Raw genomic sequence first — 69110 nt, 5'->3', positions numbered from 1 at the left:
AGCAGTTTGGATCAACTGTATTAACTATTGCAGGTTTCAACTATCGAGGGCTAATGTCCTCCTTCACCACACACTCACAACACAGAAGCAAAATGTTTGTCGGCTTCCGTCTCGCTCCTTTTACTGACCGTACTCGTGGTACTATCTGGAGTGAAGATCATTGCTGTTTCAAGAGAACATCTGAACGCAACTGTTTGTGTCGGTGTGCTGCATAAATTACAGACGTCATGAATATTCAACCTTTGTAAAGAGAAACAAAACTGAGAATCCACTCCAGCGACACCTGTTTTGCTTTAACGTCGGCTCCATCAAACCTGCGTGAATTTTAATGCCGCATGACCATTAAATCTTAAACGCGATACCTCCACTCCCACACGCCGTCTCCTCCCAGCACCTCTGGTCTGGAGGAAAGAGAAGGACCGGCTGTAAAAGTGAGGTCCACAGAAGTCCAGCAAACCATCAGACGGGCTCCTTATTTTCTCCTGCTTTACAGGAGAACGAGTGTTTTCAGATGGAGTTGGGGGTTTCTTTCCACTTCAAAGACTTCTTTGCACCAGAGTTTGACTTTGTCTGCACATGAAAGAGACTTGGTTTTAGGGATCAGTGGTGTTCGTGTGGCCCAGAACTCTCATGATTTAGAATTAAAGAGCAGTAACAAAGGCGCTGTGCTGTTGAGGCTTCTTTGATTGTCTCTTTGAGGAAGTGCTTCAACAGAATAATAACACTGGAACTGCTGCTGCTCGTCCTGAGGATGGTTCAGATCTCTGAGCTCACATTTGCTGATGTGGTTTCTTGAGCTCCTAGCTTCACCCTTCCTCTCTTGGGGTCGGTTCATCATCATAACAAGACGATAACGCTGCCCTCCCAGCACCTCTGTCTGGGCCCTGACACTAATCTGGTTTGGCCCTGGTTCTGGTTCTGGCTTGGAGCCTTTCTTATCGTGTCACACCTTGCCTGGCTTCGAGCACTTTGACTGAGTTTGATACTGCTCTGCTATTCTGCTCTCTATACCTCATAAAAATATAGTCTGGCTCAGGTAGTTCTCCTCCTCGGAATAGCCAACCTGACCTCGCTCATTTTTTGGCATGTCTTGCTTGGGATGCCGAAGTATGCTGAAAATGATGCCGATAGACCGATACGCCGCTCATGGGGATGAAGATGGAGTGCGACGGCAGCCAGGGCGCAATCTCATGACGTCACCATCCTGGTCCCTGACTGCCAAAATGAGTACCGAACTCGGTGGAGACCCCCTTAATCCTGCAGGACATGTCTTATTTGCTTCACCAGGACAGTCGTTCTTCTAAGTCTACCCCATTTTCTGAGACACTTTTGTTGTAGACAAGAAGAACTCTTTTCTATTTCTCTAGAGAGATAACAGTAGGACAAAGTGGGTTGTTTTTTTGGAGTCAAAGGAATGTCAGGAGTAGGGCGCGCCCTGCTGCCCCTCCTCGAATTGCTACCTGGGTGGCAGGGTTTCAGCATCTCAGCGTCGGAAGCCATTGCTTCTTGATCTTATTGCTGTTTGAGCACGAGGCTTGTCTGAAAACTCCCAGTCAATTCAAACATCAAACCGGGTCAGTCGACGTTGGGGTAACCAAGGACTGCCAACAGGACACCAAGGTAAATTCTGAAGTTGACCAGCGAGGATGAGCAAAATGTAAGGGGCTGATCATGTTGAACACTGCAGCACTTCCACAAGAAACATAGCTATGCTCATTCTGCCTTGTGAAATGTCACCATCTAACTGACAGAGTGGAAGCACATCTCTCTTGAAATGACAATAAACTAAAGGTTCTAATCGGATCTGTAGATTTTCCAGTCGCAGGATTCAAAGACGTTCAGCTCTTCTTCTGTTGTCAGCAGCTGCTCAGGTTTGTCAGTCCGAGACCCAAAGTTCTGAGCTCCCAGACAGGCTTTTGTGCAGCGATACTTGAAGTCCAGATTCATACAGAAAGCCGTAAACTACTGTGACCAGATAAAACGCGCTCTTCACCAGAAGATCCGCTTTCAAGATCAGAACAGTTATTTACGAGGACGTCGTCCCAGCATGTCTGCAGTATCATCTGGCTACAATCGTCAACGTTTGGACGTCTATAAAACATCCAGAGGAGTTATGGGCCGGAGGCGGGGGAAGAAGGGGGGATCCTGGGGCCAAACGTGGTTGTTTTGAAGATCCAGTCCAGCAGCAGGTGCTCGGAACCAGCGTTGTCTGTCATGGACGCAGCTGGTCCGCACTCTTCACATATCAAGAGACTGACTCCACAATATGGAGCTTGACATCCCAACATGGCTCCCTTCAAGCCGTCCTTTGAGGTTGGTCCAACAGGTGGGAGTCCATGAGGAAGGGCCAGCGACTAGAGAGTCACATGACTGTTTTATAAAAGGCCCATTTATGCTCTCTTTACGTCTGGAAATGGAGCCGTCCTTTTCACACCATCACTGATCACATGCTTCCATGTCTATTTTACGTTGCTGTACACCAATATATCCACCAGAGGGAGCAGCCGGAGTCAAAAGTTTATGACAACAACAAACTCCTAAACCAACATGGCGACTGTGGAGTCAGTATTGATCATATCGATCGATCGTAGCTCTTGCACAGAATAGGGAACAGAGGCAGCGTTGAAGTAGGTGGTGGTCAGTGAGGACGTTAAATATATCGCCACTTTAGGACGCAGAGTTTCCTTCGTTGATATGTCTTCTTCGTGTCTCATTAGTGCTGCGTATCGGGTAGTAACAGCAACACTGCCCCCCATGGTTTCCGATGGTACTGCTCGGTTTGACCCTGAAAATTAGAGGAAATGAAGGCAGAGCATCCGTCTGTAACACTGGGCATAGATGGGCCTTTAGTCTATTTCTGACCAAGTGAGACTCACTATCCAAGCGCACCTTCTTTGGTGATCCTCAAGGCTCCTCTCTTCTTCATTGTTTTCCATTCTTGCGTCTGATTAAGATGAAAGGCGAGACCTGGTTCACACGCTTCCTCCTCAGGTGTTTTCGAGGGAGCACTTTCTAAAAGCTGCTTTACAGTAAAGTGCTGGGTTAGTGTGTTTTGGAGAGGCGCGCTGCGAAGGAAAAGTGGTCTCATACATCAAAAGAGGTCAAAGCCTCTTCAGCAGAGCGAGCGTGTGGACCTCGCGCCGCTGCTATTGACAAAGGAGCAGCAGAGTGGGTCAGTCGACTGAGGGAAAAAAAAAGAAAAAGCCCGGTTCCTGCTCAGGCCTGGTTACTCTCAATCCTCTGGAGAGAGCTCCAGATAGATTTCATGTGAGAGATGGTTTCCTCCAGAGTGGAGTGAGACGTTGGCACCAGTCCAAAGCAAATATTCCCTGATGAGGTGTGAGATAGGCTTCTGCGCTGGTGTGGAGCTGCTGTTCCCTCCACAGCTCCGGGTCCATACCAGACGGATTACAACTCGGCAGTTGAGGATTCTATAGGTGTGATTGGAAGAGGAACTGAGGGAGCCTCCCAGGACTTCTAAAGAGCCTCATTACTCATAAGACAGCGGGAAAGTGCTCTGTACTGTACTGTACTTCAAACTGCATTTTAGTTTGAATATATTTGAAAGACTGGATGCATTTTCTTCGTTATTTCAGTCCACAGTTGAGTTTGCTCTGCAGCTTAAAGTGGACTTATGACACAAAATGTGTACATGTTTGCATTGAACATTGAAAAAACAAGACTATAATAAAGAGCCCTGACCATACACCTTAAATAGAGAGGAAGTGCTGACCAGGAGAACAGGATCACAGACACAGGAAACCAAAACAGTCTTGCCTGTCTGCTTGATCAGAGCTTGACCCAGCAGAGGTTTTTTGATGTTTTTTTGGGGGGCAATCATTTTTTAAAAGTCCAACAGGCCAATACTGATTTCTCTTGATTGTTTGTCATTTTTTTTCCTCAACTGAATCACACACAAAGGTCACAAGAACCACCTAAATAACAATAATACTGAACAACACTGTATAGCAAATAAGCAAACAATGAAAAGGCAAAGTGCTAAATATAAAATAAATACGTTTTATTCCCTTTTTCATGAACAATGAGCAGATCATGGCCACAATCTAAAGTTCGCTCACCACTTGTTGAGTATTATTATCATGAGCTGTGTGGCAGAGGTATGTCCTGCAACAGTACTTTTCCAGTCACTATGACTCACCTTTGAAAGCAACACAGACTGTAGTGATCCAGTTTCTGGTGGAGCTCATCTTCACACTGCTGCCTACAGTGCACTTCACGTTGCCCTGCAGACCCTGACCTCCCTCTGGAATATATCAAGCGGATGGAGCTGCTCTCTGAGGAGCTGCTCTGGAGTCTTCACCAACGTCTCCTCGCTGTTTGAAACTCCTCTCGAGCTGCCTGATAGAGTTCACACCTCTTTCTTTCACAACACTCACAACTCATTACATCTCCTGCTGAGTCACTCGAACAAAATACTAGAACTTGTCAATGTGAGACCAGGAGATATACAAGTTCCTGCTGAGGACCCGCAGATCCAGAGGTGCAGGTCCTCCTCCCTACTGCCTCCCTGGTTTTGAAGATCAGAAAAGAAGAGAAACACGACCCTCGAAAATGAGTCCTGATGAACACCTCACTCACTTGGCTGCGACTGAACCTTCAACCAACGTCTATAGCCATCGACTTTTAAATTCCATTTATTACAGCCACACTATTATACATAACCCTCTCAGGTCATATCTTCAGTCAGGCTGATCAATACGCTAATCACATCGTCCTATTAGGGAATTGGTTTCTTCCTCTTCACTAGAAACGCTTGCTCCCACAGAAACTATGTGTAGGATGTGTCACTTGTTTAAAGCTCGATTTCAGTTGGTTTTTATGACAATACTGATCAGTGTTCCCTCAGCTAGAGCCCCATTATATTTGCTTTTTTGGTATTTGTGCTTTTGGTTCCAAACATGAACATAACTGTGACTTTTTGGTGGCCAAGGGTGAAGCTCTGGATGACTGAAGCTGGACAGCTGGGTGAGCCGCTGTGCCTCAGCTGTCGCTGAAGGTGACTCCAAGGTCAGGCGGCGGCGGCTGATCTTCGACATGTTTACATAAGCTTCACTTAAACACCATCTCTCTTGCTTTTGTCGATTCCCGTGGAGCTTTAAAGGCCGGCTCTTATTTGCATCTCCACGCTGAAGATTCGCCGAGACTGTAGCCGCCGGTGCAAACGAGTGGGTGAGAGCAAAACAGCTGGAGGATGTTGAAACTGTTGCAAGGTTGTTTGGAAGAGAATTCCGGCCCGCCACAAGTGGCGCACTTGATTGTTGTGGGCGGCAAACAGATTTATGGCTGGCTGTTTGTATTGAGAGGCGGAACAGAGTGAGAGCTGGACACCAGCAGAGCCGGGGACCTCTGGACACAAGCAGAGCTGATACAGACAAGATGGATCGCATGATCTGAAATCACGCAAACTGACCGCAGCAGACCAAAACGGTTGAGGTTGAGTGAGGGCCGTAACATTATGACCACCTCGCTGATGTAAGGAACACTTTTGGATTAGAACTTGCTTGGACATAGAAGGTTTGTATTTCTGCATTTTATTTTATTTTATTCCAAAGCACTTTCCTTGTTGGTGGGATCCCCACTGACCATGGCAATAAAGCTGTTCACCCAGTTATTTGGAAGTTTTAAACCCACAAATTTAGGCTTAACCAACCAGCAGAATTGTCCCAACTAACCCAAATGGCAAGAAGGTGTTTTTTCCCAAACTGGTCCACACATGAACAGATAAACCAATCGCACACACTTGTTAGGAGAGGTCAAAGCATGTTTTCAGTCATGGAATGGCTGTTTTCATTGTAGATATCTCCCCAATCATATGGTCCAGTCGGCTCCTACTGACCCTCCTATAGTTGCTACAGCAGGCTGTGATCAAACTTTGTCTGAAGACGGAGATGTTTAAATATGAAAGATGCTTATCACTGAGTTAGCTGTTTAAACAGACTTTTGGATGTGGAGAAAACAAACAGAGCTTCCAGCACTGACTTACGGCGGGGCACCGTAGAGTGTCCAACTGGTCCGTATGAATGGGTGATACACACCATGAAAACAGCCATTCAGTTGGCTGGTTTGTTGGTCGGTGACTTTGGGATGTCTGCTGGGATCCAGTCACGTCTCCTGAATAGAGTGAAACAAAATCCAGGACTAAAGTTTTACGCTGACAGTTTTACGAACTCCTGATGTTTTACTACGACGAGCTTAACAAGCTGGGTTTATTGTGGCAAGAGCAACACTACGACTTTCTCCGCTCGCACCTTGCCTTTTCTTCTCACTGATGTCCTTTCAATGCTTTTATTTAATATCACATGACTGGAAAGATTGAAATAACTGTCCTTGCGGTGGCAACCTTTTCTGATGACGGACCAAAAGCCAGCCCATAAATGAATGACGCTGATTCTTACAGGTCTTTTTTTTCATAAGAAGAATCTCAAAGCAGGATATCACTCATTTCCAGCCTAAAATGTGCAGCTTTCATGGAGCAAAATGGGCCTCAACCTTGAGAGAGTGATGTTTATGTAACTGCTCACGAAGGTTTCATGTTGATGTATTTGAGCTGCACGTCTGTCGGTTGACAAGCATCCAAAAATGACAGAAATAAAAATGTATTCTCTATGGTTTGTGCATGGATCTGAATGCTGAAGCAATACGTTGTAATCAGGCTGATTTCACTGTCAACGTGGAGATATGTGTAGTGGACTGCGTCAGTCTTAGTCCTATTCATCTTCAATTCGTGACTGAAGCTGTGTGTTTAGTCATGAAACTGAAAGATTTTCCTTCACATCCACCATGTTTTTCATGCGTCTCCTTCCCCTCCTCCTGTTTGGAACCAACAAGGCTGTTTTGTCTTCACACTAATCTCCAGAGACTTCTGTGTTTACGCTCATGACCTCATCCATTCTCTCCAGCGCCGTCAGCCGTCGACCAACTTTCATTAAATTAAGTGCCGTATAAAATGTCAGCGTGATGTCACCAAATCTGACTCACAAGTCGCTGGACTTTATATCGTTACAGCAGAAGGGTTTGTCCCGTTCTCACGTAGGTGTTTTGATAAGGAACGCTTGGCTTTTTATCTCCGGAGACAAAGCACGATTACGGACGGGGAAGATGGAGCTGTGGTGTGTTGAATCGTAAACATCTGAAGAACTGAACTCACCAAGCCTCAGCACGACAGAACAAAACGTCACCGCGTTGGTGATATGAAGATGAACTGATCCCCACTCTGAGTGATAAGACGGAGCAGCTACTTGTGGATGCCAATGAAAGACAGATGGGTAATACACCAACAGGCTTAGAGAGGCCGGAATTTCCATGAGAGACAACTGTCAGCAGCAAAGCAGCAGGCGACGACGCAAGAGGAGCTTCGTGTGTTTATGTCGAACGTATATCTCACCATGAGCTCAGAGAAATGCCTCAGGACTTGGCTCCCGTAGCAGATCTGCTTTATGAGTCCAGTGTTCGGGAGCTAGTTAGCACTTTATTTAAGAGCATTTACATGTGGCCTCAGAGCCAAATGGGCTGAAACAGACTCATGGACCTCGGTTTGCTCAGGGCCCAGCTAACTTTTACACATGCTCTTTGTCTTGAAAAAGTCATTCTTAGGCTCTCAGAGAGACTATTAGAGGTTAATTTTGTTTAATGAATTACAGACAAAAATGATTCCAAATCACAGGCATAATCGTGTGAAAACTTTCTTTTACAACAGGGACATTTTTCAGTCACCAGTTCCACTTTAAACAATGTGAAGACATCACCTATAAATCCAAACTGAAGGAGAGCGAATGAGATTGTGATGATGGATGGAAAATTAAGGTTTAAAAACGTCAGGATTGAAGTGTAAAAAATGTTGTTCTGGGCACTTTTTGCAGCCAAGATTTGACTCTGCAGCACATCCTCCCTGATGTTTAAACTTGTGTCTAAAGATTCAGCTGAAATTGCATCAGTCTGGCGTCAAATACAAGGAGATTGATCACGATTAATTACTTATAAAAAAGACACATGCCCTCTCCCAGCCCTGACGGCAGCATCCAGAGGAGCTTGGAAAGTGGATGTTGAGTGTCCAACCAACAACAGCAGCATGTCCAAACAACCCAATAGTCTTTAAGAAGAGGCAGTAAATCTTCTGAACATGTCTGGGAGACAGTCGGTCTGGAGACACATGTTTCAGCTGTACGTGTTCTCGGAGCGCTCAGCAGTGGTCAGGGGTCAACAGTGGTGCACTGGCTGCTGTGTGGCTTCACAGTCCCACATGTCTGAAACCATCACCTGGACCAGCGTTGACTTTTTTCAGCTCTTTAAATATAGTTATTTGAAGGGTGAATTTAAAGACAGCTTCATTCCTCACGTCCCGTAAAAATTCTTTCTTGTTGATTCAAGAATTTCCCTCCAAGTGTGGAGGCGTATGAGGAATAGACACTTTTCTACTGTGAGGAATGACAGTATGATAAATATCAGGACGAATGTTTGAGCTCAACTAGAGATGGAAAGCACAACAACTCTCTCTGTCAAGAGATTTTTAAAGGCATGCATGGATATGATATATAGATGACTTGAATTTTAAATTGCACCTTATTTTTCTCAAGTTATTTTACTAGCCGTTTTATTGTTTACTACAGAGCCCTGGAAGTGACATGCGTGTGTTTAATTTTTTGGATGTGACATGCATGACTTTATTTTATTTTTATTTTTATCTCGAGATTATCTTTATCTCAAGATACAATCGTAAAAGTCAGCGCCTGCCTAACTGCCTCTCTGGCAAAGCATTTTGTATACGTCCTCCTGGAACCACCATGTCTCGCATGGCTTCGTAACTGTTTCGTCAACGTTGTCAGTCACTGTCTGCAAGTCTGTGCGCTTTTAACACCCTGATCAAGTGGCTTCTACTCAAAATAATACCATACGTGCCTAAGCTATACGTATTACGCCTCCCTGGAAGCGACATGAGTGACTTTATTATTTATATGCCGAGATAAAAAATAAAAGTCACGCATGCCAAATGTGGTATTATTTTGAGTAGAAGCCACTTGATCAGAGTGTTAAAAGTGCACAAACTTGCAGACAGCGAATGACAACGTTGACCAACAGTTACGAACATGGTGGTTACAGGAAGTCATCGTTTCTCGAGATAAAAATGATCTCGAGATACCAATTATCACGAGATAACAGTTATCTCAGGCTAAAAAAAATTAAAGTCATGCATGTCACGTCCGAAAAAATAAACACACGCATGTCACTTCCAGGGCTCCGTAGTTTTCTCTCGCAGAACGTAGGTTCTGCTCAGAAATTGTTCCCACTGCCCCTAGTGGCCAACATTGGAACAGTCACTAAATTGTGCACAGAAATGTCCTCGTTTCTTGAAAAGTGCATGTTGGAGGTGACACAAGTGACACGCGGTCCCCGGGTCTCGGTGTTTACCGCACATTAGTGGAGGTTATTGAGGCAAAGGTGAGCAGCTTCCAGTGCACCTCACGCTCGGAGCCCGCCAGACTCGCTCTAATTGGACCCCCCTCCCCTGCGGTCCGGTCCGGCTTCCCTCCCTCCCTCCCGCCCTCCTCCGCCTCTCTCCTCCTCAGACTCTCCTCCGAGCTGCCGGCGGAACTTCTCCTCAGTTTGTTTTGGGCTGGATACGGCGAGCAGCGACATGACTCCCCCGCACCGCGCGTCTCTTCTGCCGCTTCTCCTCCAGGTGTTCCTGTTCGCGAGCGGTGAGTCAAAGCCGCTCCATGTTCCTCTCCTCTCGCTGAGCAAAAGAAACTTTACTAGCGCCACAACTCCACTTCGAGTGAAACGGCACCTTGAGAACGCATCCTCAGCCACTCATGTAAAGCTGGTGTGGCTGAGTTTGAACTTTAAAAGTGGCGAGGTTAATTGACGCTGCCAGTCAACGATTAGCACGTTGCTACCGCAGTGTTGAGCACGAAAATGGCACCTGCTTTATTTGTTATATGACTCAAACATGGGTAAATTGTTTGACATTTCGGCTGCAGTGTGAATGTAAACGATATACTGGTGTATTGTGATGCAGAACACCATGTTAAACATTGAAACTATGTGGCGGTTTTGCTCCTCTTATGATGGATGATGGGTATTAAAAATGTTTTTTAAATATCCTGTTACTTTATAAAGTATTATGAACCGTGCCTTGGTCTAATAGCTGAAGTGGTGCGTTGTGACTGCAATATAGACGTAAAGGAGTGCAAAAGCCTGCTGGAACTGAACAACACTGGGTGATGGACGGATCATTTTTGTGGTTGAGAGAATGACTCACTGCTCTCCAGTGGCCAAGATGAGCATAGGAGCTTCAGCTGACCTTATCTAGGAATGTTCCAGTACAATTGCCGCTGAAAGAAAACATCAACCACCGACATTGTTTTTAGTGACAACATACTTCACAAGTTGACCCGAAGATGGCTTGGTTACGCTGCAATTGGGGGGCAACTAAAAAAGAAGTGGGGAAAGATGTCGATGCTGAAGTGTAGCTGAAATAACCACTGACATTTTGTGTTAATGCTGGATGTGTTTTTTGTTTCAATAAGACTGCTTGAAGTGACAGCTCCCAAGGCACCGTTTGTTAACCATATGCAACATCGACACCATTGTCACCATGGCGACCTTGTGATTTTTTTTTTTTTTGTTTTTTTACGTCATGTTATTTAGCAGCTTGTGGAGGTTCAAATTAGGAGCAACAAGAGGTCAACACTTGACCTGTTATAAACTGTTCTTGTAGGTGTATAGACAAATAGTTTTGCACATTAGTAGCATCCTTGGCAACAATATCCACCTGGGAATCTGAGGTGTTAGTTTGGGAGGTTGAATATTTGAATTGATCAGAGTCTCTGCTCTCTTTTTAACTTTTGGAAAAATGTCTTGAATTGTCGGCTGCATTTCAATCATGGATCATGTACATTTCCTCAGTCAAACTCTTCCCCAGCAAAGTGTACTTAATGCCAGCTGGGTTTACCATGTCTTAATCGTCTGTCTTCTCCACGGAACATCTCACAACAGGACAACACTCACTCCACCCTGACCTTATCCTTCTTTTCCCTGTAAATCCCTGTTTTTTTACTCTATCAGCCTTGTCTTAATTGGGTTACGGCTATTTAATCCTCATCTCCCCGCTACCTCCTCGGGAGACAGAGTAAAGCTGTCTGTTTTTGGATTAGGTCATTGACCACCAATAGAGACCCCGGCCCCATAACAAGCCTCTAAAGCAGCTTCAGTTCAAACTGGCCTCCTCCCTAATGCATCCTGAAGACCACTTACTCAAGTACGACCTTTCTGGCGTGGACCCAAGCCCATCCTGATCAGCACCACCACCCCAAACATCAGTCTGGATTTGATGTGATGCACGCCACAGTTATCGATTTCAAGGACCAGTATTCATCAGTATGATGGTCGTGGCGTGTTACAGGAACAGCCAAGTGGCCCAAGCAGTAAATCTGCTGCAGAGCTTTTGCGGTGACATTTACACAGTGTGGACACAAAGGACAGGCTTACTTGGTCCACAGCTTTATGAAAAATTATATTTCCAAAGCTGAGTTAAATCCTTGAAGTCTCTCATGCAAAGTGTCACTATACAATTAAAATGTGTCCAGCAGATTAAGTCTGATTTTTTTTTTTTTTGTCTTTTGAAAGCCAAAAAACTGACGGTTAATTGTTGAGCTGGAAAAGTTTGACTCTTAAAGTAAAAGAGGGTTTTACAGTTTCTTTGGTGAGTTGTCGAGCTTTGTAAAAGACACGCATATGTTGGAAATAAGTCTTGACGACTGGTGTTCGTTGTGAGCTTAAGGAAAACACTTCAAATGAATTGCGGTCCAAAGAAACGCGGGGCTGTCACTTATTCCATTATCTTTCGGAGGCGTGGAATAAAGCTGCTGCTGCTGCTTCCCTGCGCAGCTTGTTAAGAAGACTTCACCTGCTCTGCTCTGAGGTATCCAGCTGTCTGTAGAGCGTCCAGGTGTTCATGGACACTAAAAATACCTGTGAGATGATACATGATGCTGAAGGTTATTTCCATTTGACCTCTTGACTGGCTGATCAGGTGTGTCACTCTTAGTTTCAAGTTTTGTTGTGTAGCTGTGTTATATGCGACACATTTGTGGATTAGTTGGAAGTACCTGTCCTTAATTTTTGGAAGAGTTCTCCTCATGTCTTATGCATTATCAGTTAACCAAGCAAGTGATTCACTGTGTCAGGACGGGGGACTTCTTTCCTTAAATATCTCTCTCTCTGCAGTGTTCACTTCTCACATCCTTTCTGCCAAAACAAACTTTGAATTGTCTCAGAATGAGGCGCAATGCTCAGCAGAATAGCAAATGTAATGTCTGCAGCCAAGGATGAATGAGTGGATTAGCCCTGCTTCTTTTTGGATTATTTAATTTTTCTGTAATCTCCAAAGGAATTTATTTTTGGAAAGACTTAAATCGCTCTCAATCAGTCATCATTAGCCCGATGAGTCTAATATTTGTTGTAACCATCTGAAAATCTGTCAGACCCTCGGAGCCTCTGCGTGTAGAATTTGGCCAGTCGTCGTGGCTTCATGCGTCTGGATGCCTGGAAGGGTCTTCGTGCCGCCGCTGGGTTTGTCTGCCGGCAGCAGGAAGCGTGCAGCTGTTGGCTGCAGTTGCTGGTGTGGGATTAGTGCACTTGCCTGAGTGATCGCCGGCTCTGACAGCCATGTAATCTAATGTATTGGCTCATTGTTTTCATTAAAGAGAGTGCGGCGTTTGATCCCTCCGGTACTGTAACGCTGTCTTTCTTTAGCATGAGGTATATCTAAGCTAATTTAACCTCCGTGGTCACGTCAGCTCTTTATATCTACTATACATTCATTACACCCACAGAATATTTAAGTTGTTTGGCTCACATTTTGCTAATGAGAGCAGCAGAGCAGTGTCTGCCGGACGTCCACAACTGTTGATTTACAAAACAGCTGCTGGGGGAGTCATAAAAAAGGGTTATGGTCAATGAAAAATGGTGGTTTGGGTCAGAAAGTCTTGGAGTGTCTTTTAATGTAGTGTAACACTTGTCGTGCGAGGCGTCAGCGGTCAAACGTTTCACCTAAAAATAACTGTTGGGAAATGATTTTTAATGGTGCAAAACATGCACAATAGAGTCCAAGTTTTTCTCCAAAAAAATCATGATGGTGCCTGCTAGAGAAGTATTTCACAGTTTCGTGCTCTCAATGGAAACTGAATGACTGATTTGTAAAGCATACATTGGAATTCCCTAAAACATAAATTAGAAATTAATCTCTTATCAGGAGCTCGGGCCACAACTTACGAATATACTTCATGTGTGCGCTGCTCTCTAATGGGCTTCGCGATATAATACCCATAGTGAAACCCATCTCACACAGTCATTGAATCTGGGATACATCCTGTAACCGTGGGTCTATTTTGATAGTCACTAAGTTACAGACTACCTTAACAATTAGTCAAGTAGACGTACGCGTCAATATGGCTTATCGTAGTGTAAAGTATGAATTAAAATGTTTTTAAAAAGTTGTAAAGACTTGTTTTGTGTAATGATATATTGAAACTTGGGATTTGAATTTTAATTGGTCAAATTGTGTAATGAAAGGAATGTGTCCTTTGATGTGTCCTTTGATGAGTCCTTGGTGAAATGATCCCACACTTTCAATGTTTTGGGTCGCGGTGGTCCCAGAGCCTCTGGCATTTCTCCTCTCACGGCAGATGACTAGATAGCTGGTGAAGTGACTAATGTAATGGTCGATCACGCTCGACTATGTTGACTAGTTATTGCAGCACTATGAGAAACCTTTGATTCTTGATTCAAATGAATGATACAATGCTCCATGTATTGACTACATGTGGGTTGCATAACAATGTAGCACCAATGTGGACTGTTTCTGACCCCATTTGAGTGATGAAAAAAGTGCTAGCTTTGCTACAAAAACCATTGTAATTGTCGGACATAACTCAATTTTATTTCGGAAATGATTGTCATTAAAAGCTGAAGCTGTCTTTGGTTTTTACTAGGAAGGGAAAGTAGAGCTACAGGTTTCTGAAAGAGAGCTGTTGTAATGGGAGCAAGTGCCGGGGCTATTTTGGGGTGAGAAACATGACAAGCGTACAGGTTGCATCAGACAGAACAATATATTCTATTTGGAAAATAAACAGCGAATGACTTCAGTATTATAGCTTTGGCTAAAGAGGCTTGTTTTATTCAGAGTTAACTGGTTATTATAAATGTGTTTCATGATCTTGATCTGTAGTCACAGGAAGCTGGTGAAGGTGCTCAGATGTGGTTGTTTTTCTTCAGTTGAACAACCAAGTTTGCTTTTGTTGTCTTCCTCCAGAAACATGAGTGACAGGACCTAAAGCAAATACTGAATTATTCTATTTGATGTTGTGTTGCTGTCAAATGTGCAGATACAAGTCTACAACAAAAATCCAGTTTGTTTGCATTTTCATGTTTCTCTGTGTCTTTTGTTGTGTGGTTTAAAGCCCGAACATTCTGAGGATCCAAGGCATGTTTTTTGGAAAATCAAAGCTGGTGAGCTGGCAGCAGATGAGCTGACACGCTGCCTTAAGCCTAAACTGAAGTGTTTTCAAGGGTCTTGCATGTGTGCAGTCATGGGCTTGATGTTTGAACTGGATGTTAGATCCAGCAGCTGCTTCTGTAGTCTGATCCCTGCTCTCCTGGGAGGGAATTTCTCCTGTGGCTTCTGTATCGACCGCGTTTTCATTTTTTCTTGTTGTCCGTGCTGCGTTGACTTTTCAGTTCACACAAAGGACGCGATTCTAAGTACATCTTTACAGAGACGCATCAACAGCAGAGTGGATGGGACTTGCTGGCGGAGTCAGAGAACAGGGAAATGCAATCAAGGAAAGGAATGTAGGAAATAACCCTGAAGAGTTCTTATCAGAAGCTCTTGCTGAAAATCAGGTACACTATCCTCTGTTCCACGATGGGGCTTGTTTTGGTTCTTCAAAAAGTGCTGCAGGGTTTAATTTTCTTCTGACAAATTTTGAGGGAAAGAGGTCTTTGACTCTCCATTAGCTCTTAGGTAAAGCAGCAAAACAGTTTGAGTCTGCAGTCGTGTCATCCCATGCCACAGGAGAGTGTTGACACCAGGCAAATGTTTTTGTTGAACACTACTAAACTGGCTACAGTTGCGCACCTTTGAAGGCCAACAATGAACATCTACTGCAGTTAATCCCTACAGTGACAAAGGAAATTCAGAATTCTAGTAAAAATGACTTAAAATGACTTTTAATCCAAAGCTTAGTCATATTAAATAAAGCAGGGTTCAATGTTTTAAGGTGGAATGTGGGTTTGAGCACAACGATGACCCCTGCTGTATCATTTTGTTGGGCATATTTCCAGTCAGGATTTTGTTTCCAGAGAAGCTCTGTGTCCTCAAGGTTTCTGGGTTTTCTTAAATATAGTGGGATTTATTTTGTTCTGCTACTCTGTCTGTTTTAGAGTGGTTAGGTTGACTAAATGACACCAATCACTATTCCAAACACTGGTAGTAATTTAGAGAGTAGTTTGGTGTCTTAGTTTGGTCTCCATTTCTCGCCACCAGCATGTTGAAGCATGGACCGGCACATCTGGAGCGGTAGACGCACATGAAGCGAACGCCCTCATATTTATTTTCTTAAGCTCCGTCAGCGCTGCAAGTGCAACATGATAAATACTCACTGGGGTCTGCACAGAAGGTAGAATAAATCAGTGTCACATCAGCTGGTCTGGACCATGCAGATGCACTGTAACCACTTAGATGCGATGGGAGCAAATGAATTGCCTTTTGTTTTTGTTTTTGTTTTTGTGTCCTTTGCACATTGATTGAGCAATGCTGGAAAGTTTCAGAATGCTTGTCTCCAACTCTTGAGCCGCCGGTCCTTTGTTTGGCATGCAGAACTTTAAATAGAAAACCCATCTCCAGCGTCTGCGTTCCTCCCCACCCTATACATCAATGAAAGATATGTTAATATGTCAATTCTTGGGCAGGGGGTGTGTGAAGGGGCGTTGATGTGTCTGTGTGAAGCAGTTGTTTGCTGACGTCCCCCACACAGATAAAAATGAGGAGCGACACATGATCTCAGTGCAGCTAGAGGGCTCTTTTGAGGTCAGAGACGGAGGAGCGCCTGAAGAAGACATCAGTGGTCCTTGGTGGTCCATAGCTGTTTCACCTGTCTGTACCGGCTCAGAGCTCTTAACACATCTTAACTTATGTCAGTCAGATGTCCAAATGTAATGTAGATGGATAATGACACTGATACTTATGGGTCTGTTCAAAGGCACCAGGGTCTCTCCGGTTGTATGGAATTGAACCAGTTACAGAGGTTAAGTCTTCAGTCACATTCCGTTTCATTAGTGTTGAGTTAAGCATCTTAGATGCTGTGAGATGGTCCTAAGCAGCAGAAGGTGTTGTGCACTGCCGTCTCTGCTGGCTCCAGAGTTTGCTCGTACAAATTTGCATGCAATTATTCTTGAACACTAAAACCGCTGCTGTTTCTGCAGCAGCTAAAATAGGATTTGTATTTAGCGTATTAATACAATGTCAGCTATGTACCCTGGTCATCACTAAATCTACCACTCCCTCTTGCTCCATCTGTTGCCCCTTGCTAATGTGTTTCAGCAGAGGAAGCATTCCTGAGACGTATTCCGTGAAGCCCATCACTACATGTCAAAAATATGGCTCAGAATATGTCCATATGGGAGCGGCTCAATCAATACTTGTGCTGTGTTTTTAAGGACACCTGATGGTGATGGATTTCAGCTGCACTATTTTTAATTTAGTTTAACCTCTTTTATCAGATGTGAGCAACAAAATTGTCTCGTAATTTGGGACCAGTACTTGGTAATGGTCTAAGTATGCTTTGGGCTGTTCCACCAAGTGTGGAACTAAGTGTATTTCACTCATATCTTTGTTTGAAGGAAGCATGGTGTCATGGGAATATGGGCTATCTAGTCACCATAAGGTCATTGTGTGAACCCCAGGCTCTTCCAGAGACTGTCAACTTGTCCTTGAGCAAGTCATTTGACCCCAAGTCGCTCCCACACCCCCGCATGGAATCTGGCGCCACTGAATTTATAATTCAGGTCAAATGTACATCACGATCCTACTCAAGCTCTATTTTGAGAAATCTGTTTGCGACATGCATAGATTTAATCATCTCATGTATTATATCTTTTATTCATCAGTAGACAATTTTTCTATCTAAACAGGCTAAATCTGCCATCTGCACATGACGTCCCTTCATAATTTGAGGGTCCATCTGTGGGACACATGGTACTCTCTTGGGCCAGTATCCAGGACTTGGCATCAGTCCCATCCCTGCCAGTGTGAGAGACAAAACCCCCTTGAGTACCCCCAACGTTGAGACGCCTTCACTTCCCTCTTCTCCTGCTTCCATACACCGTCAGTCTGCAAACAGAGATTAACCAGCAGCTGCGCACATCTGACGTTCAATCCATCGCGCTGGACACGTTGTAGTGGTGAAGGGGAATAATCGGGGGCTTTTCGAGTGCACGGATCACATTACAGGGAAACCGAATACCACCTTCGCGCCTTTTCCCCCCAGCCTCTGTCGTCGCGTACACCTCTCTCATGCCCCCTATACAGATTTCTGAGTCAACAGAGCCTGGGAATATTTACTCACCACAGACAAAAGACTGCAGAATTGGATCAGGGCTGGAATTAACTCAATGAAGCTCTGGTATGCTACATATTTGCCAACTTTTAAACCCAAAATTAGGGTTCATCCAATTTATACAATCAAGTTTTTGGCACATTCCAATAATCCTTGAGCTAAAATCAAGACCCCAGTCCAAGTGTTTGGAGACAGAATGTTCCTTCTCATCACTAACTGGTTTATGACTCTAACAGTTGTAACAACTTCCCCAGTAGTGAGAGGCAGTGACTCGAATCTGAGTCAGTGATGACTCGCCTCCCCATGATCTTGATGTTTTGCAACCCAGGATTCTTTGTTCGCTACAGAGATTGGAATTTAAATATTAATGTTAATGCCTCCATTGTAAATAAATAAACAGCATAATATTTTTGTCACATTGTTTTTAACTCTTTTTAATAGTTTGACTAAAAATCAAAGTATTGTAGACTTGATTTTGAAAAACATGGACTAGTATTTTTGTTGTTGTTATCAGGCCCCATGCTATTTAGCGGCCATAAGCGAGAGGTTTGGGTAGTCTAGCTAAGATGACACCTGCTGATAGATGACTGGAGGACTGGGCTTCAGCGATCCTGATTCTGCTCTGTCATGTCAAATCAGGTCACGTCACTGAAAAATAATATTTTTTAAAAACACCTGCAGTCCATGGAGATCTGGCAGTAGGAATGACAGGAATGTGTTGTGCTTGGTTATTTGCATGGTTCCATATGTCAGAACTCGAACCCTCGGGTCAGAACTGGGACAAGTATTAACTCCTTTAATATCTGTCTGTTCTCAGGAAGAATGTAGAGCGCTGTGTAGACGCAGAGGACATTCGCATACACAAGTAAAATGTAGTTGTTGCAGAAATACAGTTATACATGAAGAGAACTGAAACCAAGTGACCTCTGGTAACAACAGGAATGAGGGCTCGAGCCATCCTGTTCAGCTGTTAACTTTGAGTGTCAGCGCAGGGCAAACACTTCTTCTTTTACAACTGTAGTTGTGTTTTAACATCACCGTCAATAATGTGTGTTCATCAGGCTATCTGAGCCTGACTTCACCTACATTTCTTGTTGTTTCCTTCACCCCAAGCCTGGAAGCTCCATGAGCATAATTAACGGCCATTAATCAAGGGCACAGTTGAGTTATTGCTTGTTATAACAGGCTGAATGGTGATCCTCTTTCTGCTGTTGGGTGAAAACACCAGATTTTTCTTCCAATCCTGAGGGGATTTCTCAGTGTGTGAAACGTGAGTGCTGGACTCTGTCACTGGTTCTGTCTTGCAGACGTGTCTCTGGTAATTGATATGAGATCCGTTTCATCTGGCAACAATGGAGATGCCACCGACTTGTCTTTTGTTGTTTGCTTAAGGCATCGCCTCAGACCCCGTCATTGTCCTAAGGAATGCCAAATCCCCCGATATCTTTTGTTGTGTCAAACTGTCAGGCCCAGCGGTGTGTCCGTTTCACCTGCAGAAGGTCAAGAAGCTGCCAAAAATACTTGGTCCCATTCACTGAGATTAGGTTGCAGGGTGATATCATGGCAAGTAACAAACAGGAAGTTTCGCTGGAGTCTTCGGGAAAGAAGGATTTTGTAACGTGAAATTCTTTATAAAGAATCCATAGTTTTCCAAGAAGTCTGAAGCATAAGCCATCATTGCATTTTGGCCTATGCTAACTTTTCTGAAAACCGATGGCGTCTGGCTCTACGCCCACCAATATCCTGTCACTCCTGTAGACGGTGGCATCTGTTGTCGAATGAAAATGAAGCAGCTTCAACTTGGCCGACTTTGATGGCGAAAAGACAAGCGTGTGTACAGGAGCTACATGTGCGCATGAATATTCATGACGACCCCGAGGCTAACCAAAGCATCTTTCATGCTGTTTGTCGGTGGTGCTAATGGGCTGTGCCATGCTGAGGATGTGCCGTACATCTGGGTGTGTTGTTGTGTTTCCCTCTATTTAATCCTATTCAACCAGGAACTGAGCAGCCAGCTGTAGTTGGTCTCTTAATTAGCTGGTTTATTACGGCCTTTATTAAGTAAGTCCACATACCCAATGTCATCATCCTTCAGAAGAAATGTGATGTAGAATTTTACGCCTGTAAGTTTCACATAAATGCCCGCGGGGGGTTTTACAAATGTAGAGTCTTGTGTCAGTGTTGGGGCTAAGTGTTGTTCTAACCTCCCCAGGGTGGACCATCAGGGCCGGATCTTCAGATATCATCTCTCCCCTTCAGCTGATGCATTGTTCATGGCCCTAATTATTTTTATCTGCTTGTCAGAGTCACTTAGTGGTTGCAGGGCATTTGTTTGGCTGCGTCCCCAGAGAGAGATCATCTCTTTGTTTAAGTGTCTCTAAGGAGCCGTACAAGAGGCAGAAAAGGAGCCGCTGGAGGAATTCCAGCCGCAACTGTTGATCGGACACTTGAATTGGTTCGCATTACTTCCAGTCTGGCTGTTCTTCTGCGTCGTCCCAGCGGCTGGGGACAGTGACTTTAATACGTTTCATGCTGCTTTTCTCCACCGTCCAGGAAATTGCTTGTTTCCCTGCCACATTGACAGGTACTTGACTGGTCTAGAGAAAGACAAGGACGCGGCAAAAACGACGCCCCCAGTCTGATTAACATCTATTATTTATCTTGAAAGAAGAGCACACACGAGGTAAACACACATTAACACAAAGAAAAGTTGACATGACTAGAGATGCTGGACCTTGACACTTGAATGTCTGTTCAAGAATCATGCGTGTTTCCTCAAGCAATTTGTTCTGTTCATGTCTTAATGCAGGCCATGCTGCGTGACACAATGGTGGAGGATATGACTCTGTACCTGAAGGAGATGTTGGGATGCTCCAAATTGGCTCATAGACACATCCTTGGCTTTGTCGGGAAATGTCACATCTCCTGACGTGGAACCCGATAGCTGGCTTTGTTCCCCGATAAGGATCTGAGTCTGAGACGGGATTTATGTCGGAGCAACAGCGCCTAGTTGACCCATTGGTGCAATTTAGTGGCCGCTAGACACAACCAGTGTCTTTTGAAGACTGAGTGTGATGAAAGATGCAACACGAGACAGCGCTGCAGCTCAAGTTAAGACTCTGGAATCTGCCCTGCAGCCAACATAATTTCAGAATAAAAACAAGTCAAAGCTTCAAACTAAAACCTTCAACTTAGACAGATGTAGGTTTATTAGGCTGAGGATTATGTTGACAAAGGCCTGTCTTATTGGTTATACAAATGATGGAACCAGTTTTATTATGGGCTCTTTTAGGCATTTTATCTATATACATGTGATTAAAAAAAAAGTGTTCAGTGACAATGCTAAACTTTAGTAGGTGTCTGGCCCTTGTTTGAATCAAGTGTTTTGCCATTTATAATGTGTGCGGCTCAAAACTGCATCATCGAGAGCAGACATGAAGTCCATATATTCATTTCATGTCGTCATAGCCGATGTGTTTACAGCAGCAGAGTAAATAGGGCTTATTTTGTTTGCTGAAAGAGTGAGGGATTACGTTAAACCTGTTAAGGTAATGGTCCTTTTGAAAGTGTAGTGTTGTCGAGGTTTTGAGCTGGTAGTGCTCTAGTGATGCAGGAAATGAAGATTCAGGTCAGGAATGACCTCATTTCGCCTGTGCAGGTTCTCCTGGGTGACTCTTAAAGCCAAAGGATATTACTTTCTCTATCTAGGAATGTGATTTTCTTTCTGCTCCACAATCGCCAGCTAGGTGGAAGGACCAAACACAACTGTGTTTAATCTCCAGAACTGATGGTGAGTCTTGCGTTTAAGTCAGATACCTGGACAGATGTTCGGAAGTTCCTGCCAAAAATCGCTTTATGAAGCAGTAATGGCTCATACGTTAACGATTAGCAACCCTAGCTATTTAGATGTAGAACCTGTATCTGCCTTGTGGTCTCGGCCCGGAGCAGTCTGGAGGCTCTTGAGATGTTCCTCAGAGATTCCCAAAGTGACCTCACTTGGCTCAGTTGAAGGTAGAGAAGCACGACTCGCTCGAGTCTTTGACAAATTACAGCGCACCTCTCATTTTCTCTAATGGGGGAATGCTCTTGGAAAACAACAAGAAACCCATACTGGCTCTGTTTCCACCTCCCCGCTTGTTAGCAGCCTAGTTTCCTTCGAGATGCTGGACTATTTTAATCTCTACACTGTATGCACTCCTCACTGACGTCCCTCGCACTACTTTGTGGATTCTTTTAATCCATAGTTCTCAACGCTGTCTTGAATGAAGATATGAATGTTTATTTCAGGTTTGAAAATCCAGCAGTGAGTTACTGTCTGATTGGTGAGAGGTGAAGGAGACGTTGCTGTACATGAATAACATTATTTAGGATTAACATTGGTTCACATAGATGGATCACCTCAGCCTGACCGTGTATATGCAAGTGCTGCATATTTCATTAGTTTGACACTCAGGCACCAGTGGAGGTGGATAAGCTCTGTTTCTGCCGCAGCATATGTCATATGTCGAAATGTGGTCATATTGACTGAACAGACCTCATGCAGAGCCACGTTTTATGAATCGCTGTTACAGTCATCAGTGGTTTAAAAGTTCTCACACAAATGAACATGGTCAGTTTTTACACAGACGCCTAGCAAAGCTTACAGTGAGCAAACCTGTGATTATGCAAAACCCCCTGAAGCTGCGTAGAAGTCATGGCACCGTGGGCTTCCTCCACCTCCAGCCAGGTTGGCATCTGCTGCTCAGTGGAGAGCAGGAACACTGATATCGACAAACCTAAAAACACACTGTTGCTTGTTAAGGAAATGGTGGGCTGGGAGGAAATGTGTTTTTGTTGACAAAAGCATTAGGACGTCATTGTGACTGGCTGATTAAAATGACAAAACTATGCAGGTTATTTATTAGCCGTTGTTTATATACTAGTGGCAATGCCATGACTTATTTATTATGTATTTTGCCAGGTTGAATTCAGTAAATATTGGCCATTTGGAGTCTCAAGAAAAAAAAAGAATAATGCTCTGTTGCCTGTATTTACACAGATTGTTAATGTCCATACAGAGCGCTGATCTTTGAATCAAACATTTTCAAAGCGACATAGTAGAATCTAGAATTGAAATACAATTATTACACATTACACATGTTTAAAGTGAAATTCATCATTTAAGTGGTCACTTCTACTACACTGAGCTTGTGTCTCCAGAGCCAGGTTTTCCATCACTTGCTGTGAGTCAGAGCTTAACAAAAGCAAGGAATGTTGGAAGACGCTGATGACTAATGAAAAGGACTTGGGTTTCACATGATAACGTCCTGCCACTAACATCCCTCTTTTTGATAGTTGCAACCATATAGGCTCAAATTCCTCACTAATCTCAGCCGGGTGTTTTTCTTCGTCACACTTCTGAAATCCTATCACTGATACTGCGAGGTTAGTCAAATACTGATCGCTATTAGGGGATCCCAGGAGACCCAAAAATCAAGCTCAGCCAGCCCCGATGTCTTTTTTGGCAACCGCCTCCCAAGATTCCAATCTTGAAGTTTTGATAATAGCAGAAGTGCTTACAGGGCAACAGAGACAAAAATCTCAGACAGAGACTGAGGTCAGTGGTGAAGGGCAGGGGTGAACTTGCTCTGTCTGCATTAGTTTATGATCAGTTTTATTTTAGCTCTCAGTCAGTGTTTGTCTTGTTGAAACAACACTTAGTTATTTACTGCGTGTGTTGCTGTGTAGAACGTCTTCTCTGAAATTGCTTGCTTTCAATTGTCTCTGCTTATTCAAATTCAAACTGGGGTTTCTACTGCGTTTCTCTGGACTCTCTGCGGACTGGAACCACAGTGTGAAAAATTGGTGGAGTGTCCCTTTAATAGAAGACAGTCATGCTTTTACGATGCCTCAGCCAAACTGTTAACTCAAGTTCTGAAGTTTGTGACCGTGAACTTGTAAAACTTCTTCGGTGAACTTCCATTTCAGGACAGTTTTTCTTTACAGTTTTTGGGGGGATTGGGATGTTAGCTAAAATACTGAGGATTCAATGTAGTTTGGGTCTTTCACCACGTGAATTCCAACAATATGACGACATGTAATGGCTCGTTCTTTGGCATATGAGTGAGATTGGACGTGCTCCATCGTAGCTCATCTGCCTCCGTGATTGGACTCCAACTCTTAATGAACTGGCACGGCTTGAGTTAGTGAGAATCTGCTCTAATTAACACTGCAAGATATCAATCATTTTCCTTCATCACAGATCTCTTTATTCAAGAAAATCGGCATTGGAGACGTGTCGTCACTTAAGGAAGATCTCACAATGGGCACCTCCTCTCAGAGAGAAGACAGGTCCCGCGCTGACATCAGAGAGCTGTTTACTGCTGTCAACACAATAGTAATAACAACGCAACAACAGTCCACGTGAATCATTCCAGGACTTTCCTCGGAGCTTCCTCTGTGCTCCTGGTGTTAATGCTGCAGGTCGTCTCAGCTCAAAGATCAAGGCGGTTTGAACCACATCTTTGAACTTGACATTTCAAAAGGGAGTGGATAAAGAGATGCTTAAATATCAAATCCTCTTCACTGCCTGTGCCCTGATATTGGAGGCTGTTAAAAGATCAACCACCTAATCAAAGAGGGCTGTTGTAAGCAGAGGATTTTCCCCAGCCTGCTTGTCCATCCAACTTGATTTATGCGTGTTTCAGCAGAAATCTGTTACCTGGCGCTCATCTTTTATTTTAGCAAGAGGCCCTTTCTTTGGTAACAGTTAGTAGCAACAGTTTCTGGTGTCATCCACAGCGCAACATTCTGACATTTTGGATTCCCATTTTACAGAACTAACCATACGTCAATCCATCACTCACCCAGAGTTTGTGATCAGGTGGTACAACCACTCTTATATTTTGATGCTTGATCTACATAAATCTGAGGTTCTTTTTGCTTCTTTTTTTCTGTTTTAACTTGTATGATTTCATTATATCAATGATCTTGTTATGGTTTGTGTTGGGGCTGAAAAAAATCTTGAAGGTCTTACCTTCTGACTAAGCAATCACTCATCATTTTGCGGCTTAGTTACTCACATTTTCTAACAGTGGTCCTCCCCTCTCAGACCCATTCTGTCTTTGGGGGGGTATTTGTGGTTTGTTTTCCTGTTGAAAACCGTAAGTGGCTCCTTACTCGTGTTGACTCACTCATCGAGAGCTGGGATTCCAGGCAAGACTACCTTGTCAGAAAGGCAACAGGCTAACCACCACCTTCACTCGTTTTTTTAATGTTTATGTATTAAATTTTACAACACAAGTACAGACAAGAAACGTAAAGAAAATAATTACATACACTCACACGAAAAATGAACATTGGGCATAATCCAGCTATCTCTATACTGTAAGCCTGGATTTCTTTGCATATAAATGTTCAATTTTTACATGTTTTTATATCCCAGCTTTCATCCGTCAAATCCTCAATTTGGTGTCTTTCTTCTATAACTTCTTGTTTTTATAATGGCCTTTTTTGCAGCTATCTCCGAACTATAAACTGAATGGATTCAGCTCTTGTTTGAAGCATCTTGATACAGGTCCAAGAAATATGAGAATGAGTTGCAGTTGTGTGACCACATTCTCCTCAACAATGGTGTGGTTTTCTCAATTGTTTGTTCCTCAAATGTGGTGTAATAAAAACTTATCAAGGCTTTCCAACCAAATTCCATACATCTGTTTGAACTTGAAGAACCTTACAGGACCTTGAATGCCGTTATCCACACCTTCATTCCTCTCAGCAGAAAGCTGTTAATGAACTATGCACATTTACAGGTGTTGGTTTGATATTCCTACCTATGTTGGCACGTTTAGCTTAAGCTGGTCTGGTGGATCGTGCTGCAGCACAATAGAAAGAGGTGGTGCCTTCTATTCCCATTTGGGGTCAAATATTGTCCAATGGTGTTGACTTTATTTTGTTTCTCAACATCTAAATTTCTCAGATTGTCATAAGATTTGTTGGATTTGTTGAACTTTGCTTTAGCCATAGGGTACAGAGATAGCATTCTGACACGGATGCTGTTGAAATCCTGACGTTTCATTGTGGGTGGTCGAGTGATAATGCACCACACCACCCTCCTCATTCTTACGCCCACATACTGCTGCAGTTGGCCCGCCTCCTATGCTGCTCACCGATCCTTCCCAAAAATCAGTTGGCAAACAGGCAGCCCACAGGTGTTGTTGAGCCCTCCCCTCCACCCCCCCACTATGGGAATGGGGTCCACGTTCCCATTGTTCCCAGCTGCTCAAGCCCACCTCCTTCATCCACCCTGCCCAGCAGGACACAGTGCCACTGGACTACTGGGAAACCAGTCAAAACCACAGGCTGGGCTCAAGGCCTTGGCATGCAGCAGCCCCAGTGAATAAAACAAGTAGTGGATAGGGTCTGAGAACCCTCGTCTCCCAGGCTGAAGATCAAGATAACGTCCTGGGCACGGACATATCTTTGTATTTGAAGCAAGTGGATCTCAGGGTGGAAGTATTTTAGCCAGTGGGAGGCATGGACTGTGTTTTGACGTGAAATAAGGGACAAGTTTGTTGTGAAAATAGGTGGGTTTCAGATCAGTCAGACGTGTCAATAAGGTGCCGCTCAACATCTCACGGACTGTTTACATGCCAACAGCGGCCCGGGTTATCAGGAAGACACGAGAATTAGAGTTCGCTGTGATGGTGTTTGGGACTGTCGTACTGAAAGTCCAAGCCCTTTGTCCTTGTTTGAGCTGCTTGAAATGGAGATCAGAATCTCAACGTGATGTAATATTGACCTAACAGGTAATCTGTTTGTAAGATGAGGTGCCTTACAGTGCAAATAAAGGTCTGCGAGCCGTAAAAGAGAAGTATTTCCTACTGATAAGAACATCTGATGTTTCTTTGTCACTCAGTTACTTGACGTTCTGTTCCTTCGCAGTGATTTGGGATCCAAGTTGTGAGCTGGGAGCTTCTCAGCAGATGATAACTGCCTGCATTTTTGGTGTGGATGATAGTGTGAGAGGAAGTTTGGCTTCTTGACTGGCGAGGATGTTCAACATGGGAGGTTCCAGGTGATGGAGGTGTCCTCTGATGCCGTAAGTGCAGGGTTGTGCCTTCCTGTCCCAGTGTAAAGCAATTAACCTGCATCCATGTTTTTGAACTGGGGAAGGAAACGAGAGTGCCCTGAGGTAACCCTACTGAGTTCCCACACACATCAGTGAGGCTCTCAAAGGAACTCAGATGAGGACCTGGGTTGCACAATTGTTGTGTGGAACTCCGCTTCAGACTGTTCCAGAAGAGTACGCATGGTTTGTGTTGCTGCTGCGTTTATCCCAACCAGATTCATGTACAGATTATTGTAGAGTTGGCATGAATTAAGGTGAGAGAGAAAAACAAAACTCCTCTGTAGTTGTCCTGTTCTGATACAACTGCAGTCTGACACTTTCCCAGGGTATATAATCTTATTGAAGGTCTGTCCTTCCCCTGGATAAGAAGCAACCCCACATCCTCTTTGTTTTATCGTCAGGGATTGCCTCCCCCACCTGCCACCGTTCCGGCCGCCCAACTGCAAATAGTTGTTCGCCATCCAGCTGTAGAGCCTCTTCAAAGCTCGCCAAACTTTCTACTGATTAACCAGACAAAACACTGATGTGCAAAGGACTAATCTCATAAAAAAATCTTGCCTCCTTTCTTTATTTCCTGTGCCTGGAGGTTGCTCAGCAACTCAAGAGTTGATATGGGAGCTCAGCTTTTGTTCCTGATGGGAATCGCACACTTTTGAGAGCCCTCAAAAAACACTGGCTAACTGTCCTGTTTTTATCTTTTTGTCCCGGCTCATACTGCTGCAGGTGTTTTCAAGACATTTCCAAACCTTCACTGCATAACTGCTTTAAGCATAAACCTTTCAGCGTCAGATCGTCTTGTGTACAGTAGGTTGGGACTAAAGATCATAATTGTATCTCATTTAGATATGATTTATATCAATACACTGGCCTAGCTGGGCTTGCTAAGACTCAAAACTCTCTGTCACTGTTTACACACATTAAAAAAAAAAGGATTTAAAATGTAGTTTGCTTTACCAGCAACAGAAAGGCAAAAGATCCCAGCTTATTCCACACCTCCTTCAGGATGTGCGCTTGTTTGGGCGCAGAGCTCATTATTCACTTGTGCGTTTGAACCTTGCCATTGTGGCGTGCGTTTTGAAGCGCTAGTTTCTGGGCAGTAGCCGGTCCTCCTCATTAACACAGCAGTGCACCTGTGATCACTCCCCTATTCTCTTTGAGAGCATTAGGGTTCTCTGTGGGGGGAGATGTGGGTGGGGGTCTGTCGGGGCTGGGGTCTCCCCATTTTGATCCCGGTGAATTAGGTGTGGCACATTTGACCGACAGCCCCCTTCGTGTCAGCGGGACGGGATGAAAGACGAGTGCACAGGCAGGTCTTTGTTTAGGGAGCGGAGCCGCTCGAATGATGCTGACGCTGACACACACAAACAACACCACTGAGTCCTGACAGAAGTGTCACATTAGTTAGGTGAGATTTCAATGGAGATGAAGTGAGACTACAAAGAGTTTCCTCTGCATACATTCATCGTATCCGTTTTCTGCTTGTCGACTGCTTTTATCGACCATTTAGATGTGTTAGCAGCGAGTTGAAACATAAATATGTGATGAATCCTTGTTGCATCAGATGGAGGAACCGTTAGAAGTGGCTGAGTGAAAACCACAAGCTTGTAAAGTACACTAGTTATTTTGTCCTGCAAAAATGGTCCTGATGCTGAAGTTCAAAAGAGGCAGATCCAAATGGATCAATGTCTTAGAACCTCAGGGAGCCGGAGTTGAGGGAAACGTGACACTGTGAGGATGAAAATGATTTTCTTTCTGTTTCATTAGCTCCTAGTTTGAAGCCGCGCTGATACTCGGCAGTGTGATGATGACCATCAGTGCCGGCACAATGAGGTCTTTGTTTAGAGTCCAGCGGCGAGTCAGTCTGCTGTCGTCACAGGTTTGATTGGGGAAAAAAGGTCTCCTATTTATAGTGGCGGGAGAACAAGTGGGATCTGGTACCAGGGCGTCTAACACCCGTGCCATGTCTTTCACACGTTCTAATATGAGCAGAAGGGCTCCATTTACTGGCTCGGTTCACATGACGTTCTGGTCCATGTTGGTAGCCACACTAGTGCTTGCCAATCTTCGTTTGTCCGCTGGTTTTGTAGGTCAGAGCTCGTTCCAAACTAGAGGTTCATTTGTTGACCAAAATTGGCAACCTGTTCAGTGGAAGGAAATCTAATTATGTCATTAAAGGAGGATTAGAGTTTGAAATGGAAACCAAACAGAGTGTTTCTGGTTTACGGGCATGTTTGTGTACCTTCACGATGTAGCATTCCCATGTGGCGGAGTGGCGTTGGTCTTCCTCTGCGCCGACCTACTGGTTCGGTTACTTGTTAGTCCTGCTTCACTGCGAGATCATTGTTAGATATGCCTCCTTCAATATAGGAGATGGCACATCATCTCAGCAAATCTGAACGATCTTAAAGTCAATTTGTGTCATCACTATTATTATTATTATTATTATATATAGTTCCTTCAGGATTTGTGAAGTTAGGTCTCCAACAAGTCTGTTCCAAATTATGGCACTGATACTTTCCCTGTCAGAGTGTTATGGTATCCGTCACCTGGTTCCTGGTCTGGTCCCAGCTGGAGATGCTTGGAAGTAAAGAATGCAACCAGATGACTTCCAGAAGGCATGCACCCCAAATTCTAATTGGAATGATCAAATGAACAGAAACCCATTTGGCTGAAGGTGTTTACCCAAATCACTGTTGCCTGGCTGATGGCTCTGGGGACCTCCTCTCCTGTACACACAGTATTTAGCCTGCTGACCTTTAATTAGCCGTCCTGTGGCTACTGAGGGACCTGCGCGGTGGAGCCCCGCAGCTCTGGAGGGGCTCCATCCATGGGAAGTGGAAGGGGAGGAACAAGCAGCTCTCAGCGCTGAACCTCAGATACCAGCATAAATAAAACATTCATGTTGCTCCTTTAATGAAGTCTCACCCACCGGGTGTGATGATGAAAAATTGATGCTGCTCCAGAAGAAGTTGCTAACCAGGCGGGATATTTGTGCGTCTTCAAAAGCCAGATATGGTGGACAGTGCGAAATGTTCTGTCAGGGAAACGTGTTTGTACGAGTCAAGTGGAGGTTTCGAGATAGCATGCTGAGGTCCACTGACAGATCGACTGATCGGGGTTTGATGTTATGGAGATAAACGATGCCAAGCATTTCGGCAGAAAAATCCATCTGGCTGCAGTGATTGTTGTCTCCAAATAAAGTCTGAAAGCAGCTCAACTGGGCAACTGTAACTCAGCCACGTTCAAGAAACTGGTTATTTTTTTCTACTTTCCGATGAGATCAGGTTCTTCATTACAACTTCTCAATGTTGACTGTGGCAGGAGTTTGGCAAGTCCTCAGCTCATTTTTCTTGCCTGTGGGGTTGTAATCGACACACGGATGCAGTGTCTGCAGAAGTGAAACATTTAATCTCTCTGAACATGAATGAAATAGTGTATACTAGGGATGCACCAAGATGAAAATAGTTGCTACACAGAAAGAATCATGATGCCAATTATGGCTATGACTGTATATTTAACTAAGAAAGTCAGTGCATTGCAGTCACATGAAGTAGTATTCATGCATCAAATAATACATCATTAACAAAACTCTGAAGATTATTTTGTGTTCATCGTGTCTCTGTCGCCTCAGTGGGACTCTGGGCCAAGCCACACTGGGAATGAAGCCAGTTGATGCCTCCTGGTGACCTCCATGGTGAGGTGTGAAGGCAAGATCTGCAGGAGAGATCTTGTCTCTTGGCTGTCTCAGGAACGCCTCAAGAGCTGGAGGCCAAATTGTGAGCTTCTGCTACGCTACTTCCCGCCTCTCAGGCCGACATCTAAATGGATGAATTGATGTTTAAGCGCTCTTAAATGCTGACTGGCCAGAGTGTAAGAGGACGTGGGGTGACATAACATTGTGTTCCCACCGACATGCAGACAGCATGAATACAAGTCCATGTCTTCCTTTCTAACCATATTCTCCCCACTCAGAAGCTTGCAGACTGATTCTGTGCCAGAAAGGACTCGTGAGATCCAGTTGAAAAAGTTCTCTGTCTGATCAAAGGTGGCTATCTCTCCGTCCCATCAGGGCCTGAGGGAGTTGACTCGAACATCTATCGGTGGTGTGCGAGGTCCTGACCTGCACCTGGGCTTTGCTCTCCTGCATGAAAGGAGGATAATTTGTTTTAAGAGCAGCCTTTGAGGAGATTTGCTGCACTTCCTTATCTCTGGTTAGAAAGAATAAGGACTGAACTGTGACACTGACGGTTGGTCACACAGGACGGAGATTTGTGCCAGATGCTGCTCATGAAAGCTTCAGTGGGACGAGGACGCTCCATTCACACTGTATGGCTGTGTATTCTTTGATGTCGGCGCTTCCCCCAGGTGTTTGCCGCTCCACCAGAGATGTATTCAGGTTCCTCCTCCTTGTCTTTCACACTTATGTACTTGATTTTTACGCCTCCTGCCTTCGGTGAGACCCCTCGTTCTGCATGTGGAGGCCCACTTTCAACCTCACTCACAACGTAGAAGACTACTCTAAGCTGTAGAGAAATGTTTTTGTTTGTAGTTAAACATTTTTGTTCACAACCCATGATATTTGTTTTCATTTAAATTCAAAATGGAAGTTAGTCTGACACTGAAAATGACATGATTTGTGCCCACTTTTGAAGAAGCAGGACCAGCAACTATTTTGTTGAACTGATTTTAAAGTCATATTTTTAGTCTTCAGTCTTGATGTTGAGAAGCAAAAAGCAATGAAAAGCTACTCCCTGACAGCTTGTCAACACCAGGCTCTTTTCAAAATGTCAATCTTCGGAGCTCGCCTCCAGTTCTGATTCCCTTTTCTCCAGGGGCTTCTAATCCAACGTTACCAATGCTGTCATTTTTATTCGACTGAATATCTACATTTGTTATTCATGAAAGATTGTAACTGCATTTGTCGGAGGAAACGTTGATTATCCACCAGTGTTGTGGCTCATTTCATGGTTGGCCAAACAGGTGAGGGATTAGATGAGGTAAATGAGGTTGGTTTGGTGTGTCAGAGGTGATTTGGACTCTTATCAGCGCCCGGGCTGCGGATCTACCAGAGGGGTCTAAGCTGCCGACCTCAGTCAAACAGAGATGGTGACCACTTCACTTAGTGTCCAGACAAGGGCTTTGTCTGCCTTCACCCAGACGCTTCGCTGCTTACTGTCAATCATTCATCCCGCTCGTGTGGTGTCATAGTCTGAAAGGTCTCGACCACGTTGTGTCAAGCGTGAGCCTGCAAATGTATGTGGAAGCGTTAGCTAACTGGTTAATTAACGTCAAGACTTAACTGTAATCCCTCAACAAGAGACTGGAGTGAGCCAGGTCATGTGAGATTGTTTACAACGGTGGCTTTGTGTGCGCTGGTGAAGATGCTGGGTCCTGTTGTGCGCTCCTCGCTGGCAAAAAGCTGAGCTTCTGCTGCATGAAGGGCGACCGAGCGGCTGCATGTTACTGTGGTTGATATGACTGGCACTTAGTCCTGTCTGCCCAGGGTTGCTGGCTCCAATCCCACATATTATTGGACGAAAGGTGCATGTATTGAGCTCAACATCAGACCGGACCTGGTGAAGGTTTTGGGAAACCTGCTTGCTTGCAGGCTGCGTTAAGTATGCACTGGACTCTGCAGTCTCTCCTGGATCAGGCCAAAGATACAGTCTGTCTGTGATAAGAGGCTAAATTATGAAGTTTCATTCCCACTATATCTGGCTTTCTTTTCAGAGGCAGCTATTATTTATGTTTCTTTGTAATATTTGTGTATATATTATGGGTTATAATATGGGTTATATCGAAGGCCGTCAACTCTAGTGGGTATTCATTTATTTGTCTTGTGACTTCAAAGTACAGTTTTTTTGTAGCTGTGTTTTCATGTATTCTGATGATTCATGAACATCTTTGATGTTTGTCCTGTAATGTCTTGGGTGTCTTTTGCATCTTTGTTTGTCATTGACTGTCGCCTCTGTGACACCGTGAATTTTCTCTCTGTGGGACAAATAAAGACCGTCTCAATCTGAAATCGAAATCCATTGTCGGAGTCTGGTTATCGCATGAAGAGTGATTTAAAAACTGAAACGATTCTTCATTTTGAGGCAAAACATGTTTCGCCTGACCGTATTCCTTATAGTGAGCGTAGTCCCCTCACTCAGGACCTCGAGCGGGACAAACAGCAGCTCTTTAATTACGAGCGCTGGGAGTCAGCTGGTCTGTAAGTAGTTTGAAGGTGATTGTGTTTCTAAAAAATGGTGTGACTGTTTAAAAGCAGTACAATGATGTTGCAGCTGACCTGTTAAACACACTGTTTATCTCCACTGACTGAATTAGCTCTGTATCTGCCAGACGCAGCCTCCGCTCGCTCCTACATGGGACAGGAGTTGTGCTTGTCAGGGTGTGCAGATCATGGGTCATGTGTATTTGGGCTGGGGTCCGTGCCACATAGAGTCACAACAGGAGCAGATAAGGCCGCTCCCAGGTTGGCTTTGGAAGCCAAATCCCCGGCAACCCCCCACTGCTAATCGGATTAGCTGAAAAGTTAGCGACATGGCCCCAAAGAGACACAACATTTCATGGGCTGACTTTTGGGCCTTGTTTTGATTTTGGGCCGTCATAATCAGTTTCATACCTCCGAGAAGCCTGTCATCATCTTTGTTGCAGTAAACAACCGCAGAACAAGATGAACTGTTTTTGACCCCGGGTTCGAAGAGATGCTGGTGCTGCTGTGTGTGTGTGTGTGTGTGGCTAGGAATCTGGTCCACCCAGGTGGGGGAACAATGGCGCACCCGCCGTCTTAAAGGCAATGGTTGGCTGAGCACAAACCCAGCCATGAGAGGGAGGGACAGAAAGAAAGGAAAAATAAAATGAATTGTGAAAATGATTGTAGAGGAGGAGTAGGAGGTGAGGGGGGAGGAAGGAGCCTGGAGGGGGAAGTGGGAGGAGGTGGGCGACAGGCTGCTGGTGATGGGGGAGTGCTGGTTGAATGGGGGCAGCAGGGTGGCGACTGGTCTCTTCAAGCTCTTTTTATGCTTGGTCTGTTTCAACCAACGTTGACGTCTGCTTCCTAATTATTCCTCTGGTGTTGTGAAAAAAGAATATATGAAAAAGAAATATTTTTTTTTAGGAATTTTCCAGAGAGTTGTTATTTTAAGTCCACGCTTGTGAAGTTAGTGGTTTAGTGACCTCGAAATACAAAGATCATGATTGCCACTCTGCAGCATGAGCTTTGATGACTGGGTCGTCCTGGACAAGGTTGAGGTCGGACGTTCTGTTCCTTATCGGAGGAATTCTCGTGTCACTTTCTCACTCCATAAAGCAAGTTGGTCTAACTAGTTCAGCTCCATCTGGCCTTGAACCTTTGTTGGTAGACATGTTGCATCTTGCATTGGGACAACGGAACCTTATATTTTTCAGACGTAAGCAGACTTAAAGCAAGAACGCACGCTCAGCTTTGTCCCCATTCTAGGAAGAATAAAGGCAGTCTATTCTATTCTATTCTGACTCTGACACTCAACCAAACCTCCACATGTGTAGTGGAGGAGGCTGGCCACTAGGGGTGAAAGTGTCTCTCATGTCTACGATGATCAAACAATATTTATCATGTGAAAGCTTGCTACTTTTTCAATGTCAAACTTGTGTTTGTGGCTCTGCAGCTGAGACTGTGAGTTATTCAGCCCTGAAATGGTGTATCTATAATCATAACACGTAAGTCTCAGTGTTTGGTCCTGCCTACTGGGTTTTGTTGCGTCGTCGGGACCACCTAAGTCAAGACCATTGACAGGGGTGATACCAAGACCAAACTGAATCCAGAATCCAGGAGCAAAAGTCTATTCAGTCATATCAACGCACAGTTATTTCCAGCTGCAAAAGGAACTGCAGAGTTTATTTTTCATAATAAATCGAGAACTGAAATGCTTTCATTGGAACAAACTAGTAGTTTATTCTGTGTTGAGTCAGGTCTTGGACCCACCCTCCTTGGTCTCGGTCTGGACCGGGTCTCTGGTTAGGTGGTGTCTGGATGAAGCCGGCAAGGGGCGACCATAGACATTGTTGACCTGCTGCTGCTGCTGTTTTCCCACTCAGCTCTGCTCTGTGGACACGCCCCGTCATCTTAAAGTAAAATGGGTTTCCCCTAATCTTAATTATTTTGAAATGAAATGGTGTTATTTAAAGCATTGGTGCTGAAAGAGTCTTTCAATTAGTCCTCGCAAAGCACATTTAAAGTAAGAAGTGATGTGGCTCCTCATTACATTTCCAGATTGATTTGCAGATTGAATGAATTGACTATTAACATAATCAGCCGCAGCTCAGTCGACATATGGAAATCAGACTAGTAATGCAAGCGCAAGGGGGAGGGAGTCGCAATAAATGATGATTAGCTTAAGTCCTGCGGGGGCAGCACTTCCCTGAAACTCAGAACCGGGTTACATGGAAGAAAATACAAATAAACAGCGTTGGTTTCATCGTACACAATGAGAGCTGTGTCTGGAGCAGAAGCCAAGTCCAACATGGCTGAAAAGCACTTGGCTGGCTCCGAGTCCAGTGTCAGACTGGCGGGTCTTTCTCCGCCTGGGTTCCCCCGCTGATGTCGGGGGAGCTGGATGTCTCTCCAAGATGTGGTTTGGTGGTTACAGACAGCCCAGCTCAGAATGATGCCATGTGGACAAGAAGCCTTTTCTTCTTTGTTGGGCGGGCGTGGATGGCTGGATCCAGTTGGATCTCGCCTGCCAAGAAATATGAAACTAAGACGTGAATGAATCCGAAGGTTGAAATAACAATTAGACGTCGACAAGGCGCAGCTTTGATTCCACAGCTTGGACTCACAGCCCTGTTTCTTCCAGTTCAGACCAAAGTGGATGTGTTGGCTCCGGACAACGTGGAGGTCTTCCTGGGCGACACGGCCGAGATCCCGTGCCGCTACAACTTCACCAAAGAACATCCCACGTTTATCATGGTCCAGTGGTTTGTGGTGAGTGTTCGCTCAGTATTTTTGGAGCTGTCACGGATCAGGGATTACATTTGAAAAACTGTGATAAGAGTCGTGGGATCTGGAGTGAATTAGACGCTCACCCAGTGGTTCTGCTCCGATTTCCTGTGTTTAAATATTCTTCAGTGAAGCAGAGCCATGCTATGATAACAAGTAATGATGAATCACTCTCTGAATCACACCATACAAGAGTTTGGGGTTCAGTTTTGAGAGGATTGAAAGAACCTTTCCACCTGCACTAAAATACTTGATCTGAGTCATTGTGGGTCGGCTCACAGAGCTGAACCGTATTTGCCAAACCATAAACACAGCATGGGTCCGGATGAAATGTTTTACCTCCACCAGACGACACGACACAATGCAATGCAAGTGCTCCTCCAGAAAAGGTTCTGTCGTTGGGTGCTGAGTTCCCTGCTGTCCAGTCGCTGTAAACATGTCTCAAGTGTTGGATAATATGTGTATGCTCACCAGAGCCGTGTTTTTATACACTCCTCAGTCTGGGCCTGACATGGTAACAGAGCCATCTGTGGTGCAGTAAACACGCACCTATACAAGGACCAAGTATTTGACTCCTCGGGACTCAGGAACACCAGTTGGAAGGTGTTTAAAATATGACTTTGCAAATTTGTTTCCATGCATTTGACCGTTTTTTTAATCAACCATCAGATGGCTGTAGTACAGTGAGGCATGAGTGGAATATGTAGCTCCAGGGAGAGAAGGACACAAGATTGAGTGACTCAATTCCAGGCTGATAATGAGGAAACACATTTAGAGACTGGCTGCGTCTGTCGGCCGATTGATGGATGGTTCGTCAGAGTCCAACATCTAGATGCCAGCTCTCATAGACGTGTGTCTCTTTTAGCCAAATGACTGGGGACTTCCAAATATATGTGGTGCTTTTAGTGAAAAAAAAATCCATTTTTTTTCCATTTGAAATCATCATCCTGCAGAAGGCAGAAGGCTCCACTTCCAGGGTCCGGATCTTCTACTGGGACGGCCAAAACAAAGTGGTGGACAACAACACAGACTACAGCAACAACATGCAAGTGATCATCGAGAGTCACGGGACCGTGCTCTCCATCTCGGACGTGCGGCTGTTGGACGATCGCGAGTTCTACTGCCAGGTCAACGGTCTGGCTGCAGGAATGGACGAGCGCAAAACTCACCTGCGAGTCTTCGGTGAGGAGGGGAATCACCTGGGGCTCATGAATGGCTGCGACCCTTACAGAGAGTCAGCAGAGTGGTCTCAAGGCGGCTCAGTCTAAACTCCAGATAAGTTCTCATGTGGGGTTCAGACATCAGGAGGAACCATGTTAAACATCTCGGTTGCTTTCAAACGTGCTCATGAATGTATCAACTCTCTGAGTCTAATGTCTAATATGGTGGGTCTGTGATGCAACTGTAATGCTGACAGTTTGATTCTGTTCCAGCTACACCAGAACCACCAGTCATCGAGGGAGTCCAGACTGGAATATCTGTGACCAATGAGCTTCCGTCTAAGGTGAGCGACCATGTGACCAGTTGGTGGCATTAACTCTTGGCTTGAAATGATTTTGTTTTCACGGCAAATCACGGTGAATCTTCCCTCAGGTGGCGTCCTGCGAGGTGCGGAACGGTTTCCCGAAACCCAACATCACCTGGTACCGGAATGGAGTCCCACTGGTGCCGTCCCCAGGATGTGAGTGAAGAAGCAGGTGGACACTTAACTCAGCAAGTCTGGATGGATCCTCATCTTCGTCTGTCCCCGCAGATGTGAACGTGCTGACTCTGGTGACTCGCAGCGAGCTGTTCTCCGTCCAGAGCACTCTGGAGTACAAGGTCCAGAAGGAGGACAAGGACTCGCACTTCTCCTGTGAGGTCACCTTCTCTGTGCCTGCCGCCATCCGGACCCTTGAGTCCAGCAGCATCAAAATCACCGTCCACTGTGAGTCCGGCCTGTGAACTTAACCCACTTCTGAACCCATGTGAGGCAAACTAGTGGATCTGATGCCATTGTTTTATAATTCCCAACACAAGTCTTACTCTCCTCGACTGGTCGATATGCAGACACATTTTAATATAACTAACTATAACCCTAAACTTCTTCAACCACAAAAATCACCTGAATATTTAAGTAAACATAGGCATTTAAAATAAGTTATAATAATAATAAAATATTGTTACAAATTATACACTAAAACAATATTTTAGTTAGATTTAGATCTTCTGAGCTAAAGAAATGATTCATAAAATATTTAAACATGACCATCTTAAAAATTTAAATAAATAGGGCAGACAAAGACAAATGGTAGAATTACACTCTAGAACAACTCTGACGGTCACTGATTAGAAAAGATAAAGTAAGTTTATAAACAATTGTCAGGTCATCCACTACATATGCCGTAAGCAAGGGCTTATTTTATGTTGAACATTTCTCCTGTATTTCTGAACAGCAGTGTGTGTTTTGGATTTAAAAGTGACTGCACTTCAAGCTGCATAAAAGTGAGATCAATATTAAGATTACTATTTATACATCAGTGGGAGCACCAAATTAATGTTTGGACTAAGCTCTTGTTACAGTGCAGTTAGTGGCTCCATAAACGGGTTGAGCTCAGAACATCGGACCAGAACCTTGCAACTGTGTCACACAATGATCAGCAAAGTCACTTGAGCGTCTGGCTGAGTGAGCTGCTCTCATTGGACGGGTCTTTGTGTCGCGCAGACCCCACCACCATGGCCGAGATGTGGAAGGAGCTGCCCAAGGGTCTGGTCAAAGAGGGGGACGCCGTGGAGCTGCGTTGCCAGAGCGACGGGAACCCTCCGCCCCCCTTCCTTTTCAACAGAGAACAAGTAAGAATGAAGGTCCAGACGGAGGAAGGGGGACACGCAGGAGACATGTGCGGAATGTTTTTGATATGCAGAGCTGGCCGGACCCCCGTGTAGACAGGAGCGTGCAGTGCTGACCCGGCAGCTCCGGGCCGGGTCTGACAGAACTCATGCTTGTTCCCATGTCTGACAGCCATTGTGTGGCGCACAATGCCGGCCCGGGGTTTAACTCTGGCTAACAAGCCGAGTGGGGTCTGCAGCAGGTAGAGGGAAGACACCCCAGATATGCTGTCAGGAGGTTTGATTTTCAGACGGTCGTCAAGGCAACGGTTAGCTCGAGACGTGCTTAAAACTTTCAAAAGCGATGATGCAATTTCGCATGAGTTTGTGTGCCATGAAGACTTGGCGCTTCCACTCACAGCACTGTGTTCTGCCGGTCGCCTGCAGGAGCCCAGCCGGCGCCTGGACAGCAGCAGCGGCGGCGACGTGCTGATCCTGACGGAGGTCACCAGGAAGGACAGTGGCATCTACCAGTGCCACCCTCAGGACCCCGACGCGCCCCATACAGTCAAGGGAGAGATGCAGCTGACCGTGCACTGTGAGTCTCAGACTGGACCCCAGATAAGACGAGCAGCTTTTTATCTCCCAGTCTGCAGGAAGCGTCTGCGCTCCCAGGTCAGGGTGGACAAACAGGAACGTTCTCCCGCCTCCCTCAGTATCTCTTACAAATAGACTTAACATGTGTTGGATCGACTGAGACTCCGAAGGTGCAGCTCTGATTCCATCCCTGAAGACCGTTCTCAGCGCCGCTCGGCTTCTTCTGTGTTTTGTTCGGAGTTAATCCGCCGTAAAACTCTCCACTTCCCACACGGATGTTGGGCAGGAGCAGCTCCAGCGGCCGCTCGGGCGGGTTCAGCTCCGCTTCACTGTCACTTTTGATCGGAGGAAAGTGTTTCAAGTTGACGTGCTGATGGGGAGGCCATATGTCCAGTCTGTCTGTGCGGCGTTTGGCAGGAAACTCTGTGGGTGGGAGGTTTGTGTGTCAGGGTTCACAATCTGGCAACGTCACCAGCTGATTTTCACCCCCCAAAATGCTTCAACTGTCGAGCCGCGCGGCGTTTCCTTCACTGTTTTACAGGAGAACTCGACCTTAGAGCTTCTGACCGAGCTGTTTTCGCTCCAACTCTCTGAAGCTCTGAGGCGGTTTGTCTCATCCTGCAGCCAATATTGTCGTATTTTCAAACATGTGCAAGATTCTTTCCAGATTGTCACATTTTTGAGTTTTCAAGATTCTTCTTGTCTCCAGAAGCGTGGCCAGATTGAGCTCTGGATGCAGATCACTCTGTGTGTTCCCGCCCATTTCTCCAAGAGAGTTTAGCGCATGTCCCGACCCCTGACTGACGACTCTGCGACGCTCCTTTCAGACCTGGATCCGGCCGTGGTGGTTCCCAAAGACTCCGAGTTCATGTTCCGAGGCGAGAATCTGACGGCCACCTGCAACGCTCTGTCCTCGCTGAAGACCTCCACCGTCTGGTACAAGGTTCGGACATGACCGGCGCAGAGGGCTGGACATGAAAACGCCGAGTGACTTTCTGGACTCTCCCGTCTGCAGGAGGGGCGGCGCGTGGGTGAGGGACACTCGCTGCATCTCTACGACGCCACCTACCAGACCAGCGGCGAGTACCGCTGCGAGGTGACCGTTCCCTCCGTCCCGTCCCTGCACACCAGCGGATCCGTGCACATCGTGGTCCAAGGTAGGCAGCAAGCCTAGTAATAACATTGTGGGCTGGAGAAAAGCGCCCCCTGCTGGTCACTGGTTTCTGCTGGACACCTTTGGACGACTGTGAACCTGTGTGCGCAGGAGCGCCTCAGCTGGTGGGTCTGGAGAAGGAGGTCCATCTGAAGGAGGCTGAAGGCCGGATGGTCAACCTGACCTGCGAAGCCCTGGGCCACCCCACTCCCACCGTCTTCTGGAACATCAGGGGCAGCGAGGTAACCTCGCACGGCGCACCGTCGGGTGGCGCCGGAGTCTAACCGGTCTGCTGCCTCCGCAGAACTGGCAGGAGCTGGTGAGCAAGGCCAGCGACCACATGGTCCACAGCATGGTGTCGGTCAAGGTCAGCGCCGACATCGTGGCCACATGCAACGTCTCCAACGACATGGGCCTGGAGGTGAAGAGCTTCCACGTCAAAGCAGGTACGGGGCTCACCGGCTGCACGATTGTTGCTGGAGTGTGGCCGTGTTTCGGGTCTTCCTGGCTGAGGCCAGTCTCACGAGTCTCTGTTCTCCTCCACAGTTCCCAGATCAGCTCCCTTCTCCACTGGTGAGTGAAGCCGTCTCACGCCTGATGCTGAGCCGCGTGCGCGCGTGCGTGCGTGCACTTGTTTACCCTACTTTGTGGGGACTATTGGCTGGACCCCACGAGGTTAGGCCTCAATTTGAGGATAACTGGGTTGGTTCAGAGTCCTGCTGAAGGCTGGGGAAAGGGTGATGGCTATGTCATGTGTGTGTGGATGGGTGTGCGTGTGAGACAATGCGAGGTTGGGATGAATGATTTCTCAATATTCTTTTCTTGAGTTTGCCGGTGCAGCGTGTTGCTCATGGGCATATTTGCAATTCTCTTTGATTCGGTGGCAAACAGACGGAAAGTTGCTCACGCCGTTTCTGTAGTTTAACAAATCAGGAAAACAAACACACGTTGGTGTTAGGCTGCGAGGGGAGACGTTCTTGCACTGAGTGGCTCCATTCTGCCAAAGTCCCGGGCGTCCTGTCGGGAGGTGCCTCATAAAGCCTGGAGGAACACGGCGTCAGGCGGCCGGCGCTGCTTCAGAGTCGGACCGGTCCTGCTGGCCTGGATAGTGGGGTGCAGAGGGAAGGGGGCGCTGCTGCGGCGGGTCAGTGACTAGGTGAAGTCGGTCAGTCACATGATGATGAAGATGTGGTTGTTGGACAGACGACCGCTGGGTTTGTCGCGGCGCTGCTCTCTTCGCATCACGTCTGCTGCTCCTCTGAGCTCTGAAGTTAGCGGCTCGCGGCAAAAGTCGTCGTCTCAGACGCAGATCAAAACAAAGAGGTGTCCGACTCGGGCGTCCCACACAGGAACAAATCGACGGCTCACTGAAGGAAGGTGGCGTGTGGTAGCGAGGAGCAAGTCACATGACCCCTCCCTCTCTGCAGGGGAAGGCAACGGCGTGATCCTGCTGGTCATCATCCCGTGCCTGCTGCTGCTCGCCATCTTCGGCAGCATCATCTACTTCCTGCACAAAACCGGGAGGTTCCCGTGCGGCCGCTCCGGGAAACAAGAGATGTGAGACCCGGCTGAGGCTCAGACCAGGCGGGAGCGTGTCACACTGACCTCTGCTGTGCGTGTCGTGCGTCCGCAGCACCAAAGAGAAGACGACCAAAGACGACATCGTGGTGGAGATGAAGAGCGACGGCAAGGCCGAGGACGCCGTGCCGTTGAAGGCCGTCAACGGAGAGAAGAAGAGCGCCAACGGCAACCACGACAACCAAGGTGAGCCAGCGCCCCCCGCTGGACCATCTTCAGCAGGCTGACGTTTGGTCTGGTGTCTCCACAGCGACGCGGCGCGCAGACCAGCCCATCTGAGCACAGCGCCGCCGGACCCGCCCACCCACCCACTCTCCTCACATTCCCATCATGCTTTGAGCTTCGCAGTATTCAACACACACACACACACACACACACACATACACACACACACACACGCCGTTTGTCGCCTGGTTCGCTCGCGTTTCTGGCGAAAGTGTAAATAATATATATATTTTGTTATTTAAGATATTTCAACGGCCAGAGTTCCGTCGGGCCGCGACACGTCTCGGGTCCGGATGTTTTTTTTTTTTTTTTGTTCTTAGGGAGATGAAAGTCGTAGTTTGTTTGGCGACGCTCAGCGTTTCTTCCTCCCACACTGGCGGCCATCTTGGCTAACTGCTGTCGAGCCCTTCAGCTGATGTACATAGGTGTAGCGCACCGACCTGCTCGCGCGGCGTAGCGGTCAAAGGTTAGCGATCTGCTGTGGCTTTTTTGAGAAGGCGTCGTACACTGTAAGTTTGTTCTGTGTGTGTTTTTGTGCGAGACAGAAGATTCCTCGGAAGGGAACGTTTTCTAAAATTCAGGTTGACTTGTTCGTTTTAGGTTTGACCTTCGACCTCCAGATCTGATGTTTATTTCGGTTTGTGTGTAAAAATGTGGTTCTTTGATGCTTGCGTTTTTATAAACATGTTTTTGGAAGAAAATAAAGCCAAATAAAAATGTTTGATTCAAAAGTGTCATGTGCAGAGTTCGACTTGTACCTGTATGTCGACTGGACAGCAGGTGGCGTCCATGTTCGTCTCAGGCGGCCGAGTGTCTTTGAATGTAGTTGGCTCAGAGGTGAGACGTGGCCTTCTGCTGCCTCCGCATCTCTCCGCTGCCTCCTCCACCTCCGCATCTCTCCGCTGCCTCCTCCACCTCCGCATCTCTCCGCTGCCTCCGCATCTCTCTGCTGCCTCCGCATCTCTCCGCTGCCACCGCCACCATCCGCTGCCTCATCTCTCCGCTGCCTCCTCATCTCTCCGCTGCCACCGCCACCATCCGCTGCCTCATCTCTCCGCTGCCTCCTCCACCTCCGCATCTCTCCGCTGCCTCCGCATCTCTCTGCTGCCTCCTCATCTCTCCGCTGCCACCGCCACCATCCGCTGCCTCATCTCTCCGCTGCCTCCTCCACCCTCCGCATCTCTCCGCTGCATCCTCCACCCTCCGCTGCCACCTCATCTCTCCACTGCCTCCTCATCTCTCCGCTGCCTCCTCCACCCTCCTCATCCCTCCGCTGCCTCCTCATCCCTCCGCTGCCTCCTCCACCCACCTCATCTCTCCGCTGCATCCTCCACCCTCCGCTGCCACCTCATCTCTCCACTGCCTCCTCATCTCTCCGCTGCCTCCTCCACCCTCCGCATCTCTCCGCTGCATCCTCCACCCTCCGCTGCCACCTCATCTCTCCACTGCCTCCTCATCTCTCCGCTGCCTCCTCCACCCTCCTCATCTCTCCGCTGCCTCCTCCACCCACCTCATCTCTCCGCTACCTCCTCCATCCTCCGCTGCCTCCTCCACCCTCCTCATCCCTCCGCTGCCTCCTCATCCCTCCGCTGCCTCCTCCACCCACCTCATCTCTCCACTACCTCCTCCATCCTCCGCTGCCTCCTCATCCCTCCACTGCCTCCTCATCCCTCCACCGCCTCCTACACCCTCCTCATCTCTCCGCTACCTCCTCATCCCTCCGCTACCTCCTCCACCCTTCACTGCCTCCTCATCCCTCCGCTGCCTCCTCCACCCTCCTCATCTCTCCGCTACCTCCTCCACCCTTCACTGCCTCCTCATCCCTCCGCTGCCTCCTCCACCCTCCTCATCTCTCCGCTACCTCCTCCACCCTCCACTGCCTCCTCATCCCTCCGCTGCCTCCTCCACCCTCCTCATCTCTCCGCTACCTCCGCCACCCTCTGCTGCCTCCTCATTTCTCCGCTGCCTCCTCCACCCTCTGCTGCTGCCTCCTTATTTCTCCGCTGCCTCCCCGACCCTTGCTGCTGCCTCATGCTCACTGACCCATATTCCTGCCGTGTGCGTCCGTCATGTGAACCAGAGCTGCTGCTCCTCAGAGTCAGGAAGCAGAGGAGCTTCCAGACCACAGTCCACACATGGGAGTGGAGCGCACCGCAACAGTAGCTCGGGTTTCAGCCGCAGCGTGAGGAGGCTGCACATCTGTAACCAATTACAGCGGCGCAACGGGAAAACAAACGCGCGGCCCGTCCGCCTCTGTGTTGTCAGCGCTGCGACGCCGACAACACAGAGGTGGATCAGAGGAGGACCCAGTGCCTCGTGGCGCCCTGACTGGAGTCGCTCCGCTCCCAGTCTCTCACTGACGCACACCACGGCCAGGTTAAAGAAAATACTGTTTAATTAAAAATCTTAATGGCTTAGGCATGAAAACATGGCAACTGAACGAGGATATTAAACAGACAATAAATAAAATCATATTTACAGGAACAACAAAGCAACAAGGTTTAGTAGGCAAGTCGTCGTTAGAAGGCTAATTAGACACCTGTGTTACCAGCCAGTCGCCGCTGCTCCGGGAGGGCCCTGAACGCACCACGGACTCTGTGTGTGTGTGTGTGTGAATATATATATTTTTTAAGACTAACAATCTCTGAAGTGAATCAGAACTTGTGTTTGACGTTTGCTTCATTTGGTTTGAACGGAACACGTCGGGTCGGTTACAGCGGCGCTTTGCTGCCCCCTCGCGATGACACGTGGTACTACAGCCTTGAATCCAAAGTCTTTTGTTCCGCAAAACTATCGACCTTAACGGTGAGTGAGCAGCGCTTTACTTTAAACACGAATCCAAGTGTAAAAGAATGACGTGATTTTTCACGTTTCTCGCGAGTCTTTTTGAAGCGTTGTGCATCGTTGATGACGTCAGTGCGCAGCCGTTGCGAGCGTTGCCAAGCGCCACCGCGGTTTAAAGGAGCCACAACGATCTTCCAACATGAGCCAGCAGGGGGCAGCACTGAGGCGCAGCCGAGCGGACTGACAACTCAAGGCACTCAAGAGCGACGCTTCTTTCGGTGAGTTGGTGTCGGAACCTTCATGGTGATGGTCTGGTGTCGGTTCCATCCTATACAGGTCTCAGTTTGTGTCGGCACTGTGCAGTTTAGTCAAGATTCGACTCGTGTATTGTCGGTACAGTCGAATCCTCGTGTCGTCTTGGTAATTACGAACTCTGGTTTGGTCACGGTTGTAGTGTCGCTGCTGTGACGTCTGTTGGGCCATAATGTTGCAGTGTCTGTGTTGAGTGTGTTGAGTGTGTTTCTCTGTTTCGGTCACGCATTTCACCGACACGTCAACCGTTCCGACTCGTGTTTTGACTCCGGTGTGGTACGTCTCTCCAGCGAGGAGCTGGCAGGTAAACAACATAGAAATCACGGGTCTGACAGCACGAGTCAAAGTTCACCGCGCTGAGAAACTAGAAGGTTCTACACAAGCGTCCCACGGACGAGACGGCACTCGAGCGGCGCCGCCACTCTGGGACGCGAAGCTCGACAATACTGCACTGGAACGGCACATTCATTGCCGCGGAGCGCCACACGCTGGCGGGGAAAACTAACTGCAGGGTCCCTTTACGCGCCCACACGCAACAACTCCAACGGTCCCCACAGATGCTGCGTTCATGGTCACCAGGGGGCGCTGCAGAGCGGGCGCGTGGGGCCGATGACATCACCAGGTCATGACTGGTCGCTTCTTTGACTTCATGAGGTAGAAATGGAAACTTCAAAGATGTTTTGAACAAAATCATCTTTTGAGTGCGACTTGGTCGGATAAGAAAGCGTCGATTTGAAACTCGGGATTTTCAGTTGGACTCGGACTTCAGAGTCGAAGTGAAGGGGGTTACCGCAGCAACAGAGGAGCAAAATGATCCGCTCGTATCTGCATCACAACACTCACAAAGATGTGAGACATCAGTTGTGCAGCGACATCACAACATCGACCACAAAACGACATGAATCTGCGGAAATGACGGACCCGAACGCAGCACGAGCTCTGGTTTCTGACGCGACCTGAACGCAGCATCTCAGCCGAGTGAGTCGTATCTGCAGCAAAGTGCTTGTAAATGCTTCCCATGATCTAATGGCACAAACGTGTGTGTGTGTGTGTGTGTGTGTGTGTGTGTGTGTGTGTGTGTGTGCGTGTGCGTGTGCGTGTGCCCGCGGGTCTAGGTGGCGATGTGAGCCGTGGAGGGGATGGAGACGAACTCGCGCAGGATGTTCTTGGCCGTCTCCAGGTTGTTCTGCGCGATCATCAGCGCTTTCTGAATGTCCTGGATGGAGTAGCCCTGCGACATCAGACACTCGATCTCGCCGTTCAGGGCCGAGGAGGCGGGCGGCGGAGCGGGCGAGGCGGCCGGACCCGGCACGTCGGGCAGCGGCGCGTGGTGCTCCCGGGCCAGAGGTCGGGCGCGTCTGTCCGAGTTGGCCCGGCGCGGTAGAGGTTTGGGGGGGTGGTCCGGGTCGATGCCGGGCGCGAACAGACCTGCGCACAGACGCGGTCACAGACTGGACCCCCCACATGATCCGACCCGCTCGGTGAACTCACCGGCTTCCAGCGCTCCGTCCATGCTCAGCGTGCTGAAGGAGGCGGCGGTGGCGCTGATGTCAGACATGGCTCTCCTGGCCGGGGCCGGGGGCCCGACGGGTCGCGGACAGTTGTACTCGTAAATGTCCTCAGAGCTGGTGCCGTCTGGTTTGGCTGGAGCCGCCGCTGCAGCAGCCTCTGAAACGCCAAGTCACAGCTGAGCTCACAGCAGGACACCTGTCGCCCCCTTGTGGACATGAGGAGATCCTCACCTGGTTCTGAGTTCTGTGACGACTCGGACTGGATGTTGCACATGGACTCGTAGACCTGTGGGTCGTCAGAGTCGCTGTCTGCGACCTCCGCACTGTTGGAGACACAACACCTGTTAACCCGAGGAGCACAGGACTAAAACCAGAGCTCAACTCTGAGCTACTTCCTGTTTCTCCTGCTGGCTGTGCTCTTCATTGCACCTTTATTATTCTTTATGATTCTCATTGAGCTCTGGCCTCAGCTGCAGACTGGTTCCTTCACGTTAAGCCCTCACTGACCGACATGGTGTGACAAGTGCATTTTAAGTGGAAGGAACACCTCGACGGTTTCTCTTTGGTTCGTCTGCCGGCAGAGATCCGGGGCCTTGCACTCGCACAACTGTTCTCACAGTCACACCTCTGCAGTGGGACCCAGCAGAGCCGCAGGAGTTGAGCGTGAGGGAGTGAGAGCGGGTGCTGTGCTGCGTGGAGTGTCGCTTCTCTCACGTGAGTCTCATTCAAACCCATGCGGTGACTCTGCAGACCAGAGAGAGACCACTGGGCTGCTCACTCCAGCTGGACTGACTAAACACAGCTGGACGTTGCTCGAATAAAGTGGTGAACAAACTGAAATATTCAAGTCCAGGAGTGGAAGTTTGTCATCATTGAAGAGGTCAAAGGTTAAATTGATAATCTATGTTTGCTCTTTGATGATCGGGTTTTTTGTCTCCTCTTCCACTTAAACTGTAATTAAATAGTAAAAAAGTCACAGTAATGTAGAATAATTGACATACAAAAGTGGAACTGACTCATTTTTGGAAACAAATCTTCAGCCCTGGAACCAAAATAACGTGCGAGCGAAGTACCTGGCGTTGTTGTTGTAGTGGAGGTGGTTTGTTTGTCCCGGAACTGGCGGCACCAGTGAGCCGGTTATGACCCAGGGAGCCCCAGAGACGGGCAGGGAGGTGGGGCTCATGTACTCGTTCTCCTCACAGTCGGCGGCCAGCTTCTCTCTGCTGGACACGGCCGACGCTGGCAGAGACCTGGGCCAGAACTTCAGGTGAGTATCAGAGTGGACCTCCCGACCCGAGTGTCACCGGTACCTCGCAGCCAGACAGTAGATGGCGTTGGTCGCCGCCTGAGGCTTGATTCCCTCCCCGCAGGCTCCATTACTCTGGTGGATGGTGGAGACAGCAGGTGGCGCTTTGGTGGCGGGTCGCGGCACCATGTAGTTGCTGGCCCACGCAGGCTGGTCAGGGGTGGAGGGGAGGGGTCGCCTCTGCAGCCTGGAGTCCTGGCCCACCAAAGAGGGGCGCTCGGGAGGTGGAGGAGGAGGCAACTCTCTCAAGGCCGGAGGGAGTGGGAGGGGCTTGTCTCTGTGAGTCGCTGCCATCTGCTGGCCACGGGAAACACCAAGGCATGAGACTCCTCTGAAGTTCAGTCATCGACAGCAAAAGGAAAGTTGGGACTCACTTTGGCGGTGGCTCCTTGACCCAGATGACTGTGAGAGCAGGAGGGTCTCTGCTGCAGGAGGTCCAGTCGGGGAGGAACCGGGGGCAGCTGCGAGACCGGAGAGGCCGGGCGCTCCACCTGCACCAGGTGGTTCAAATGTGTCACTTTAGAGAGAGCAGACTTCATGTTCCGACAAGGCTGAACGACGCTCATGGGCATGATCAAAGCAAACTAAGGGAAAGTTTACTATATACTGTATGTTCAAGTAACACACCAAGTAAACAGTTATCGTACATCGTGACTCTCACAGCTATTGACTGCTGGCAAAGCTGCTGCTCTGGGTTTGATTGCTCTGGTCTGTCTGTCCATTAAGTGCACTGCACATCTGTGCTGGATCAGGAGTCTGAGCTGTCCTGACCGAGGGGCTCTTTCTGACCGAGTACACGTGTGACTGGATCCCACCTTGCTACAGGCCAGTCTGCTCATCACCAGACTCTGGTCCTCCAGGCGCTCATCGTCCTCCTCTTCGTTGCAGACGGTGTCCGCCCTGCTGGAGGCCTGGAACCCAGCGAAGGACGCGCCACCGGCCTTGGGGTGGAAGGGGTCCACGACGATGGGTTCCGTGCCCTTGATCTCACAGCGGCAGAAGGGGCAGCCTTGGCCCTCCGACTCCTGACACACACACACACAGAGAGGAGGCGGCGCTGAGCGGATAAGAGCCGAGCGCTTCAGCCTGGGTGCGACCTCACCTGCCAGGCCGTCAGACAGGACGTGCACATCAGGTGCCTGCAGGGCTCGATCTTCACGTCCTTGTCGTTCTCTGCACAGATCTTACAGAGCTGGAAGGTGGAGCCCATCTCGCAGTACAACTCGTACTGCTCCTGCAGGAGGACGTGAGGAGCGTCAAGCTAACGTCGGTGCTGGCTGGGAGTCGGGACACCGACCTGAGTAACTTTGATGTGGTCCTGCGGTGACGGCTCACACAGGCCAGTTAGATCTGGATTCTGAGCCCGACCGTCCGGAAACAGGTAACTGGACAAAACATAGACTCATGTTTACATGCTGAAGGGTTGGTCAGTGGTGTCAACAACAAACAGGAACCTGGACTTCATGGCTTCAGAAAACAAAGGATTCCAGAGTAAGAAGCTGACAAAGCTGTTTGAATTTCTCTGCCTACAGTTCGTCCCGTGGAAGTCAGATCTTCTCACCAACAGATGATGAGGCAGAAAATGTCATGGCATCTGAGGGATTTGGCCCGGTACCTTGTGACATGTCACTAAATCAAGCCTCGGCGCGTCCAGCTACTGCATTCGTTGGCTATTTTCATTCAAACATCTCCCTCTGGTTCAGGCAGGCCATCTGTCGCTGCACACCGGTATCTGCTCGCTTCATCTCACGCACGTGTGCTTCAGAGTGTCATCATCTTCCTGCACCGTTTCCTCAATTCGAAGCCACAAACTGAACCATCTTGATAATGCAAACACATTATCTGATGTGGCCACTTGTTTACGCTCAGTTTTCCAAGACGTCTCTTCAGCCAAAAGACTTTATAGTGAAGACTGACTTTTAATTTCTGGAATCTCCCCGCAGTGCTTGAACTCTGGACGACATCATGTACCCTGGAGGGCATAATGTGCAGCATTGACACAGCAGTTGACTTACAATCCCTCTCTGTATCCATCAATGAGGGCTTGGAAGAGGGGCTTGTTATGGGGGATGGTCTGCAGGATGTTCCCATCGGCCGTCACGTAGCCGATGGCCCACTGGCCCAGTCGAGTGCAGCTCAGCCTGAAGATGTAGCTGAGACACAAACGGAGAGAGTTGAGAGAGCAGCCAGTGAGGGAGGCGCGAGCCAAGCACGACGGCCGACACGTCGCCAGCCTTGAAATCTAGTGATTTCTGTGGATTGCATTGGGAGACAAGAGCCTTGGAACAAACCTTGTCACCCGAGACTAAAGGAGGTCCAGGATCGCCTGGCTTTGACTCTGACTTCAAGCGTGTACCGTCAAAACGCCACTTGGACTTACGGCACTCGGATCAAACGCTCGCTTTTGTTTCCTCCTCAGTGGAACTGTGCGGATGCTCTCAAGACTCTTTTGCTAAATCCACCATTGTATAATCATCTTAATATAACAAACCTAGTTTAATCATTTTTGCTCCACCCTCAGGTCGACTATGTGTTCATCTACATCTACACCCCCCCCCCAAAAAAAAAAAAAAAAAACCTTAAAAAAAAGTTTTAATTCTGACCCTGTAGGTCCACATTGGCTGGACGACTAAGCACAGTGACATGATCAGGATGATGACTCTTGTTTCTCTAGCCTTTTCTTTTACTCAGCCCTCTCGTGGTGATTGTCTATTTTAAAACCCGAAATTGAAAGTCTGGCAGGTGGTGTGCCGGGGAAAGGCTGTCTCACCTGCCGGGCTTGTGGATGAACCGGTGCAGCCGGGCTTTCACCTCGTCGTAGGTTAGAAAGGCCATGTATCCGGGGTGTGTGACGGCAAGGCTGTTCCAGTTCCTCAAAAGCGACGACCACGGCTACAAAGGGAACAGACAGACACATGACCTCCTTCCAGGTCCACACACCTCGACGGCCTCAACGTCAACCACGTCCGGTTCCGACACACTAGGGGCCACGAGAGGCTTGATGAGCGTGTTTCTAAACATAACCATACAGACTGATCAACATTTCTTATTTCTGTCCCGTGTTCTAGGACTTACTCCACCAAACAGACGGACTACCCAGCCTGTGACGCTCGACACCTGACTGACAGCAGGGTGAGTACGAGAGTTCACCAGGGATGACTAAGTGAACGTGATTCTTGTTGCACTTCCAGCTGTTTGTAGTTACGAGACAGGCACCGTTCACCCACTTCTGGTGAGTTTTATGAGGAAGTTTTCTCATCGCTCAGTCAATGGGGCTATTATGGGATTTACTTATCAGTTTGGCAATAGAAATGAGGAAAACAAGAACACTTTATCTTCTCACTTTTTTCCATCTCAATAATCTGTTTTTTTCCGACCTTAAAAGACCTCTTCCTCCAGGCTCAGACAGGGTCCCTGATGTGCTGTCACAGTAACATCCTAAAGCTCGACCCCATTGGAAGCTCAGCACTGCCCCTGCATTTATTTTGGAAACTAAACAAGAGGCGGTTGTGAAGATGAGCGGCCAGTTTGCAGAGTCACAACACGCTGCGGTAAACTTCAGGACAGAATGTCTTGGTTCCCCACTCTTCACACATCAGTGCAACATCGCTCATCACTGGAAGGTCTAGGATAGAGGCCAGATCCAACCCTGTGCTTGGATATGACTCGAGGTTGGGACACCTCACCAGCTTCCAGTCAATCATTAGCAAATCTCAGCGAGTGAATAACATTAAACTTTTGTTTGTTCAGCGACAGCAGCGGTCGGCCCTCAACCTTGGATGTTCCCAGGAATGAAATCCAAACACTTATTCCCCAGCATGCGAGCAAAGTTTCTTTAGACATAGGATGAGGTAACACACTCCAGAGAGGGATGAGCCAGAGTCAGAAAAGCAACTGTGAAACCAGTTGGATATCAAGACAACACCTCACAGAAGACTCCCAGTAGCTTGACCTAAGCTGGGTTCTCACCTGGAACAGTCGGGTGAAGATGTCAAACTCGAACACAGAGATGCAGTCGTTGCAGGTGAGGTCGATGGTGGACTTGAGCGCCATGGCCTCCAGGCCCGAGCTTATGGGGTGAAATTCGTGGAGCGCTTGACGAAACGTTCTCCATGGCACTATGGTCCTGCAGGCGAGTGAAATTAGAGCACCAACTCCAGGCGGAACGTTCACTCCAACTTACTTGTCCCCGAATGCCCTCCTCCAGAATTCTGCTGCGTCAGCTTTAGTGATTCTGAAGTTGTCACCTTGGAAAAGGCCATTGGGGAATATGGCTTTGAGCTCAGCGAGCATGTGACTGAAGATCAGCGAGAGTTTGGTCAAGTTTCGCCTGGAGGACACACAGAAGATCAGGACTTTAACAACGATTTCACAGCTGGTTTCCACTTCACACGCCTCCCAAAAACCTCCAAGTGAAAACAGCATTTTAGCCAAACTGGTCAAAGGCGCCAAGATCAGTGACACACTTGATCAAAGGAGGAAGGAAACTGATGTATTTCTGATGAAACAGGAAGTGAATGTGATGGAGGAGATTAATCACTCGGGGTGTTTTCTTCTAATCTGTCTGATGGACGACATGATGAGTGTCTCAAGCCAGTTGAGGGAAGAACAGCAACCACAAAACTGCTGCAGGATTTAAGGGGTTAAATGATGAAGACTGGTTCATTCCCTGTTTTCTCAGCAGTAAGAGCAATAAAAGAGCTGAAAGTGGGCCGGAGCAGAAATCGCGTGGTCACACTTTCCGCCTGCTTCAGGGCGTCAAAGTAGTTACACGAGTAGAACAAGTCAACCAGAATACTCGTGTGTCCAGAACTCTAACACAGCAATCATTTAGATTTGACAGCAGAAACACCACTCAACAACAACCAACGAGTAGATGCATAGACCATCCAACCTGGGCTGAGAGTTCTCCTCGTACATCCGCTCCTTGGCTTCCTTAAAAAGGCTCATGGTCTGTTTGGTCTTGTTGGTCAGGTTCTCCATGACCACACGGAAATACTCGTTCTCGCCCAGCGTCTCCATCCGGCCCTCGTACCGGGACAAGATGGTCCGGAGGTGCTGGTAGGTGTCGGGCAGCAGGTCCAGGATGTAGGGCGGACTGTTCTTCAATGCCACCTTGGGGTTCTGGCAGAGGCGGACGACCTGGACAAGAGATATGAAATGATAACGTACACGTTCACAGACTTACTTTAAAATACTAAAAGTATATTGAAAAAACCCACATTGAATGGTTAATATAGATTATTATATTTCATATTAAGGACAAATTTGTTGCGTGCTGTTTTGCTACAATAAGCAGCTGAGGAGACCAAATGTAAGCAGAGGGAAAGCCTTGGATGCAACAGTATATCAAGGTCTGACACAACAACCACACAGTAATGAAACCCACCGCGGTGATACACTTTCATCCTGATCAAATTCCGAAAAGAGTTAATTATGGTCCCGGGTTATCATGGTGGCGTGTGAAAAAAGATCCACCCACATCACCAACAAGTTGGCACAGTTCATCAGATTTGCATTGCAAATGCAAGCGTGTGGCAGTGTGCGATTCTCTGCATGTCCATGTGTGGAAGTGTTTGTGCTCCTGTGTGGAGGAAATGTTTAGTCATCTGCCCACCATGATACAGAGAGTCTCCAGAGGAAGCCTCGTGTGGTCAAGAGATTAGAAAACCTCTCATTACCAAACCTGACTGTTGCTAATTTTACCTTGAAAGCAAGTGGCTTGAGTTTAATTCAAGTCATGATGGCCAGCTTCTTATGAAAAGGCCTGTAAAAGTGGGTGTGGGAGTGTTTATCGTCGCCCTCATTAAACTGACAGGAGAGAAGGGACTATGAGTCAATATTTGGTTTGCGATCTGATGCGTGTAAACAGTGAGATGATAAAGTAAAGAAGAGCAGCACGATGAGAGCGAGATTATTTCTAATAAATGTGTCAGACCGCATGAGCCTTGACAGGCTAAGCTGTGCGATGATAAAGTCAGTGGAACATCCACCCAGATGTGAGCCGATCAACTCACAAGCATGCAATGCGACGTGAGTCATGGGCGATGACCACCAAATGCAGACCAGGAGATTCAGATGCTCATGCGCTGGTTGTGTCACTTTTAAATCAAATAAACAGTAACCGAAATGTTTTTATGAAAACTCATTTCCTGCCTGATGTTAGTAATCCACAGCCTCGAACTGACTTTTGAGTGGTGCCTCAGGTCACATGACTGGGATCCATGTCATGCTCAGTTAAATTAAATATTGATAATTTATCTATGGAAAGCCAGGACCTGTCACTTCCCTTGTGGGTTTATATTGGCAGCCAACCAAAAGAAATGTTGCTGGTGAAGGTGAAAGAGTGGCACGATTGGAGAAAAGCTCCAGAGAAACCAACATGGCGCACTGGTGTCGTACGTTATTGGACAGACTATCAACCAGAAGAACCACATTTTACTTAAAATTCAATATGCACTCCAGAAGTGGCCCCTAGCTCTTTCAGTTGCCCAGGAATAGCGTCGTCTAATTTTGCCATGAACTCTCGAGTGTTACCCCAAAAGTTTGGTTTGGGAAGACGTATTTCTCTTACCAACCCCAAAGAAATAAGTCAGTTAGTGGACCCACAAAAACCCATCCATCCCTGGGAAGTGGGCCATTCATAAACAAGGGCATGAAAACAACATCCTGAATCGTCTGGTTCGGTTGTTTAGAGGAGCAGCTCTACTGTAACATCTACCTTGGAAGCAGGTCTGAATCGTCTATTGCAGTTTGGACAGAGACGCTGACTCCTGCACCGACGGTGAACCCAGGAATGAGAGCATGACTAAGTGTTGAAGACGAGCCTGCCACTTATTGATCTGCATTCCCTCCAGAACTTAATGCGTACCATTACGAAATCGCGCTTCAGCAGAACTGATTGAGAATTACTGCAGCAGCATCTCTGAAGGAGCAGGCAAGGACCAGACTTCTTGGAAACCAAAATTGTTTTTCTCAGCGTGGAAGGCCAAAAAGTCCCTCCTAACAAAGTCAGATGAATTGGCAATGACTGAAGTATGGAAATGACATAACAGAGAGAGTCATTCTGATCAATGTTTTTGTATTAGCGGACACACTTTTGGTCCAGAATGGGGGGAAATGTGGTCGCGGGCTTTAGAAGCACAACCGTGATCTTTGTCTAACTTCAGCTTATTTATAGCTAATTCCAGGAGCCTGATCCTGCGTTAGACGGCATGAAAATGATCAGTGAAAATGGACGGGGCCAAAAAAAAGATGAGGATGAGGGGGAGCAATGAATCATGACAGTAGGAGGGTCACACAATGCCCTCGTCTGTATACACCACATTCACTTCCTGTTCTTGGAGTTCCCCAGAGGATTCCAACCCAAACGAGTGCTTTACTACTTCCCCAAGTGAGCGCAGCTCAGAGGGGCACTTTAGTTGAATGAAGATGGAACACCACAGCTGCTTGGACGTATAGAAACAGAGGCTGCAGGCAGCACTTCGGTCAGACCTCCCAGCGGGCTTGACTTCCACACATTTTTTCCATCAGGGAAGCTGGAAAAATTTGCAAATTCTTTGCATCTTCACACAACACACTGAGCTTTCTGTCGCAGATAAGGACACCACTAACCTTGTTTGGCTTTGTGCGGCAAAACCAGAGATCATGGATCAGAGCGCACCTCCAGACAAAGGAGAAGGATTCTCAACAGCACTTATGAAAATGCGCTTTAAGCAGACTGCACAGGTGAACAAACGCTCCCCTGGCAGCTGGGATAATCTCTCCTCTCGTACCTTGTAAGACAATGCCAGCAGGGCAACGCTCAGCTCCCATTTCCAAGACCAAACACCATTTCAACAAGCCATACACACACACACCTTTTTCCTTTCACTGGACCTGAATTAGCCTCTTTAATGACAAGCAGCAAACCTCGATGCCTGAAGCGAATGAAGGGAGAAACAATAGGTTCATTATCCGCCATGCAGCCCTCAGTTTACACTCCTAACTGTCTTGTCAGGGTTGAAATTGGAGCCAATTAGACATGCTGTCTTCATGTCCAATGTTAACATGAAATGAGGACGTGAAAGGTTTCCTTCTCTAGAGTCCAAAGTAACACCAGCCTCTCACGGATAATAGAGGCATTCATATATTGATACCATAAAATAAAGACAAAGAGATGAGAGTCCCAATTTAAAAGAGTCACTACAGTCTTCCACGTCGGGCGTGTTCACTTGTCATGACCTAAATGTTGCAGAGCAGCATACGAGGGAGCGAAGCAGCGAATAAAGCACACAAATGTATGTTAAAGCTTGCTTCAGAGTAATTAAAGAGGAATATAAAACATAACCTTTGCTTAGATAGTTCCCCAAGTTGGCAACATTTTCACAAACATGGCAACCACATAGCAGAAGTAGAGACTGGCGAGGTGCTCTTACAGGACCGGTCACGTGCCACCAATGGAAACCAAGGAAATAAGATTCAAATGCACAAGAACCATGGAAATAAAGTCTTTTACATAGTCGCTAGAGGCACCAACACAGCTTGCATCATCATCATCATCATCAGGTTGGAGGATGCAGTTCGAGAGCTCAATGAAGGTCTTTTCTTGGCTCCAGAGGGGCCACTGCAGTTTGACACTCAGTGCTCTGCAGTAACTGACTAGTGAATGAGCCAGAAAATCAGGCAAGAAACATTGGCAAATAAATCATATTAATTGTGATACATCAGCGAGCTTTTGCTTATCCATCTCTCTGTCGTTTCCCTCATCTCATGACTGCCATGACACTATCATGCCTCATCAGGTGAGTGGTCAGGGGTGTCCTTCAGAGGCTGGGGGTCAACTCAAAGTGACACGAGAGCTTCTGCTTCTCCATGGAAAAGGGAACTGGCAGGGCTTGTGTTTTGGACACGTCAGCTATTTTGTCTTGCAAAGCATGTTGCAGACTCCTCAGGGAGCCTTTATTTTTTTGGGGGGGGGGCTTCTTTGAAGACCCATGCACACGTAAAAAATACACCGGTGAAACATCACTGTGGCTTGGTTTTCAAACAGCGCAGGACAGAAATGCGAGTTATAAAACCAAATTTGAGCCTTTCTGAAATTGAGGTCGGGACTGCATCCAATCCAGCCCGCTGCAACAGGAATGTTAGTCAGTTAATCCACTGTCGCTTCGGAATGATGGCGTTGCCCGCAACTAGGCATTGGGTGGCTGAACGTGACACGTCGCCGCTGTGCAGCGACTGCGTGGACCCTCCTTATCTGTGCAGGGTGTCTCTTCCGCGACCCACATCAGCTGTAATTACCTTGTCCATGAGCTTCCAGCATTTCTCCACCATCTTCTTGTCCACCACGGCGGGCTGGTGCGGCTGCAGCGGGGGCTGGTGCGGCTGAAAGGCGTCCTTCATCAAGCCGATCAGACCGGCGCCCCTCCGTGGATTTCCGGCCATGAACTCGACGGGCGACCGGGGGTGAGCCCCGGGGTTCGGCTCGGTAACCAGGGACTACTCCTGTCACGACTCCCACCAAACAAATAACCCACTTTGACACCCCCCAATTTCGCACGCCCGGAGAAATTCGGCGTTAAAACGCGAGCTGTCCAGCAGCGGAACAAAAAGCCTGGCGCGCGCGCGCGCGTGTGTGTGTGTGTGCGCGCGCGCGGCGCAGCTAGCTAACAAGCTACGCTTAAAAAACGCCTCCCTCAGCAAGAGTTCGGCTCGAAATACCTGCACAGGACATCCCCCCCGCGTCTCTCTCTCTAGTGACGGGCAGTGTGGCGGCTCTGCCCGGGGACGACACGCTAAACCATCCCGGCTCGCGCTAAAGTCGAGGGTTAATAAGCCACAGCTCTTTAGCCAACTAATCAACAGCAGTGCGAGTAAACACGGATATCCGGCCACGCCTTCAAAATAAAAGCTCCGCCGTAAACAGAAAACAAGAAGAAGCCTTCGTCTTCAGACAGGCAAACGGATTTCAGCATCAGTTAACGGCGCCCTTAGTGGATTCCGGAGACTAAGATAAAGTAAAATCCATTATGACTAAGGCTTTGGGTTTTAATTTTCCTGACATACACACCCGTGTAGACAACTACACGTTAGCGAGAAGCGTGTATACACTCGTCATTAAAACGCGATCCGCTTTCACATTCATTCACACGCGTATCTCTGCCACTGCGCACCTAAAACAAACAAACAAACAAAAAAAACTACTTTTGTTCATTAAGCGCCCACTCACTTAAAACCCTGACAGATGTTTCAGCCGTGTGTTGACTGTGTTGTTGAATATACACATACCTGAGGAGGAAATGTTTGTTTAGCGATAAGGCCTGGCTGAAGAAGGTGAATATACTTCTTTCAGTTTAGTCGGTGGCAAAGGTCAAATCTGCAAAAATGCACCTCAGAGGTTTCTCAACTGATCATTTTCGCCATTGGACTGTTTGTCTGTTCCTGTTTTGAGGAACCTGGTTCGGCTGAAAGAAGCCATAACGTGTTGTCCCAAGCAAATTTCATAGTGGTTTTAGATGAGGCTTCATTGATTAAACATTAACCGTAATCTGTCAACGCTGTTTTCATTAAATTAAACCTACTGACTTATTCGAGGTGGGTTTGACTATCAGGCTAATATGGTGTTTGTATTCATTTATTTTCACCCAGAAGATCAAATAAAAATGAAACACGTACACTTGAGAGAAATACAACGGTACGATAAACTGGATGCACGTGTTGATTTGGAAGCGCTGTTTATATACGTGTTCGTACAGACTCGGTCATTTCCGGACGTGACTTTTTGTCACGTGTTGCACAATGCCATATATGTTTAATATATATATTTTATTTGCTAGCATGAATGCGCACTTGTCATCTTCATGATAGCTGGTTTCTTTTAAATAAATACAAATATTTTCAAAAAAGATACATCGCTGTTGAGCGAGTTCGTTTATCAAATAGTTGACGCACCTACTTCCGGTTTGTGGGGAAAACGTCAACACCTCCGTCCGTGGATTCGTGTTCATTGCTGTCAGATCGAGCGTGAGAGGAGGTGTGTTGCAGCTCACAGTCGGTGAGTTCACCAGCGGTACGTACCAGAACACACATTCACGGTAAAAAAAAAAGAAGCCGCAAAACCCAGTCTCGTCAACGTGCCGATGCTATGCTAAGTTAGCTCCTGCTTTTAGCCGCAGCCGAGGCCGGTAAATGAGAGGACTCGCGTTTCCAAAATATAAGATCGCAGCTAATCCCATACTCATTATTTGCATGTTTCTTTTCAAGCGTGCAGTTTCCTATCTATCTAGTCGTGTATGTGCAGCAATCACAAGAGGTTTGAGGCTCGTAACAGGCGAGTTCGCAGCCAAAGTGTCAGCCGTCTGCTTTAATTTCACTGCACTGTTATTGGGAGATACGGTTCGCGCACAGTGGATTCAGGTTTGGCGAGTGTGTGTTGTCAAAAAAATGGTTTCTGCGTTTGTTCATGCTTGGTGCAGTAGCTGCGAGAAGAGAGGAAACATCATAAATAGTAGTCCAACGCAGGTCAAGACGGTGTTATCGCAGGGCTTGTGGGACAGTGTTTGTAGAAGCATTTTTTCATGCAGTTTTCCAGCTCAGCCTGCAGCAGGAACATTTCTGCCGCCGCAAAAGCCTTCTGACGTCACTACAGATTGTTTGTTTGCTGCAGCGTGACTTACGAGACAATCTAATCTAGTCTCGATAAGAGGAGTCGTCAATTTAACCGCTTCAGCAGCGAGTGTTTGTTGAGGGTTTCCTTTGGAATCTGGGACATGAATAACTTATACTGAACTGAACTTTGTCTTCGGGTTTTCTGTCCTGTTCCGTTGACTGTGTTTGCATGTGTGTCCCTAACTGTGGTTAAGAGAGCGACATTTGAAGAAACGCAGTAACATGGTGCTGAAAGGTCACAATGCGGGTGACCCTCGAGGATCATTGTGTTCCTGTGTGTGAACCTGCAGGAGGAGCTGTTGACCGAAGGCTGTTCACCGGAAAGAATTCAGTGTAACTAGTGCAGCAGAGTAGGTTTCTTTACCATGACGGTCAAACGTGCACGAGAGGTCACATGTGCTGCAGCATCATGAGTCAGTCAGTTATAACTGCACTCACACGATTGAAGGCACGTAACGTCTGTATCAGTGTTAATTAGAGTGGGATAATAAGCGGCTCACTTCTTGACCCCTCTGGTTCCTGACTTGAAACAGGCCAATGGTGTTGCTAGACTTCTTGTGCACATCTTAATGCTGTGCCTTTCGCTTCAGGTTTTACGGCATCATGAGCCAAAGGACGGAGAGACGTGGGATACATGTGGACCAGTCCGACCTGCTGTGTAAAAAGGGCTGTGGTTACTATGGCAACGCCGCCTGGCAGGGCCTGTGCTCCAAGTGCTGGAGGGAGGAGTACCACCGGGTGCGCCAGAAGCAGATTCAGGACGACTGGGCCCTGGCAGAGAAGTAGGTCGCTCGGCCGCGCCGCTGACGCCGCGATCAATAAAGCTTTTATTGTCGCTGCCTGTGCGGTGTAACGCTGAGCATCTGTTTTGCGGTGAAGGTTGCAGCGCGAGGAGGAGGCGGCGTACGCCAGCAGCCAGGGAGTCCAGGCCCACCCCCAGTCCAGCACTCCTCAGCAGCCCCAGAGCCACACTCCGCTGGGACCCTTCTCCAAGTTTGAGGAGAAGAAAACCAACGAGAAGACGCGCAAAGTCACCACGGTGAAGAAGTTCTTCAGCCCTTCGTCACGTACCGCGCCAAAGAAAGGTGCTGACGTCTTTGCGCTTTAATCGTGGTGTCAGTGGAAGTCAAGCCAAACTCTTTGGTCTGTTGGCAGCAGAGTCTCCAGAAAGTAAAACTCCCAGTCCATCTGTGAGCCGTCACGCCAGTTTCGACACCGATCAGGTGTCCAAGGACTTCGTGGACTTCCTGAAGAACCTTCAGAAACCAGGGCGCGAGATCCACAAGCAGTGCCGAGTGTTTCTGATGAACATGTCCAGCAAGAAGGTCTGACCCCCACACATGGTAGAGCACCGGTCACAGAGCCGCGTCTTCACGCTGCCGCCTCCCTCTCCAGCAGGACATCAACGCCGACGAGCTCTCCGAGTGTGTGCAGGACTTCTACCAGGGCATGGCTGACCGCTTGATGGGTCACTTCAAAGGTGCGTGAATCGAATGATATCATGTCATTGAGACTTCTGGACATGAGCTACCCTCAGCCGCGGTAATCCAGATAGTATATCTCCATAAGCTAATGTTATGTTAGCAACTCATTACCTTTTATGTGTAGCAATAAAACCCTTCCCCAGTTTCTCCGTCTGAGCTGAGCCAGACTCCCTCTCAGTGCGTTTGACAGCCTTCACATGAAGCTGGGCACCAATGTTGGACCAAGTCCAAGACGTGCGTCACAGCATTCCTCACTGACCCCCAGGTTCCTCCGAGTCGGTGGAGCAGGTGATGGACCAGGTGGAGAAGTACATCATGTCTCGTCTGTACAAGAGCGTCTTCTGTCCCGAAACCACTGACGATGAGAAGAAGGACCTGGCGACCCAGAACAGGATCAGGTGTGTTTCTCTGACCGCAGCGTCTGCGGTGGGCAGTCAGCATCTGTGTGTGTGCGTCCACTGCAGGGCCTTACACTGGGTCACCATCCAGATGTTGTGCGTGTCCATGGACGAAGAAATCCCAGAGGTGTCGGAGAACGTGGTCAAAGCTATAACAGGTAATGATCAGGATAAACCCATGTTCCTTCTCTTCCATGTGTCAGACACGACAGTCTCTCTCGAAACTGTCCACCACACTCTCCACAACTGTCACACGCCGGTGTCGGCCGTCAAACGCAGCGCAGCTAGAGAGCGCGGCGCCGTCACCGTCTCCTCACGTGTGCAGGTCCAATGCAGTCAGTGAGCCGCGTGTTTATCCAGTTTATCCGCTGAGATGCAGAGTTTTCATCGAGGAGATTGTGTTTGGTGGGATATCGGGAAGCTTCTCTTTTAACCCAGCGTGTCTCTCCGCTGCAGACATCATCGAGATGGACTCCAAGAGAGTCCCTCGGGACAAACTGGCGTGCGTGACTCGCTGCAGTAAACACATCTTCAGCGCCATTCGGATCACCAAGAAGGAGCCGGCCTCGGCGGACGACTTCCTCCCAGCGCTCATCTACATCGTGCTGAAGGCCAATCCTCCTCGACTGCAGTCCAACATCCAGTACATCACCCGCTTCTGCAACCCCAGCAGGCTGATGACCGGAGAGGACGGCTACTTCTTCACCAACCTGGTGCGTCTTCTCTCGCCTTTTTATTCAGTATCAACCCCACAAAATGACCATAAACCTTAATACAGTGATGAAAAGAAAACGGTGAAATTGTGGATTTTGAAGCCTCAAAACAAAAATACTCTCTAACCAAAAGATGATTATCTTGGATATCTGCAAATACAGGGCTACTATCATCGAGAAGTGAAACAATGTCTTCATTTAAAGCAACATGGAATATTAGGGGCCTTAATCGGGGTCAGTGAAGACAAGAAAACAAGAACATTATCAACCTCGTGTCCAAGGCTGATCATAAAGGGACAAATACACTGAAGATAAAAACAAAAATGGGAAAACAATAGAAATGTAACTGAGGATCAGTGGAGAAATGTATGTGAAATCCAGCAAACAAGTACATCTTCCCGTGTCTGGAGAGAACATGGGTGGAAGAAGGTCATTCCGTTTTTTATGGCACCTAAAGTAAAAAATGTCATTTGTCAATAACCCAACCTTGTTGGGCAAAATGTGGTGAAATTCAAATGGTCACATTCTGGGAGAAAGTACATTGAAAATGGTGAAAAGTTTGTGCTATAATTTACCAGGTACTTTTAAACATTGTATCTTTGTCATCTCTCCTCCTGATACCACAAGACACAAATTGTGTTGTGTGTGTTATGAAAACTATCAAGAAGGAAACAGCGGCACTAACAGAATGGACAGAAATCTGGAATTTACCTGAATAACAACGGAAGAAAAATGGGAGAAATGGACGAGAAATTGGACAAACTATTCTGTTTGACTCTTCCAAGCATCAACAATCCAGTCCACTCTACGTTCTATGTGTTTTCTGTGTTTTATTTCATTTTATAAACAAAACAAAAGTTTAAAAAAATACTATAAACCAAAGTGAGAAGCATTAAATAGCCGCTTGAACTACTTTCAGGACGAACAAAGAGAAACAACATGAAACAATAAGTGAGTGGTTCAGTCACTGTCTATGCTCAGTGATGTGTCAGCGATTCTCCTTGTTTTCGCTCAAATGTAACTGTGAGGGTGGTTGAAGTACCGTCTGCTGCGTCTCCTCAGTGTTGCGCCGCAGCCTTCATCGAGAAGCTGGACGCTCAGTCCCTCAACCTGTCCCCTGAAGAATTTGAGCGCTACATGTCGGGCCAAGCCTCGCCGAGGGCGCAGACCTCCGGCGGCGACTGGGGCCCGGCGGCCGTGACGGCGTCCAACCCCGTCCTGGCTCAGATGCACCACAACCTGGAGCTGCTGACGGAGCTGAGCAGCCGGCAGGAGCGGCTGATGGAGGCGGCGCAGAGTCTCCACGCCGACCTCCTCTCCTGGCCCGCGGCGGTGGAGCAGGAGGTGCAGGGCGTCCTGGAGAAGTTCCCGCTGGAGATCAAGTCCTGCACCGTGGCTGCCATCGACGACGGCGACGTGGACAACGACAACCTGCCGCCGCCGCTCACGCCGCAGGTCTTCGCAGGGTAGACCCGCCTGCCAGACTCCCTGTGAACGCCAGGATCTGAGGAACGCCTACTGAGGTTCTGTCTCTCCAACACTCCCTCTGATTTTATGTAGCACCTGAGGAAGGAATCCTCACTTTTATCTGCATCAGTCACATGAAAGTTCAGCCGTCACTAACGTCTCATGTCGCTAGCTTCCTTGACAAATGAAGATCATCCACTACAGAGTCGAGACGGAGCTGCGGTTCTGTTGCCAGTGTTAGGTTTTGAACTAGAAAATCTGTGTTGAATGTCAAGTTGGCTGCTGCACTGCGCCGCAAGAGGACAGACTTGAGTTTCTGATTCCGACTGGTCCCACATTTCACATCCCAAACTGAGAGTGTTTCAGTCCTGAAGGCAGCTGGTGTCTTGTTCTAAAGTGAGTGTAAATGGTGCTGTGGCCTCTGCAGTGGCAGATGAAGGGATGTTCCGTCCTGGATCTAGTGGGGGCGGAGTACAGGCTCCGTCTTGCTGGATCGTCCCTGGTCTGCTGGGTCACCACAAAATACTTCACCACCCCGGGAAACAGTGTTTCAACGTTGAGGCAACTTTAAAGTATTTATTTTCAAACACTGTATCATTCTTAAGTCGAGAATTTTGAGCTTGACGTGTATTTTAACCTGAGTAACGCGAGGATTTCTGCGTCGTGTGAAACCCGATTCTCACTCCGAGTGTGTGCATTTTTCTGTGTGCGAGGACGAAACCATCTTTGGTTCTGCTGGACTTTCTGTAATGTGCTTTTTTTTTTTTTTTTGTCAAAAAAGGTCAAAAATAAACACACTACATTCTGAGGAGGAAGAAAAAACGACAGCCTTTACTGTATATTCTCATTTATTTCATACTCTGAGGGGACACGAGAAGGATTTGTCTCCACTAGAGGCCTCCACTGTGCAAAAGTGACAAAAAGCAGTTTTTAAAGGGCCGCTGTTGAAGTCACTGAGCTGTCGAAGCGACGACAGCGAGTCATGGCTTCTCAAGGGTTAATGCTGTCGAAAACAAACGTGTTGTTTGGGGAAGAACTGCTCATTGGTTCAACTAGAGTTTGCATCCATGAAGACGTGTGTGTTTGGTGCCTCTACTATCGGCGTGTTGTTACCGTTTGATACGAGAGAAAAATGCCGGCGGATAATGTTTATACATGCGTAGATATTTCTGCGATTAAAAAACACAAATATTAAAATCTTTCTACGGACGATAAGGCAGAGATTATATACACCACTAAGCTGGGTTCGTATCAAACATCCGTCGAATATTCACAGCTCAACAAAACCAGTGTTTCCAAAACATTTGATATTATATACAAAAATACTTCTGCAAATGCCCCTAAGAATATCTGAATAGAAAAAATAATAGGAATCTCATCAGGAGGACATCACGTTCGAGTTGAAACATGCGGTTCGGCATCGGGCCACACGTCCAGAGCTTTAAAAAAGAAACAAAAAGCAGTTCTGCTGTGTGCTCTTGGGTCCCGGGTCTCTCCTCGCTACACTTTCGACTCGCTTTCCAAGTTCGCCACCTCCCCGTTCCTCTCCGTCTGCTGGCTCTTCTCCTGGTCCTCCAAAATGGTCTTGGTCTCCTGACCTTCCTGCTCCGACTCCGGCAGTCCCTGCTGACTCAGCTTGCTGCCCAGCGACCAGGTGAGGGGCAGGCGGGCGCGGCTGGTCATGTCGGCCAGCTCTTTGGCACTGCAGGTGGGCGTGTTGGTCTCGTAGATGTCATGGAAACTGTTGTAGTCCACCTCGTAGAAGCCGTCCTCCAGAGTCAGGACGGGGGTGAAGCGGTAGCCCCACTTGATCTCGCTGCTGACGTACGAGCTCCTGGCCTGACACGTCATCCCTGACGGAGGAGAAAACACAGCTTGAACTTTCCCAACACTTATTCAATGATCACCAAGGGCTCCAAAACAGAAGACACAGTTGGAGTGACTAAGTTCGAAGTACTAACAGTAACTGTTTAATCAGGAAATTTGGTTTAAAGCTGTCTAAATGTACTATTGAAAGAGCTTTTTTTGTGGCCGGCCATATTGTCACGATCAATGCTGTCGAGACGGTACAGGAGTCGACCCCTTTCTATGGCCCAGATACGTTCCAGCAGGAGCCCAGACTGTGGGTCGCCACACATTTCCCCAAAAAGACCTCGATTTAAAAAAAACAAAACAAAACATGGATTTTTTTTTCCTTGTGACAATGACAAACACTGGAATTAAGAAAAATATTGAAATCAAATTTTCACTATATGAGAGGCATAACATTCTCAAAAAACATCAGCACAAAAAGGTGAAATAAAAAGGTGTTTTGAAAGTGCTGATGGCCGCTGTGTGTCACATGACCACCTTGGATCAGGAGCACGGCTGCTTCAGGACGGGAAAGACTTTTGAAGGGTGTAATGGATGAGCTTAACACAGAGAAACACGTTGAGGCTGCTGATAGAATCCTTGGGTCGATCATGAGCCGGCAGTTCTACTCTCTGCCACCGACCACAGAATGCGGTAAAAGACCACATCCGAGTCCAGCTGGAGCCGGAGAGCTATGAATAACGGTGTGGCGGAGCTACTACTTCACTCCCACACTGGTGCTCCTGCGTCTGCTCCAAAGGTGATCTGACCAAGCCTTGGAGCACAGTCACGCTGATGTGGGCGCCAGAGTTGGAGGTCAGACTTGGTGAGAGGGTTCACCCACCTGTGGCCTCCACCATGCCTTCCAGAATCACCACGATCTCCAGCTCCTCCTTGGCCAGGTGAGCCTGCGAGATCTCCCAGAAGGGGCTGTTCTGATTGATCTCATGGCAGATGATGAGCGGCGACACCAGGAAGAGGCGGTCGTCCCCGGTGTTGTAGCCCACGTTGATGTCCGTCTGGTTGAGAGGGATGAACTCGCCTTCTTTCGTCTGCTTGGACTTGATGAGCTTGGCTCTGATGGAAGCCTCCACGATGTGCGAGTTCCGCAGGTCCCCCACCCGGAACATCAGGCACAGACGGCCGTCTCTCATGGAGATGACGGCGTTGGTGGAAAACACTAAGGTCTCTGCTCTCTTCTTGGGCTGCGAGATCTTGACAAACATGCAGCCCACCATGAAGGCGTTGACGATGGATCCCAGCACCGACTGGACCAGAAGCAGCAGTATTCCCTCTGGACACTTGTCCGTAATGACCCTGTGCCCGTACCCGATGGTGGTCTCCGTCTCGATGGAGAAGAGGAAGGCTGAAACGAAGCCGTTGAGGTTGTTGACACACGGGATCCACTGGCTGTCTGTCAGGTGGTCCAGGTCGCCTCGCTGGTACGCGATCAGCCACCACATGAAGCCGAAGAAGAGCCAGGTCACCGTGTAGACCAGCACGAAGATGAAGAGGTTGAACCTCCACTTCAGGTCAACCAGCGTGGTGAAGATGTCCGTCAGGTAGCGGTAGGTCTCGCGGACGTTGCCGTGGTGGACGTTGCACTTGCCGTCCTTCTGGACGTAGCGCTGGATCCTCCTGGCTCGCTCCACCTCGGCCAGCTGCTTGGGCAGATCCTCCCGGGCCTGTTTAGGCAACTTGGACTTTCTGATGATGGCTGGGCTCTCCACATCCTGCTCCATGGACTTGGCGGGGGTACGAACCTGCAAAGACGGCAGATGGCAGTGGTGAGTGGCGCGACATGGCACTGAGATGACAACATCAGCATCTTAATCTGAGGCCAGGGCCTCTGCTAGCCACCATGACTTCAGAATTATGACCACAGACCATCGCAGAGCTCAACACTGACCTGCAGACTTGCCTCTCTCCCTCTCCCTCTCTCACTCTTTCCCACTATCTCTCTCACTCTCCCACTCTTTCCCTCACTCTCTCTCCCTCTCTCTCTCTCACTCTTTCCCTCACTCTCTCACTCTCTCCAACTATCTCTCTCACTCTCTCCCACTATCTCTCTCACTCTTTCCCACTCTCTCACTCTCTCCCACTCTCTCACTCTTTCCCACTCTCTCCCTCTCCCTCTCTCCCGCTCTCTCTCTCTCACTCTTTCCCACTCTCTCTCTCTCACTCTCTCCTGCTCTCACTCTCTCTCTTTCCCACTCTCTCTCTCTCACTCTCATTCTTTCCCACTCTCTCACTCTCTCTCTCTCTCACTTCTCTCTCTCACTCTCTCTCTTTCCCACTCTCATTCTTTCCCACTCTCTCACTCTCTCTCTCTCACTTCTCTCTCTCTCACTCTCATTCTTTCCCACTCTCTCACTCTCTCACTTCTCTCTCTCTCTCTCTCACTCTTTCCCACTCTGTCTCTCTCTCTCGCTCTCTCTCTCTCGCTCTCTCCCACTCTCTCACTCTCTCCCTCTCTCTCTCTCACTCTTTCCCACTATCTCTCTCACTCTCCCACTCTTTCCCTCACTCTCTCTCCCTCTCCCTCTCTCACTCTTTCCCTCACTCTCTCCAACTATCTCTCTCACTCTCTCCCACTATCTCTCTCACTCTTTCCCACTCTCTCACTCTCTCCCACTCTCTCACTCTTTCCCACTCTCTCCCTCTCTCCCGCTCTCTCTCTCTCACTCTTTCCCACTCTCTCTCTCTCCTGCTCTCACTCTCTCTCTTTCCCACTCTCTCTCTCTCACTCTCATTCTTTCCCACTCTCTCACTCTCGCTCTCTCTCACTTCTCTCTCTCTCTCTCTCACTCTTTCCCACTCTGTCTCTCTCTCTCACTCTCTCTCTCTCGCTCTCTCCCACTCTCTCTCTCTCTCACTTCTCTCTCTCTCTCTCTTTCTCTCTCTCTTTCTCTCTCTCTTTCTCTCTCTTTCACCTAAACTCTCAGCGACCCACTCTCACTCCCAAGGTGTCAAACAGCGACTATCTTCAGGTGATGTATTAGTGTTTCCATGTGATGAGACCTTCCAAGGAAGGACTCATCACATGGAAACGGAGCAGTACCACTAGAAACCAGGGGGGCAGTGTTGCCGTTACTACCCAATACTTTGCTCTAATGAGACGTGAAGAAGACATAACAATGGAGGAAATTTTCCCATTCTGAGCTACGTGTGTCACTGCCTGATGCAGTCTGCCAGAAATTCCCGGACTGGAACCGGAAATTGTGCATGTTTTACCAACTGACGTTTACTGGTAAGCGCATGCGTCCATGCTTATATCGCGCACAGGCCATGACGTTTTTTTCACTTATTAAAATGTTTTTTTACTTCCAGAGTCTAGATTTAGAAATTGTATGCTTCATATGAAATTCAAGTTATTTTTTTTTAGCTCACTCCTGCTCCTTTTAAATCAATATGAAACAAAAGAAAAAGAAATGTTTCCCATACACTATAGTGTATCGTATCAGAAGCAATGCACAGCGCTGGTCAAATGTATTGGAGGAGTAGGAAATTATGTAAACATTGGACGCAAAAGTCACTTGAGGATAC

At 47.6% G+C, this 69110-nt stretch overlaps 4 protein-coding genes across 14 annotated transcripts in view; 2 read left to right on the top strand and 2 right to left on the bottom strand.

Moving 5' to 3' along the window:
• The first annotated feature begins 9324 nt into the window (after positions 1 to 9324).
• mcama (melanoma cell adhesion molecule a) lies at positions 9325 to 42820 on the top strand. Of its 4 annotated transcripts, XM_053846631.1 has the most exons (17): positions 9325 to 9456; positions 9585 to 9716; positions 35586 to 35713; positions 36682 to 36910; positions 37162 to 37232; positions 37322 to 37409; positions 37482 to 37655; positions 38433 to 38560; positions 38984 to 39134; positions 39961 to 40076; positions 40149 to 40290; positions 40398 to 40528; positions 40591 to 40732; positions 40833 to 40859; positions 41714 to 41843; positions 41920 to 42050; positions 42115 to 42820. In XM_053846631.1, exons 2-17 carry the CDS (start codon positions 9653 to 9655, stop codon positions 42141 to 42143), a joined length of 1881 nt encoding a protein of 626 aa, XP_053702606.1. In that variant the 5' UTR covers positions 9325 to 9456; positions 9585 to 9652; the 3' UTR covers positions 42144 to 42820. The 4 variants fall into 4 exon arrangements, with proteins under 4 accessions (XP_053702606.1, XP_053702607.1, XP_053702603.1 ...); XM_053846632.1 differs by lacking the exon at positions 9325 to 9456 and having other exon boundaries at positions 9568 to 9716; XM_053846628.1 differs by lacking the exons at positions 9325 to 9456; positions 9585 to 9716 and adding an exon at positions 32764 to 32959.
• A 1646-nt stretch (positions 42821 to 44466) lies between these two features.
• On the bottom strand, positions 44467 to 57879 carry LOC128747990 (E3 ubiquitin-protein ligase CBL-like). 2 transcript variants are annotated; one of them, XM_053846314.1, is made up of 15 exons: positions 57285 to 57879; positions 52897 to 53144; positions 52186 to 52332; positions 51972 to 52128; positions 50773 to 50894; positions 50018 to 50155; positions 49300 to 49387; positions 49105 to 49236; positions 48818 to 49027; positions 48377 to 48493; positions 48007 to 48299; positions 47770 to 47946; positions 46928 to 47019; positions 46677 to 46853; positions 44467 to 46613 (listed from the first exon to the last, which is right to left on the bottom strand). In XM_053846314.1, exons 1-15 carry the CDS (start codon positions 57426 to 57428, stop codon positions 46297 to 46299), a joined length of 2559 nt encoding a protein of 852 aa, XP_053702289.1. In that variant the 5' UTR covers positions 57429 to 57879; the 3' UTR covers positions 44467 to 46296. The 2 variants fall into 2 exon arrangements, with proteins under 2 accessions (XP_053702289.1, XP_053702290.1); XM_053846315.1 differs by having other exon boundaries at positions 48007 to 48296; positions 57285 to 57878.
• A 1056-nt stretch (positions 57880 to 58935) lies between these two features.
• rabgef1 (RAB guanine nucleotide exchange factor (GEF) 1) lies at positions 58936 to 64523 on the top strand. Of its 4 annotated transcripts, none has more exons than XM_053846319.1 (9): positions 58936 to 59037; positions 60242 to 60433; positions 60531 to 60736; positions 60810 to 60976; positions 61050 to 61131; positions 61401 to 61533; positions 61600 to 61691; positions 61990 to 62246; positions 63309 to 64523. In XM_053846319.1, exons 2-9 carry the CDS (start codon positions 60255 to 60257, stop codon positions 63714 to 63716), a joined length of 1524 nt encoding a protein of 507 aa, XP_053702294.1. In that variant the 5' UTR covers positions 58936 to 59037; positions 60242 to 60254; the 3' UTR covers positions 63717 to 64523. The 4 variants fall into 4 exon arrangements, with proteins under 4 accessions (XP_053702294.1, XP_053702292.1, XP_053702293.1 ...); XM_053846317.1 differs by having other exon boundaries at positions 61047 to 61131; XM_053846318.1 differs by having other exon boundaries at positions 60807 to 60976.
• Positions 64524 to 64543: 20 nt separating this feature from the next.
• The window catches only part of LOC128747992 (G protein-activated inward rectifier potassium channel 2-like), an 11863-nt gene continuing 7296 nt past the window's right edge, over positions 64544 to 69110 (bottom strand). For all 4 annotated transcript variants that reach the window (XM_053846321.1, XM_053846323.1, XM_053846324.1 and 1 more), the window contains exons 2-3: positions 66409 to 67327; positions 64544 to 65566 (exon numbers count right to left, since the gene is read on the bottom strand). In XM_053846321.1, coding sequence (XP_053702296.1) covers positions 65214 to 65566; positions 66409 to 67306 — 1251 coding nt within the window. In that variant the 5' untranslated portion in view covers positions 67307 to 67327 and the 3' untranslated portion in view covers positions 64544 to 65213. The remainder of the gene's footprint in view (positions 65567 to 66408; positions 67328 to 69110) is intronic.

This window comes from Synchiropus splendidus, chromosome 17 (assembly GCF_027744825.2).
Source record: "Synchiropus splendidus isolate RoL2022-P1 chromosome 17, RoL_Sspl_1.0, whole genome shotgun sequence".
Taxonomy (NCBI): domain Eukaryota; kingdom Metazoa; phylum Chordata; class Actinopteri; order Syngnathiformes; family Callionymidae; genus Synchiropus; species Synchiropus splendidus.
The sequence above is the reverse complement of the archived record's forward strand: the minus strand, read 5'-3'. Positions and strand labels throughout refer to the sequence as shown.

What these genes read in the sequence shown, in the direction of transcription:
- mcama (XM_053846628.1), top strand. Translation starts at nt 32,851, where the DNA reads ATGTTTCGCCTGACCGTATTCCTTATAGTGAGCGTAGTCCCCTCACTC. An exon ending in GGAACATCAGGGGCAGCGAG is followed by an intron (nt 40,529 to 40,590) that starts GTAACCTCGCAC and finishes CTGCCTCCGCAG; the next exon opens with AACTGGCAGGAGCTGGTGAG. An exon ending in GAGCTTCCACGTCAAAGCAG is followed by an intron (nt 40,733 to 40,832) that starts GTACGGGGCTCA and finishes TCTCCTCCACAG; the next exon opens with TTCCCAGATCAGCTCCCTTC.
- LOC128747990 (XM_053846314.1), bottom strand. Translation starts at nt 57,428, where the DNA reads ATGGCCGGAAATCCACGGAGGGGCGCCGGTCTGATCGGCTTGATGAAG. An exon ending in CCTGTCTGACGGCCTGGCAG is followed by an intron (nt 49,028 to 49,104) that starts GTGAGGTCGCAC and finishes TGTGTGTGTCAG; the next exon opens with GAGTCGGAGGGCCAAGGCTG. An exon ending in CACTACAACAACAACGCCAG is followed by an intron (nt 47,020 to 47,769) that starts GTACTTCGCTCG and finishes TGTCTCCAACAG; the next exon opens with TGCGGAGGTCGCAGACAGCG.
- rabgef1 (XM_053846316.1), top strand. Translation starts at nt 60,255, where the DNA reads ATGAGCCAAAGGACGGAGAGACGTGGGATACATGTGGACCAGTCCGAC. An exon ending in ACGTACCGCGCCAAAGAAAG is followed by an intron (nt 60,737 to 60,806) that starts GTGCTGACGTCT and finishes GTCTGTTGGCAG; the next exon opens with CAGAGTCTCCAGAAAGTAAA. An exon ending in CGTGGTCAAAGCTATAACAG is followed by an intron (nt 61,692 to 61,989) that starts GTAATGATCAGG and finishes TCTCCGCTGCAG; the next exon opens with ACATCATCGAGATGGACTCC.